General features: G+C 50.2%; 2 protein-coding genes across 2 annotated transcripts; both read right to left on the reverse strand.

The window, feature by feature from the left end:
• Positions 1–8,138: 8,138 nt before the first annotated feature.
• INS (insulin) lies at positions 8,139–13,007 on the reverse strand. Its single transcript, XM_064163941.1, has 3 exons — positions 12,987–13,007; positions 12,244–12,481; positions 8,139–8,289 (listed from the first exon to the last, which is right to left on the reverse strand). Exons 2-3 carry the CDS (start codon positions 12,428–12,430, stop codon positions 8,153–8,155), a joined length of 324 nt encoding a protein of 107 aa, XP_064020011.1. The 5' UTR covers positions 12,431–12,481; positions 12,987–13,007; the 3' UTR covers positions 8,139–8,152.
• A 23,861-nt stretch (positions 13,008–36,868) lies between these two features.
• On the reverse strand, positions 36,869–59,644 carry TH (tyrosine hydroxylase). Its single transcript, XM_064163942.1, has 13 exons — positions 59,531–59,644; positions 54,581–54,793; positions 50,348–50,522; positions 49,476–49,564; positions 49,203–49,270; positions 46,161–46,211; positions 45,139–45,284; positions 43,491–43,626; positions 43,306–43,375; positions 42,583–42,639; positions 41,915–42,010; positions 41,651–41,784; positions 36,869–37,844 (listed from the first exon to the last, which is right to left on the reverse strand). The coding sequence occupies exons 1-13, from the start codon at positions 59,618–59,620 to the stop codon at positions 37,685–37,687; spliced, it is 1,485 nt and encodes a 494-aa protein (XP_064020012.1). The 5' UTR covers positions 59,621–59,644; the 3' UTR covers positions 36,869–37,684.
• Positions 59,645–70,056: the final 10,412 nt, after the last annotated feature.

The raw sequence follows: 70,056 nt of genomic DNA on the forward strand, positions 1-70,056 counted from the left end.
TCATTTGGCCCTGAAATTCATTATTTCAGGACAAGCTGTGCCAGGACTGTGAAAAAAAAAAATGTGGCCAGCTTCAAGGAGCAGTTGTTTAAAAAAGGGACTGAGAAAAGCAATTTCAGAGGCAGGAAAAGAGCATGCAGCAGTTTGCACCCTGGGTGTGCTTCTTCCAGACATGGGTCAGGTCCCAAACTGTTGCACTGCCATTTCCCTCCAGCCACTGAAGCCAGCAAAAGCTCAGGAGGAGTTTACTGGGGATGGATTGTTAAAAGGCCTCTAAACCATTCCTAAATCAGATAGGAAAAGCTGGAAATGAGTTTAAACTGGAAATTGGAACTGGATGTTAGGAAGAAGTTCTTTGCAGTGAGGGTGGTGAGACACTGGCACAGGTTGCCCAGGGAGGTTGTGGCTGCTCTCACCCTGGAGGTGTTCAAGGCCAGGTTGGATGAGGCTTTGAGTGACCTGCTCCAGTGGGAGGTGTCCCTGCCTGTGGCAGGGGGTTGGAACTGGATGATCCTTCAAGTCCCTTCCAACCTAAGCCATTCTATGATTCTAAGACTGCATCCCACACCTGTGTCCAGGCAAGGATGACTTGATGAGGCTGCTGTGGGAAGGCAGTACTCCTAGCAAGCAGCCTCATAGTCCCTGGGGAGAAGCTGAGCAGTGGCAAGGTCCCTGCCAGGTCCCAGGCTCCAAAGTGGAGGAGGTTCCTGATAAGTGGAATAAAGGGTAGATATTTTTCTCCTTCCCCCCCTCATTGAATCTTGCACTGAATGGTTTATCATCAGTGGAGGCTGGGTGGTGTCATTTCTGTTTGAGTTCTCATTTTCTGATAAGAAAAGAGGAAGCTGTGTTATTTTTTGCTGACAAAAAGTTACAGTTCAGAAGTTGGCAGCTCTGTAAAACACTCCCCCCCCCCCCCCCCCCCCCCCAAACAAAACCAAAACAACAAACCAAAGACTTACAACAGCCTGGAAATCAGAAGCCAAATTTATTTCTCTATCATGGAATCATAGAATCAAGCAGGTTGGAAGAGACCTCCAAGACTGGCATTGGAATGGGCTGCCCAGGGAGGTGGTGGAGTCGCTGTCCCTGGAGGTGTTCAACCCAAGCCTGGATGAGACACTTAGTGCCATGGTCTGATTGATTGGCTAGGGCTGGGTGCTAGGTTGGAGTGGATGAGCTTGGAGGTCTCTCCCAACCTGCTTGATTCTATGATTCTAAGTTCATCCAGCCCAACCTATCACCCAGCCCTATCCAGTCAACTAGACCACAGCACTAAGTGCCTCATCCAGGCTTTTCTTGACCACTTCCAGTAATCCTTTTTCTCCCCAAACCTGCAAATATTTCTTGTGGAATTTCAGTGTAAACAGCAATGTGCATCCTGGAAATCTTGCTGTTTACCAGGCAGGAAAGGAAAAAAGGCAAATTTGGGCTGAATCCTGCAGTAAGAGAAAGGAGATTGGAGGAGCCCAAATGGTTCGTCCACCTCCTGCTGCCGCTCCTGAAGCCAGCTGGGGATGGAGGGAAGGGATTGAGGCTCAGATCATTTCCTACAGGCTTGCTTAGCTTCCCGTTATTGTCCTGGATCTGCTCCTGCCTGCTTTGCCCAGCGGGATTGGGGGGGATGCAAGAGGCAGCCTGGCACTGGGGTTGGAAAAACCTGACCTCCTTCCTCCCCACGGCACGCAGGGGCAATTCACCCAGAGACAATGCGCTGGCAGTGCCGGGCCAGAGCAGTTTATAGCCTGACCTAGAGCTCTCTTCCTGCCCATGGTGAAAGGAGAAGGAAGAAGGGCTGGGTTTTGTTCAGAATAGATGGCTTTGGTCAGGGCAGGCTAAATCAGAGGGAGTTTGGGCTCTGAACACTTCAATCTGCTCCCTGCTTTCCAAGTCACATAATGCCCTCATGACATGAAACGTGTTGGTGTCCTGGAGTGGGTCTAGAGGAGGCGATGAAGCTGGTGAAGGGTCTGGAAGCTCTTGCCAGGAACAGGTGAAGGAACTGGCATTGTTTAGTCTGGAGAAAAGGAGTCTGAGGGGAGACCTCATTGCTCACTACAAGTCTCTGGAAGGAGGATGGAGTGAGGTGGGTGTTGGTTTCTTCTCCCAAGTAACAAGTGACAGAATGAGAGGAAATGGCCTCATTGCACGAGGGGAGGTTTGGGTTGGATACTGGAAGAAATCTCTTCCCTGAAAGGGTTCTCAAACACTGAAATGAGCTCCCCAGGTCAGTGGTTGAATCCCTGTCCCTGGAGGTGTTGAAAAGAAACAGAGGTGTGGTGCTGAGGGACATGGCTCAGCACTGCCCTTGGTGGAGTTGGAGAGCGGTTGGACTGGATGACCTTAAAGGCCTTTTCCAACCAGCACTATTCTAGGATTCTATGGTTCATCACCACAAGCTCACACTGCAGATGAAGGGAGAGAGGCTGTTGTCCTGCTTAAAGTTTGTTAGGGAATTGATAAAAAGGTTAAATATTAATAATAACAATTTAAAAAGGTCAATCTCAGACTTGAGCTGGAGATCTCTTACGTGAAGTGAATCCACGAGTCCCCAGGGTGACAGGGAGTGTGCTTCTCTCTGTCACTTCCCAGACAAGGAAATAACAAAGTTGGATTAGCTTTGGGAAAGTGGCAATTTTCCCTTCTTCTCCAGATAAAATCATAGAATCAGAGAATCAGGCAGGTTGGAAGAGATCTCCAAGATCATCCAGCCCAACCTAGCACCCAGCCCTGTCCAATCAACCAGACCATGGCACTAAGTGCCTCAGCCAGGCTTTGCTTGAACACCTCCAGGCACGGCAACTCCACCACCTCCCTGGGCAGCCCATTCCAATGCCAATCACTCTCTATGACAACAACTTCCTCCTAACATCCAGCCTAGACCTCCCCTGGCACAACTTGAGACTGCCTCCCCTTGTTCTGTTGCTGGTTGGCAGAAGAGCCCAACCCCACCTGGCTACAGCCTCCCTCCAGGGAGCTGCAGACAGCAATGAGCTCTGCCCTGAGCCTCCTCTGCTGCAGGCTGCACACCCCCAGCTCCCTCAGCCTCTCCTCACAGGGCTGTGCTCCAGGCCCCTCACCAGCTTTGTTGCCCTTCTCTGGACACCTTCCAGCACCTCAACATCTCTCTTGAATCGAGGAGCTCAGAGCTGGACACAGCACTCAAGGTGTGGCCTGAGCAGTGCTGAGCACAGGGGCAGAAGAACCTCCCTTGTCCTGCTGGCCACACTACTCCTGAGCCAGGCCAGGATGCCATTGGCTCGCTGGTCACCTGGACACACTGCTGGCTCATGTTCAGCTACTATCTCCAGGAGAATGGAGAAGCTCAGCCCACCCAGCCACCCTGAGGACAGCCAATCTGTCACCCAGCCACCCTGGGGACCCCACTGGTTGGTGTCCTGCAGCAACACTGGAATGAGTTGTGCAGGGTAGCTGTGGAAGCCTCACCCTGGAAGTGTTTAAGACCAGGCTGGATGAGGCTTTGAGCAGCCTGGTCTAGTGGGAGGTGTCCCTGCCCATGTCTGGGGTGTTTGAACTAGGTGTTCTTTAAGGTCCCTTCCAATCAAGACATTCTATGACTCTATCTCCCCTCTGTTGCCATTTCCATGCCCATCACTCCCCTTCCCACCAAACAAGAGTGCAGCTGGGAAGGGAACACAGGGGAAACAGGGGCAACTTCGGTCCTTTCTTCTCCGGGCAGCGTTAACAACTCGGCAGCCCAGAGAATCTGTCTTGCAATCCCTTCTGTGGCTCAGCTTGCCATTCTCTATTCAAGCAGCATGAATGAACTGCAGCCTTTATTTGCATTCTCTTCAAATTGCCCTCCACCGCTAGCAGGAGACCTCTGGAAGTTTGCTGGGAGAGCAGCAGAGCCAAGATATTTCAGCCGGGCATGATGCCCCACTGCTACCGCAGGAATCACTTCAAAGCAGCTGCTGAGTCAGAAGAAAGGGGGCTGGATGCATTTGCTTCCCAAAGATCACAATGCAAAGCCTGGCAGGAAGAGGAGGAGGACTGGGGAGGGAGGTCAATGGATGCAGCATTCCCTGTCCCTGAGTCACTTCTCCTGCAGAAATGCATAAGATGAGAAGTCTCCCAAGAATATCTGAGGGCAGAGAATGGCCTGGCTGAGGGTATAGGAGGCTGAGGAAAGCTTTATAATGAAAGCCCATCCTGGACCACAGTAAAGGACACGTCAGGCTGTTGTCCATCCTCAGGTTTGGGTGGGGTAAGGGTCCTGCAGCGGAGAGTTGGCAAGACGGCAGCACCACGTTGGCAAGACAAGGAGCTGTGTGCTGCAGTGTGGAGTGTGTATAGTGTTGCCTTCAGGCTTCCTTTCCTGGAGTCCCAGAGAAAAAGGGGGAAACACCTTTGTTCTCTTCTGGCCTTCACCTTGCTGCAGGGTTTAGAAAGTGAGGAGCTGGCCCTTTATCATTTCTGTGCTGGAAAGCAAAGTGTACCCTCAAAGACTTCTTCTTTATGTTTACTACAGCTTTGAAACTGATGTAGTGGTTTCTTCCTGCAGCTCCTGGAGAGTGGTGGAGCTCAACCTGTGCCATACACCCCCAGGAACTGCTCCTGCTTTGGGGAGGAAGGGAGTGACAGCAGCTGCAAGTGCTCTGTAGAGAGCTCAGACTGCTTGGGCCCTCTGAGCAGACCTGGAGCAATCTCTCCCTCCTCAGCCCTAGTTTGTTACCACTCCTTCCTCTTCTCTTCTCCACCAAGGGGCCTGCTGACTCCAAGAGAGTACAATGGCAGGGCAATGATGAGGAGTGTCCACCATGGCCTCTTTTTCATTCTTCATCTTCCTATCTTCTGCTCCAGCCTCAGGGAATCACTATCTGGACCCTTGCCATGTCCAGACCCCTATCTCACCTAGCATCCAAACCTTCTGTGGAAGCATTGGACTGCATCTTGAAGGAGGAGGAGATGGGAGGAGAAGGGAGGAGGAGATGGTGCTGCCCCATCTTAAGATTCAAAACAATTCCTACTCTGCATTTGACAAAGCCTCCTGGAGTTTTTCAGCAGAAGCACTCAAGCCCACCCTGGGGTGGCCCAGAGCCTGACAGTTAACCTGTGGTCTTGGGCAACAGGGCACAAGGATGAAATCCCTGCACTGATGCCTGCAGAGCAGACACCTGAACCTCCCGTGTCCCCTTATCCCTTCGAATCCTGCCTTGCTAAAACCAGTCTGGTCCTGTGGGAAGTGCTGATTGTGATGAATCAACATTTTCCAGCAAGAAACGTGGCATCTGCAATTTCCCAACCAGCCCTAATTGAGAGCATTCAGGAAAAAAATAAAAGCAAACAAACAAACCAGCAAACCAAACAATGACAGAGAGCAGGAAACCAGCTGGGCAGCTCCAAAGAGCTGTCCTTGCCCAAGCATCATTGGCAGGGCAGCAGTGCCAGCAGATAAACTGCTCTGGAGTGGAGGCAAGAACCATCATGCTCCTTTGGAGTAGCTCAGCCTTGCTGAAGGTGGCTGCTGGTCTCTTTGGTGCTGAGCACTTGTAGGCTCTGCCATGCAAGAAGCAGCTCTGATGTTACAGAATCACAGAGCTGCTTTGATTGGAAAACACCTCCAAGATCACTGAGTCCAGCTGCCAGCCTAAGACCACCATGGCCATTAAACCATGTCCCCAAGTGCCACGGCCACAGGTTTCTTGAGCACCTCCAGGGATGGGGACTCCATCATCTCCCTGAGCAGCCTGTTCCAATGCCTGACCACTCCTGCAGTAAAGAAATTGCTCCTGATATCCAATCTAAGTCACCCCAGCACAATTTCAGGCCATTTGCTCTCCTTGTATCACCTGATACCAGGGAGAAGAGACCAACCTCCACCTCACTGCTACCTCCTTTCAGGGAAGTGCAAAGAGCAACATTACAAATGAGGGCTCTAGAATGCTCTGGTCTGTGCTTGTCCTTGGTATCACACATGTGCCCCACCTCTAGAGAAGACAGAGGTATCCCCACAGCTTTCATAGAATCATACAATCAACCAGGTTGGAAGAGACCTCCAAGCTCATCCAGTCCAACCTGTCCCCCAGCCCTATCCAAGCAACTAGACCATGGCACTAAGCCACTCATCCACCTTTTGCTTGAACACCTCCAGGTGACTCCACCATCTCCCTGGGCAGCTTGCCACACCTCTCCTCTTTCCATCACCACCAAGCAGCATTTGGAGAAGTGGTACTACCAGTCTGGCAGTCAGGCACTCAAGGCTCCTCCATCACCAGCTCTTTCTCTCCCAACATTCATACTTCCACTCATACTTGGTGGAGAACGATGCTTTAGGAGAGCAGCAGCAGAACAATGATGGCTTGGCAGCTGAAAAAGGGGCCCTGACACAGGGGCTTGGATGCATGAAGGAAGCCCATATGGAGGGGCACTGTGGGGCATCACTGGTGCTTTCTGATTCCCAGTTTTATGGCTGTGTGTTCCTCTCAGAAGCTCCTCTGGCTGCTCTTCCAGCCCTTCAGTTTGCACTGGTTTTGCCAATTTTGTGCTCATGACAGAAGCAGGAGCAACACATCCTGGCAAGGAGGAGATGGCAGCTTCCATCTACATGGCTCTGCTGGAGGCAGAAGGATCTGGTTTGGGAAGAGGCTGTTAAAGCCACAGCCTCCTCACAGGCCTTCTCTCAAAACTTACCACCTGCCAAATGTAGCCATCACTGCCTCCTCTGCCAGGCTGTGTCCATCCCACAGGGACCTCCTGCATGATATGACCTGTCCCCATGCTTTTTTGCCATCTGTGCCAGCCCTGAAAGCTTTTCCTCCCAGAAAGTGACAATTTGGGGTCCAGATACTAGAAGGAGCAAGAGCAGGGATGCTGCTCTGGGTGCCCAGATCTTGGCCAACACACTCAAAACTCCTTTTGGATGAAACCCACATCCTGCGTCTGACTCCTCAAATATTTGTGACCAACAAGCAAGTCCCAGAGGAGGGACTCTCCCTGGGCCTCCCACAAGCAGAAGGGGAACTGAACACACTTTCTAAATTAGTCATGGTGGTCACCCATTATTTTCTGAGCACAATTAATAGGTGACTTAATTCTGTACTTAATCTCAACTGTTTCCTTTATGGCTCTGAGGAAGTTGAGTCTCCCAGCTGCCTGGCCATGGCTGGGCTGGGAACTGCAGGAAGCTGGTCAGCATGGCATTGCCACATTTCCCTACAAAAAGAAATCTCATTCAAACCTCTCTGCCCTCTCCTCCTCCTCCCCTCACTGGCACCAGGGTTGCTGGGTGCTCTGTGTACATGCTTTGGTGCTGCGTCATCCGTCTCCTGTTCTCCCAGGTTGTTAGTTTGGATGGCAGAGGAGGGTATGAGGTGATGGGTGGGTTCTGAGCCTTCTAAAACTGCCTTAGAATCACAGAATCCCGGCATGGTGGGGGTTGGAAGGGATCCAGTCCAAGCACCCTGCTAAAGCAGGGCACCCACAGCATCTCACCTAGGATCACAATCTTCAGGAGGGTTTGGAATCCCTCCAGAGAAGGAGACTCATAACCTCTCTGGGTGGCCTGCTCCAGGGTTCCAGCAACTTCAAAGCAAAGAAGTTCCTCCTTAAGTTGAAGTGAACCCTCCTGCCTTCTAGTTTGTGCCCACTGCCCCTTGTCCTATCTCTGGCCACCACTGAGAAGAGCCCAGCCCCATCCTCATGACCCCCACCCTTCAGATATTTATATGCATTTGGAAGATCCCCTCTCAGTCTTCTTTTTTCCAGGCTGAATAGCCCCAAGGTGCCTCAGCCCCTCCTCCTGACAGAGATGCTCCAGCTCCTTCAGCATCCTCATGACCCTCTGCTGCACCCACTCCAGGAGTCCCCTGTCCCTCTTGAAATGGGGAGCCTAAGACTGGGCACAATTCTCCAGGTGTGGCTTTACCAGGGCAAAGCAGAGGGGCAGGAGAACCTCCCTTGACCTGCTGGCCACACTCTTCTTCATGCACCCCAGTGCTTGCCTTACCCAAGCAGGGACACTGACACCTCAAAGCCAGCATCAGTGCCCCCCTCCCCAAGACATGGACGCATGAACCAGCCCAGCCCTTCAAACAGACCCACAACATTTATTCAACTGGTTTTAAGGTGCAGTAGCATAAGTGCATGGTTCTCCCCGTGGCCCACAAGCTGCCCACCCTTGGCCTCGCTGCTAGTTGCAGTAGTTCTCCAGCTGGTAGAGGGAGCAGGTGTTGTGGCAGCATTGCTCAACGATCCCTCGCTTCACTTTCTCAAACTCCTCCTGCTGGAAGGGCAGCTCTCCTGCCTCCCCGTGCAAGGGACCACTCACTGCCAGGGAACAAAAAAGAACAGCCATGGGACATCACACAACAGCAGCCTCTTGAGCTCTGCCTCCCCCCTCCCCTTTGCAGATGTCATCTTTTTAAGCCAGAGTTGGCTGGGAAATAGGGAGGAAGCTGCAAAGGTTTCCATGGGCTGATGCTGCTTGCAGCACTTTCAGGTTCAGTGTTTCCTCCCTCGTGGGAGTGTTCAATCCTCTGGTACTCCAAAGAAGCCAAGCTGAGCGGGTATGAGCAGTGTGAGGGGCCAAGGGAGACAGGGCATTGATTGTCTCACCACCCAAAGAGGCTGGTCAGAGGGGTTGTGGATGTCTTCTCTGGGGTGGTGTTCAAGGCCAGGTTGAATGGGGCCCTCAGCAACCTAAGGTTTAAAGCTAAAAGAGTGAGATTTAGACTAGATAGAAAGACAGAATTATTTCCAGTGAGGATGGAGAAACACTGAAAGAGGTTGCCCAGAGAGGTAGTAGGTACCCTGGCAACCATCTCTGGAACCATTGCAGGTCAGGTCGTTGGGAGCTCTGAGCAACCTGCTCTGGTTGTAATGTCCCTGCTGACTACAAGGGTTTGGTTTGAACCTTTGAAGATCCCTTCCAATCCAGAGCAGTCTACTAAGGCAGGTGTGTGGAGACAAGGAGAAATCCTGCCCCCTCCCTAGGGCAGGCAGGCAGTAAGGAAGATGATAAAATGGGCTGGGCTGCTCCAGGGGGATGCTTGGGATTGCAAGGATGGTCCATTGCTGGGGCTGGATGCATTTCCCAACTGCTCCTGGATAGGCAGCTCTTGCTGTATGCCTGGATGCAGCCTGGGGGCGATGGCCCAAGCATTGCTTTGTGTCTGTGCTCACAGCTGGGGATGAGTCTTTAGATGGAGTAATGAACTGGGGGGTGTTTGGACACAAACAAAGCTCAACTGGAACATCTCCTTTGCTGATGGGACAGCAGCAGTTGTGGGCAGAAGTGCTCAGGTTTTTAGTTGCCCCGTGAAAATAAAGAAAATGGCAAACAAGGCAGGGATTTTTTTATCTGGGGAGGGGTGAAAAAGGCCCCTAATAACAAAAAGAAACAGCCTGGAGATGTGGTTTCTAGGGCAGTATCAAAGCCCAGCACAAGATACAAAATCCCCAAGCCCCCAGAGTGTGATGCAATGCATGAGGCACAAGAGGAACAAGAAATCATTAGGCTGGTGTGCTAGGAGGAAAATTGAGGAGAGGTTTAGGCCAGCATTAAGCAGAGGAGGAAATAGCTAGTCAAGGTTTTGTGATTTACTTGTCTTCATCCTGCCAGCCAGCTGTGAGCAGGCTGTAAACACAACCAGTTTGTGTGACAAAGAGATGGTGGCTCAGGCAAAAGCCCCAGAAACAGAGGTAGGAAGCCCTCAAATACTTTCCAACTGCTTTGCCCTGATGAAATTTTCCATACAGGATTTAGGGAATTTGGTTAATGAAATATCCCATCCAGTCATGGTGGTCTTCAGAAACAAATGAGCAGAGCAGGGAGCAGCTAATAGCCTGGCTGGCTGTCCAAAACAAACCATGGCAGGTCCTCTGCTGTGACATCACCTTGCTTCACCTTCTGGAGACCTCTAAGGCTGTTTCACAGGATGGCTACGTGTAGAATCAGAGATCATTTCTCTTGGAAAAGACCTTTAAGGGACCCGAGGGCTGTAATCCACGAGCAAGTCAATATGAGCCAGCAGTGTACCCAGGTGGCCAAGAAGGCCACTGGCAGCCTGGCTGGCATCAGAAATGCTGTGGCCAGCAGCAGCAGGGAGGTGATTGTCTCCTTGGACTCTGCTCTGCTGAGGCCACACCTTGAGTATAATGTTCAGTTTTGGGCACCTCAATACAAGAGGGATGTGGAGGTGCTGGAGCCAGTGCAGAGGAGGGCAAGGAAGCTGAGGAAGGGCCTGGAAAAGAAATCTTATGAGGAGTGACTGAAGGAGCTGGGGCTGATTCGTGTGAAGAAGAGGAGGCTGAGATGAGACCTCATGGCTGTCTACAGCTACCTGAAAGGAGGTTGTGGAGGGATTAGTGCTGGTCTCTTCTCACAGGTAATTAGTGACAGAACAAGAGGAATGGCCTCAACCTGCAACTGGGTAGGTTTAGACTGGATACGAGGGAAAGGATTTTCCCAGCAGGAGTGGTCAGGGTTTGGAATGAGCTGCCCAGGGAGGTGGTGGAGTCACAAACCCTGGATGTGTTTAAAAGTCATTTGGATGTGGTGCTTGAGGAGATGGTCTAGGGTGCACCTTGCAGAGCAGGGTTAATGGTTGGACTTGATGATCCTGAGGGAGTTTTCCAACCTGAATGTTTCTGTGATTCTGTGATGACTGAGTCCAGTCCCCCTGTTAATTAACTTTACCAAGTCTGGTGCAGGAGGAGGAATTGGGTACGAATGAAGCCAGCATGTGATGGGAAGAGAAATGGTGGGAGAGGTGTATAATAGCCAGGGAAGCTCAAGAAATGTTCCATCTTGAGAGGAGAGGGTTGAAATGGCCAAGGTTTGTCAGGGGGCTGCCTCTTCTGCATCTGTTCACAGTCTGCATTAGTAGCTTGGAAGATAGCAAGAGGGAGAGTTGCTGGGTTCATAGAGGAGCCAAGGCTGAGAGAAGCTGCAGGTGCCCATCTGCAGGACAGACATCATCACAGAATCATAGAATCATAGGATTTTTTTGGCTGGAAGAGAACTTTAAGGTCATCAAGTCCAACCACTAAGTCAGCACTGCCAGGTCCTGGTCCCAGCCAGATACAGATGCCACTTTGAAGGGCATCTCTCATCCCACTTGCCCTGCAGTGCAGACACAAAGTGCTGGGCCAGGGGCAGTAACCCAGCACTGCAGGGTGTGCAGGCAGGGCTGTCACCCCCTCCTGCCTTCTGGCTCTTACTTTTGTCAGTGATTCAGGAGTCCTAAGAAGGGGAAACAAAGCAACCTCCCCAGCACTTTGTCACCATGAAATAAGATGGTATAAAGCTGTGAGAGCTGCAAGCCTCTTGGAGGGCAAGACTCGTACTAAAACTTGCCTTGGCAACTATAGAAACACAGAAAAGATGGGATGCTGCTCAGTAAGAAGTGGGAAAGGGGCTCAAGGTAGGCAGGAAGACTGAGGGGTGCATCCAGGCTGAGGGCTTGACTATGGCAGTGGTCCCCTAAAGACTGCTGTCCCATCCAAGGAGTGGCCAAGGCACCCAAGGGAGACTGATCACTGTCAATCAACAGCACGGAGTAAGACCTCAGCTGGGATCCTGTGAGCTACTCCAGGCACCACCAGTCAGTGAGGATGGGGAGCAAATGCAGAACAGTTTGCACAGACAGCGATCTGGAAAATAGGACCTAAGAAGGTAGTAGGGCAGTGCAGAGAGGGTTCAGCAGCCTAAAACTAGACTCAGGAGCAGCCTCCAGGTGTATGAAAATGCAGCCATGAAAAAGAAATGAGGAGAATCTTCCCCATGTCCACTACAGAGAAGACAAGAAATAGTTTACAGCAAGGCATGTTTAGGTGGGAAGAAATATTCAGGAAGGTGAATGAAGCTTTGGGACAGGCAGTTTCAGGAGGCAGAAGATGTTTTCTCTCTGGAGGTTTTTATGAACATCCTAGACAAGCATGTCTGAGGAATAGGATGGGGACAACTGATCCTGTCTTGGGACAGATGGAGGCTTCCTAGGTTCCTTCCACCTTTACTTTCTATCTGTGTTCTCAGGCTGGTGTAAAGAAATATACAAGTTGGAGCTTTCAGGCACAACTGCTTTGCCTCATAAATCCTCTTTCCCTGCCTGCCTACCCATCTGCCTCTCCATCCTGGAGAGCTTCTCCTGGCCACTGTGATGCTGTTGGTATGTTAAAGGTATTGTTGGCATTCCCCATCAAGGACATTCCTGGTGCCACTGTTCCTGGTAGTCACATTCTGCATCACACAGGACTGTGCTCATGGTCAGCCCAACTTACCTAAAGGCTGCTCAACATCCCGCCGGGCTTTGGGGTAGTAGAAGAAACCCCTCTCTCCACACACCAGGTAGAGAGCTTCCACCAAATGGGAGCCACAGAGGTGCTGGTTGACAGCTGCATGGTTGGTCCCTGGGCTGGAAAGGGCAAGAAGGGCCAGGAGAGGCAGCGATCGGATCCAGAGAGCCATGGCGAGCAGCGTAAGGCCTAGAGTTAAGAGGCAAAGGAGGCTCAGGCAGACCTGAGAGGGAAAAATAGGTTGTCACACAAGTCCTTCAGCTTCTTTGGCATCAAAATGAGACCCATGTAGCAGGTGAACTTTCTAAAGATGCCCTAGGTTGAGAAGGAAGTAGACCTCTCTACATCAGGCATAGCGAATCACAGTAAATGACTAATGGTTATAACCAGAAGCTCATTTTCGTGCCCATTTCAGTCCTTCTCTCCCTGCTGTCTTCCCCAGAAAGGCCCAACTGGACTGGAAAAGTCATCCCACCAAGCTCTGTAGCATATGCCCAGGAGAGCCAAGATCAGCAGACACCTTCAGAGGAGAAACTCTCTCTGCCAAGCCAGAAGGAGCAGTTATTTATGATGATGGCCCCAAACCAGCACAAAGTGCTCAAAGACCTGAGGAGACCTCATTTTCTTGGACTCGTGTGAGCCAGCACTTGTCACCATCAGCTACATCAACTTGAGCAAAGAGCTCTTGAGAAGAGGGAGAAGCTGAAAGAGGCAGCAATCAGACTTACCCAAGGAGGTGGCAGCAGGAGGTGGAGAGAGCTTTGCTCTGACAGATGGACTGCTTGGATGGATGGATGGATGGATGGATGGATGGATGGATGGATGGATGGATGGCTGTAACATCCCCATTCCCTCTTTCCCGTATTTATATGCTTTCCATGCGACACCAGGGCTAGCACAGACCCCACCTCCCCGATGACACTCTAGCCCAAATTTTCTGCTGCTCCTGCACATTAATTTCCCTCTGCGCAGCATCCCTGGGGGCTCACTGCAGGTCGAGACAGAAGTTTGCAGTTTCCATCTCATTTCATCCCACCTGGGTTGGTTTTATTTTGCTTCCTCGAAGAAGCTCTGCCCTGAGCCATCAGTGCCCCTTTTAGCAGGGGATAATGGTGCTATTACAGTCGCGATGACTGCTAATGGCACTAATGGTGGCAATAGGCACTGGTGGCATTGAGGTGGCTCAACAGCTGTTTCTGGAGCTCTCATTAACGGCAAACACCTTAATCTGTTTGATTAACACCCCCCGGCAAAGCCTGCGGCCGTGGGACCGAGTTAGAGGGGAGGCCACGCTGCTGTCAGGTGCTCAAGGGAGGAAAACACATTAGGGAGCTGAGGCTGTGACCCCACTCGCTGGCCACGCAGCCCACGGTGAGGTACACGTGTCCACAGCCTGGGCTGGGGCAGGAGGAGCAGCTGCAGCTCGCAGGAGGTTTAGCTCTCAGTACAAGGGCCAGGGTTAGAGCATTTGAAATTTTAGGGGGCGGGGGGGAGAGGAAATGAGGATGAAAATGTTCACTGGAAGGGTTCTCAGGTGCTGTGTTCAGTTTTGGGCACTGCAATACGAGAGCGATTAGGAAGAAGTTCTTCACAGAGAGAGTGATTTCCCATGGGAATGGGCTGCCCAGGGAGGTGGTGGAGGCACCGTCCCTGGGGGTCTTCAAGCAAAGCCTGGATGAGGCACTCAGTGCCATGGTCTGGTTGATTGGATAGGGCTGGGTGCTAGGTTGGACTGGATGATCTTGGAGGTCTCTTCCAACCTGGTTGATTCTATGATTCTATGTGGATTCTATGTGGAGGTGCTGGAGCAGGTCCAGAGGAGAGCAATGAAGAAGGGGAAGGTCCTGGAGGATAAATCTTATGAGGAGCAACTGAGGGAGCTGGGGATGGTTAGTGTGAAGAAGAAGAGGCTGAGGGGAGACCTCATTGCAGTCAACAGCTACCTGAAGGGATGTTGTGGAGAGGTTGGTGCTGGGCTCTTCTCACAGCTAATTGGAGACAGAACAAGGGGGAATGGCCTCAAGCTGAGGCTGAACAGGTTTAGATTAGATATTAGGGAAAAGTTTTTCACAGCCTGGAATGAGCTGCCCAGGGAGATGGTGAAGTCACCCACCCTGGACGTGTTTAAAGGTCGTTTGAATGTGGTGCTTGGGGATGCGGTTTAAGGTGAAGCTAACTTTGAACAAAGTGGAATGTGGTTAGCACGTTCCTGACCAATGAAAACTACCTATTGTTCTTTCCTGCTAGATTGGAATGCTCAGGAATTCAGTGGAAGAGGATAAGGTATAAAATTCAGCTGCTAGAGCTGAGCACACAGAGTGTGAGAGGCTGCATATCTTTGTTCAAAGTTTAAGGTGTATCTTGTTCAAAGCTTTGTTCAAAGGGTTACAGCTTGGACTTGGTGACCCTGAGGGTCTTTTCCAGCCTGGACGTTCGTGTGTGATTCAAGGAACAGGCAGTCCAGGGCAGTGGTGGAGTCCCCACCCCTGCAGGGATTTAAGAGAGGTGTAGCTGCGGTGCTTAAGGATATGGTTTAGTCAAGGACTTGTCAGTGTTGTGTTAATGCTTGGACTCAATGACCTTAAAGGCCTTTTCCAATTAGGAAATTCCGAGGTTCTATGGAACAAAAAAGAAGCCTTTGCCCACTGGAAAAAGGTCCTTTCCTTCTTCTGCCAGGTGTCCCTTCAAAGTTCTCTTGGGGATGAAGCAGAGCAGAGTCTCAGACTCTGCAGTGTGCAGCTCGGAGCTCTGAGCACCTCAGCTCTTCTCTCTGCTGCTCTGCCTGAGGCTGTGACGCCTGGAAACAGCTCTGGTAAAGCCCAGTGAACACCAGGAGATAGCTGGCAGCCAGGCTCTTCTCGGTGGTGCCCAGGGCAAGGGGCAGTGGGCACAAACTGGAACCCAGGAGGTTCCATCTGCACAGGAGGCAAAAAAACCTTTGATGTGAGGGTGCTTTTAATAGGAGATGATAGGCCAGGGGATGGTCCACAGGCTTTCATGGGTCTGATTTTGGCAGCAGACCTACTTCAGTCTCTCTTTTTCACAACACTAGACCATTTATATATATATATGTGCTCAACTTTTCTCCTTATGCCTTTTTCTGCTTAAAAATAGACTTCTTTTCTTCTGCTTGAAAAGGACCACTTTAAATTCCGAGGGTGAGGTCATCTTCAAACTTCCCTTTGCTCTAAATCCTGAGACTGCAAGTGCTCAGCACCACTTGAAAGCAGACAACTTCATCTGCTTGAGCTCGGCTGCTTGTTTGACTTAGGGCAAGCTTGGTCCTCCATACACAGTGTAAATCAGGGGGAGGCTGACCAAAATCAGCAGAATGCCTTGAGACTCGATCCAGACCCTCAATTTCTTGAGCATCCCAAGCAATTCCCATCCATCAGCATCTAGGAAGCCCCAGGTGCCCCTGCCATGGCTTTGAGTGTGAAGTATCATATGTTTGCTAAATGACTGTGGTTGCAAAAAGGCTCCTGAGAAGTGCTAAATCTCTGATGAGCATCCAGGGAGGGGACTGGAAGGGATGTGAGACAAGGTTATCAGTGACATCCCCCTCCTCCACCTAGGTCTTTCAGCCTCCTGCTAATAAATCCAAGTAGCCATGCTGGGTTGGAGTTAGCAGCATTTCTGCACAGTGTGTAACACTATCTCTGCCTCCCTTCCCTCAAAAAATAAAGAGATTGGATGTACTCAGTGACCTACTGATATGCCCACGGAGAGGGGCTCAGGTTTCAGCAAGATAGGAGTGCAGGGAATGCACTTACTCAGACCTTCTTTCCACCAGAAGATGGGGAATTAGCAGCTACACAGGGTAAAACCTGGTATTTTGCCCCGTCTGAAGTAGGTTGTGAAAGCCAGGGGCAAAAAGCCTGTGCCACTCTTCCTCCAGAGCAGGCAGCTCCTACCTGGTACCCCACATGAAGGGGACAACCTGCAGAACTGCTCTACAGGTCCCCTTAGCAGTTATTTTCCTGTGGTCACCGCATAAGGTGAGGTCTGATGGACTTCAGTCCAGAGGTCACCTTGCAAAGGCCTCTGAGCAGGGTGAAGGTGAGGAGTGAGGGTGCCAGAGCACTGGAACAGGCTGCCCAGAGAGGCTGTGGAGCTTCCTTCTCTGGAGACTTTCAACATCCATTTGGATGCATTCCTGAGCGAACTACCCTGGGTGATCCTGCCTTGGCAGGGGGGTTGGACTCGATGGTCCCTGAAGGTCCCTTCCAACCTCTAAAGTTCTGTGAGTCTGTGATTCTGTTCTCCAGGTTAATGACACACTGGGATGTGCCATTTGGGGATTGCCTTCCTTCAGAGGAGCACTGCCTGAGCTCACCTACACCCCTGGTTTATTGACAAAGGGACTTTGTAAGGAGGCTCCCTCCTCTATCTACTATCTTCTCCTCTCTGGGAAACCTCATTGCTGGGCTTCCCCCACCGATGTAGCAAAATCAAAAGCTATGATATTTTGTGCTGGAAATGCCATGTTATGAGGCTGTTCCTTCCTTTACTCTTGGCTAACCAGATCTTGGAGGTAGCTCCTCAAAGCTTGTGTAGAAGGAGTTTTCATAAGGGCCTGTGCTGGTAGGACAAGGGGCAATGGTGTGAAACCAGAGCAGGGCAGATTTAGGTTGGGCATTAGGAAGAAGTTCTTCACTGTGAGGGTGGTGAGACACTGGAATGGGTTGCCCAGAGAAGCTGTGGGTGCCTCATCCCTGGAAGTGGTCAAGATAGAGCAACCTGGTCTAGCAGGAGGTGTCTCTGCCCATGACAGGGGAGTTGGAACTGGCTGATCTTTTGGATCTCTTCTAACCCAAACCATTTTATGGTTCTGTGATTCTATAGTCCACAGGAGGGGAAGGGCTGCCCATACCCAAGCCTTCAGGAATCCCTCTTGGCTCCCTGTAGCTTGGGTGCCAAAAGAAGCTGGAAGATTTATGGGAAGGAAAGAAGATCTCACCCTGGCTGGAGTTCAGCAGGGACCAATTTATTTTGCAGAACTTTCCTACTGTGATTTTCCCCTTCCCCCCCCCCCCCCCTTTCCAAAATATGATCACTTTGATTATTTATTGGAAGCTGTCTTTCCTTACCATAAATGGTCCTTTGGAGTATGAAAAATTCTAGCAGTGGCATAAATGGATATAAAATGGATATAAACTGTGGAAAGTTTTGTCTTAGAGGGAAAACTCCCATGTCAGCAGAGAACTGAGAGAGGGGGCCAACAGGGGAACCCATTTCCCGATGGAAAAGCTTTCTCTACAGAAAAATCCCAGCTCACTCCTTCCAGGTTGGGCTTCCTCATGGTTTTCATGTGAGTAGGCAGTGATGGGCCAGACATTCCCCCAGCATTTCAGCCACATGTGTCTCCTTTGAGCCCACTTCGAGCTCACCCGGCTGAGGGGTGGGAGTGGGCTGCTGCTGGTTTCTTCCTTCCATGCTAAACCACTTCTGGATGTGACTCAGAGCCACTTCCCTCCCTCATGTCCCCCTGACCTCCAGCAGTTGTGTCACTGGGAATGAGGTTTGGGCAATCCCTGATGTCACAGAGAGGTTTTACAGTCTGCTGCCAGCACAATAAAATCTTTACTGCTGGGCATGTTTGGCATTTTGCAACCCTCTCCTGTAAAGGTGGCAAGCCCACGATGGGGGTCCTGGTTAAAAACTGCAGTTATCTGCAAGTCTTACTGGCAGCAAAGGTCAGGCTTTGGGCTGAGAGAGTTCTCAGAGACCCCAGAGTGCCACCCACATCCCTGCTGCTACTGTCACACTCAGCAGCCACCACCAGGGCTTCTCTGCCTGTCTCTGGATATGTGTTGCCCCAAAAGCAGAGCAGAGAGCAACAGGAGTGGCCTTTGACACTGTCCCACACCACATCCTGGTCTCCAGGCTGGTGACACATGGGTTTGCTGGGTGGACCTCGAGATGTATAAAGAGCTGGCTTGATGGCTGCACCCAAAGAGTGCTGTCAGTGGGTCCATGTCCAAGTGCAGGCCTGTGACAAGTGGAGTCCCTCAGGGAACAGTCCTGGGGCCAGTCTTGTTCAACAGCTTTGTGGGTGCCATGGTCAGAGGCATTGAGTGCAGCCTCAGCAAGTTTGCTGATGACACCAAGCTGTGTGGTGCAGCAGCCAGGCTGGAGGGCAGGATCCATCCAGAGGGACCCGGACAGGCTGCAGAGGTGGGCACAAGCCACCCTTATGAGCTTCAACAAGACCAAGTGCAAGGTCCTGCAGCTGGGACGATGCAATCGCAAGCACAAATCCAAGCTGAGCAGTGAGTGGCTGGAGAGCAGCCCTGAGGAAAGAGACTTGGGGGTGCTGCTGGACCAGAAGCTCAACAGGAGCCAGCAGTGTGCACTCGCAGCCCAGAAAGCCAAGCAGAGCCTGGGCTGCAGCAGGAGAAGTGTGGCCAGCAGGGTGAGGGAGGTGATTCTCCCCCTCTGCTCTGCTCTGGTGAGACCTCACCTGGAGTACTGCATCCAGTTCTGGAGTCACCATTACAAAAAGGATGTGGAGATGCTGGAGTGTGACCAGAGAAGGGCCACTGGGTCGATCAGAGGGCTGCAGCAGCTCTGCTATGAGCACAGACTGAAAGAGTTGGGGCTGTTGAGTCTGGAGAAGAGGAGGCTCCCAGGTGACCTTCTTGTGGCCTTCCAGTGTCTGAAGTGGGCTACAACAAAATCTGGGAAGGGACTTTTTAGGCTCTCAGGGAGTGACAGGACTGGGGGGAATGGAGCAAAGCTGGAGGTGGGGAGATTCAGAGTGGATGTGAGGAGGAAGTTGTTGAGCATGAGAGTGGTGAGAGCCTGGAATGGGTTGCCCAGGGAGGTGGTTGAGGCCCCATCCCTGGAAGTGTTTAAGGTGAGGCTGAATGAGGCTGTGGGCAGCCTGATCTGGGGTAGGATGTCCCTGCCCATGGTAGGGGAGTTAGAAGTAGATGATCCTTGTGGTCCCTTCCAACCCTGACTGATTCTATGATTCTATGATTCTTGTGCCTTCTTTTCCCTGGAGGGTGAGTGAATTCAGGGGCTGGTGAAACAAACAGCCTTGGAGGAGGCATCTCCTTCCAACGGGCCCCTCTGCTGCACCAAGCAGCCTGTCAAAACACATCCCCAAGGTACCTCAAGAGGTCTACACCCCCAAAAGCAGCTTTTAGGAGTGGTGAGCCCCTGGGAGGTGTCTCACTATGACCACTGGTAGCTGGGCATGTTTAGCTGGGACAATACATTCAAGCTGGTGGGCCACTCGAGCTACAGAGGTGCAGCTTTTCACTCAGCACAGGGACATGGGGACCTCTGGGGGCCCAGTGCTTGTCCCCTCCAGGCTCTGCGCTGCTCCTGGTGTGAGATGCAGCAGTAGGGAATGCAGCATCCTCAGTGCTCTCTGTCTCTGAGTGGTTTCCAGGAGCTGTGCTCCTGTTGGCTTGTCCAAGCACCCACAGAGGAGTGAGCTGAAGGTGTGGAGAAGTGAAGCTGGCATCAAGGAGGGTTCTTAATCATGGGAATGCTTGCAGCCAAATCCTGCGATGCCTGCAGAGATGGGTGGCAGGTGGGGCAGCCGCCGTGGGCTCAAGGGGTGGAAGGGGCTGCTACAGCAGAGGGTGAGGCTCTGCAGCTTATCTGGAGCCACACAATGAGAGGTGCCCTCACTTCAGCAGGGGCATTGTGAAGCAGAGAAGGGTCACTCACCGGCATACAAGTTAATCTCACTGCTTCTGTGGACTGATCCGGGCGGCCGCCTGGGTGCAGGGCATGTGAGCTGGCCCCACCACCCCGCCAGCCACCAAGCCCAAAGGGATATGCTCCTACTAGACTGGAGATTTCACAACTTCCCAGGCTCTTCCAGGCCAGGGACACTATCTTGCTGGTTAGAGCACAAAGGATAGATAAAGCAGGACCCAGTGTAACCAACCAGATCTGAGCCGCTGGTTTCTGTCACCTTTGGGTTAGCTGCTGATAGCAGAGAAGGTGCTGAGCACATCTGTACCTCTGGAGATGCAGCTCACTCACAGAACCTGCTCCAGGGAGCAACTCTGAAGAGCCAGTAGATTTCATCAGAGGACAAGGGAGTTTCCCAGGGGTGCTCTGGCCCTGAGGACAGCCTCCTGTGACCAAAGCCCTCTGGCTACTCCTGCTGAACATATCTCACCTCTTGGCAGGGAAATGATAAATTCATAGACTGGTTTGGGTTGGAAAAGACCTTAAAAGCTCAGCCAGCCCAACCACCTGGCAGTCAGCAGGGACATCTGCAACTGGAGCAGGTTGCTGAGAGCTTTAAACAACCTGTCCTGCAGTGTTCCCAAGGATGGAGCATCTACCACCTCTCTGGCCCAGGGTCTCACCACCCTCAGTGTCAAACATTTATTCTTCCTTTCCAGTCTGAAACTGCTTCTTTGAATTTGAACCATAACCCCTTGTCCTTCCACAACAGGCCCTGCTCAGAAGTCTGTCCCCAGCTTTCTGATTGATCCTTTTAAGCACTGAAATGCTGCCAGATGTCCCTGAAGCCTTCTCTTCTCCAGGCTGAACAAGCCCAACTCTCCCAGCCTGGCCTCACAGCAGAGGGCTTCCAGCCCTGGCATCACTGCTGTGGCCTCCTCTGGCCCTGCTCCAACAGGTTTCTGTATGTGCTGTACTGAGGACCCCAGACCTGGCCCCAGCACTGCAGGTGAAGTCTCAGCAGAGCAGAGGCAGAATCCCCTCCCTCCACCTGCTGTCCATGCTGCTGGTCATGAAGCCCAGGACAGGGTTGGCTTCCTTTGGCCAGCCCAGTTCTCTGGGGACCACAGAGCCTATACATTGATTTGGCTGCACATTGTTCAAGCCCCACTGGCCCCTGCAGGCTCAAACCTCTGCATAAGTTCAGCTGCCCAAGCAAATCAGACCAAATTTAATGACCTCTAGAGTAAAGCTCCCTAAATCTTTCCCATCCACCTTGGGAAGAGCACATGCAAGGTTATAAATATAGATGGAAAAAACAGGTATGGTCCTTTAGCCCCATTAAAATATTACTGGTCACAGGGTTTTTTTTTGAGACAGTAGAGGAAAATAGCCCTAAGAGCTGCTAATAGTTCCTAGACAACAGCTATTAGCAGATGCAGCAGAACAAATTAGTTTGTTTATCAATGAGAAGATGAAATCTGTGGCTATTAATGGCCCAAGAGTAATCTTCAGGGTAGACAGAGAAACATTAGAGGAGGTGATGACACCCTGCTAGAGGACAAGTAATGAGCAGTGAAAGTAGCAAATAACTTCCAGAGAGAAGGGGTGGGAAAGGAGCCTGATCAGCACCACTCCAAATATGTCCACTTTCAGCACTGATACCACATCTGCCTTGCTTCATGGGGTGGAAGTCCATAAGAGCTACCAAATAGAATCACACAATCATAGGATGGGCTGGAAGGGACCTCCAAGGGTCATCTAGTCCACATCTCCCACTCTCCACACACACAAACCCTCTGCAGTCCTCAACTAAATTAGGTTGGTCAGAGCCATGACCTGGGCCAGGACCTTGACCACCAGGTCAGGTCTCATGTCTCAGGAAACAACCCTGAGTGCGTTGAGTCCATTGGAGACTCTTGTCCAGTGTTCACAACTGCAAGCACCCAGAGCCCATGCTGGTGTGACAGCACCATGACTTGCACAGCAGGTGGCATCACAGGCTCCCCTTCAAAGGCAGAAGCATGGATGACCTGGAGAAGCTCGTGGTAAAAGGGAGAAGATGTGACCTTTGGCCACCGTGCTGGAAAGTGCAGGCAAGCCACAGTGAACAGCAGGCAGAGCAGAAAGGGATGGGTGCTGTAACCAGGCAAGGCAGCAAGGGGGTAAGGGAGACAGGCCAAGGGCTGAAGGGTTAGGGCAAGTGGAGCAAAACTAGGAGTGGATAGATTCAGATTGGATGTTAGGAAAAAGTTCCTCACCAGGAGGGTAAGAAACTGGAACAGGTTGTCCAAGGAGCTGGTGGAAGCCTCATTCCTGGAGGTTTTTAAGGCCAGGTTGGATGGGGCTCTGGGCAGCCTTATCTAGTGTGAGGTGTCCCTGCCCATGGCAGGCTGGAACTGGCTGATCTGTCACAGAATCACAGAATTGGTGCCATGGTCTAGCCTTGAGCTCTGTGGTAAAGGGTTGGACTTGATGATCTGTGAGGTCTCTTCCAACCCTGATGATACTGTGATACTGTGATACTGTAATTAACCAGGAGGTCCTAGCAAGATGGGCACCAGATTCTTCTCCTACATAACAGCGATAGGACAAGAGGAAATGACCTCAAGCTGTACCAAGGGAGGTTTAGGTTAGATATTAGTTAAACATTTATTCACCAAAAAAGTCACAGGCAGTGGAGCAGGCTGCCCAGGGCAGAGGTGGAGTCACCACCCCTGGAGGTGTTTAAAAGCCGTTTGGATAAGGAGTGAACAGTTGTGTACAAGGAGGTGTTAAGCTTATGGTTGGACTTGATCTTCAGGTCTTTCCCAAACAGGCACCTCTATGGTTCTATGATGGGCAGAGCCTTGTGCCAAGCCTTTCCTAACCCAACCCACTACAGGCTCACAGGATGTCAGGGGCTGGAAGGGACCCAAGGAGATCATCGAGTCCAAGCTCCCTGCCAGAGCAGGACCATACAATCTAGCTCAGGGCACACAGCAACACATCCAGACAGGCCTTGAAGGTGAAGGAGACTCCACAACCTCTCTGGGGAGCCTGTTCCAGTGCTCTGGGACCCTTTCAGCAAAGAAGTTCCCCCTTGCGTTGGGGTGGAACCTCCTGTGCTGCAGCTTCCATCCTATCCTTGTCCTATTGGACACTGGAATGGGCTGCCCGGGGAGGTGGTGGAGTCGCCGTCCCTGGGGCACTTCAAGGCAAGGTTGGACGTGGCACTTGGTGCCATGGTCTAGCCTTGAGCTCTGTGGTAAAGGGTTGGGCTTGATGATCTGTGAGGTCTCTTCCAACCCTGATGATACTGTGATACTGTGATATCCCAGGCAGCAAGTGAGCAGAGCCTGTCCCCCTCCTCCTGACCCCCAGCCCTCAGACACTTACAAACGTATTAAACCCCCTCTCAGTCACCACTGCTCTCATCAGTGGTGCTGCTCTCTGGCCATGGTTATTCCTCACTCTCTGCCGGGATGCCCTCCCGGGGCTGGGAGGTGCTGCGGACTTGCCGCAGGGCTGACCTCTTGCTGCTCACGGTCAGCCGGACCCCCAGCGCGGAGTGCTCTGATCTCCCCAGGCAGGGTAGGGGCACTCCCAGGTCCCCTCTCATTAATTATCACTGCTAAGTGGATTGTTTTGAGCACTTAAAGCTTCTTGAAGGATTTGGATGCGCCCCGGTAACCGGTCCCTAGGCTTCCTACAGGTTCCTAGACAAGGAGGTGTAAATCCTGCCGATAAGGCTTGTTAGTGTTAAGGGGCAGAGGAGGGGGAGGCGGGGAAGGGGTGTTCGGAGCCAGGCACGGGCATCTCCAGGGGCAGGGAGGGGTGAGCCCACCGCTGCCGCAGCCCCCCGGGTGCTGCCGGGGAGCCGCTGGGCGGGGGGAGGCAGCGAGGTGCTGCGGGCGGCCGGGGTCAGGCTGATTTACGGCGGCGCAGGGACCGGGGCTGGCCGCTCAAAGTCGCCGCTTATCGGTGTTTGGCGAGGCAGCTCCAGGCTGCTGCTTAGCGATTTGCCCTTTGCTGTAAATAGAGGGGCCCCGCGCTTCGCTCTGACATTTTTGTCCTTATTATCTTGTCTCAGCCTCCGAGGGAGGTGGGAGAGTTATTTAAGGCTGACCTTAGTGGAAGGAAAATGAACAACTCCCTTACCCCACCCTGTTTTTCTCTCCGCCGTCCCGGGTAACAACTGCTGCATTGAACGGTCTGGGTGAGACACTTAATCCTCCACCAGCCCTGCAGATATTTGGTAGATCAATTCGCCCTGCTGTGCCCAGAGAAAATAATCGCAAAAAGAACAAGTAGAACTAATGTCAGGAGTGACCAAAAAAACATAATAAATGGATTTTACATCATTATCCCTCCAGGAAAATCAATGAGGATGGGCCTCGATCCCATCTGAGGCTGGAGCTGAGCCTGTGCAGCCTGGCAAACCTGTGGTTCAGGTTTAGCTCAAAGCTGTGCTTCACATGAGCTTCAAAACCCTATGCCAAGCTTGGCTTCTGGAGATCACACACTGAGACCCATGATTGTGGCTGGGAGTTGGAGGGAGTAAGTTGGATCTGGGGAGATTTCAATGGAGGAGAGGCTGGAGGGTGTCCAGAGAAGGGCAACAAAGCTGGTGAAGGATCTGCAGAGCAGGTCTGGTGAGGAGCAGCTGAGGGAACTGGGCTTGTTTAGTCTGGAGGAGGCTGAGGGGAGACCTCATTGCTCTCTTTACAGCTCCCTGAAAGGAGGTTGTAGCAAGGTGGGGGTTGGTCTCTTCTCCCTAGTACCAGGTGATAGAAGAAGAGCAAATGGCCTGAAATTGTGCCAGGGGAGGTTTATGTTGGACATCAGAACAATTTCTTTACCTCAAGAGTGGTCAGGCATTGGAACAGGCTGCCCAGGGGAGGTGGTGGAGTCATCATCCCTGGAGGTGTTTGAGAACCCCGTGGACATGGTGCTTTGGGACATGGTTTAATGGGTTGATTGTTGGACTTGATGATTTTAAAAGGTCTCTTTCAACTAAGATAGTTCTATGATTCTATGATCTGGGAGGGAGATGCACAAGGAGCCTGGACATCCCTGCTGGGGTCTGTGTGAAGTCAACACACACCTGTGCTGCAGCTGCTCCTGGGTGATGGACATCATATGCAAGGGGATGGAAGTGAACACATCAACAGAGCCATGGAGAAACCCTCATCCATGGAAAGCACAGCACAGCATGGGAAGGCAAGTCTGGAAAGTGCCTGATCTCCAAACACTCATTTTACTGGCTGCTGCCAACCCTATTGACTGCACAGTGAGAGAGGCAGCATGCCTAGGGTGCAGTCATGTGGGGGTTTTACACCTCTCACTTAATCTTTGCAAACCTCTATACTCAGTGAAAAACATGCCCCAAACAACCAAAAACCAACAACACCCCCCCCCCCAAAAAAAATAAACAAACCAAACCCTAAAACCCAACCCAATAGTCCAAAAAAAAACCCAAAACCCAAACAAGCAAACCCCCAGATAAACAAACAAAACCCCAAACAAAACTTCTTGATGGCTGAGTGGTGAATGGCTGAGAGCAGCCCTGAGGAAAAGGACCTGGGGGTCTGGGGTGATGAAAAGCTCAACATGAGCTGACAGTGTGGCACATTCAGCCCAGATAGCCAACCCTGTGCTGGGCTGCAGCAAGAGCAGTGTGGGCAGCAGGGCAAGGGAGGGGATTCTGCCCCTTCACTCTGCTCTCATCAGACCCCACCTGGAGTACTGTGTGCAGTTCTGGAGCCCCCAACACGAGAGGGATGTGGAACTGTTGGAGGGAGTCCAGAGGAGGTCCACAAAGATGCTCAGAGGGCTGCAGCAGCTCTGCTATGAGGATAGGCTGAGAGAGTTGGGGTTCTTCAGTCTGGAGAAGAGAAGGATTTGAGGAGACCTTATAGTGGCCTTCCAGTATCTGAAGGGGGCTACAGGAAGGCTGGGGAGGGACTATTGACAAGGTCTTGTAATGACAGGATGAGGAGGAATGGGTTTGAACTGGAATAGGGGAGATTTAGACTGGATGTTAGGAGGAAGTTCTTTGCAGTGAGGGTGGTGAGACACTGGCACAGGCTTCCCAGGGACACTGTGGCTGCTGTCTCCCTGGAGGTGTTCAAGGCCAGGTTGGATGAGGCCTTGAGCAACCTGCTCTAGTGGGAGGTGTCCCTGCCTACAGCAGGGGGATTGGAGCTGGATGATCCTTGAAGTCCCTTCCACCCTAGACCATTCCATGATTCTGTGATTTCCAAGGCATTTCTGCTACTTTCTGCTCCCAGCCAGGCCAAGAAAATGCCAAAGATCATCTCTGCCCTAAAACAAATTCAACACTTTCCCAAACATTGTCATAACCAAGTGTGGGAAAACCTAAAGCAGGCTGTGCAGCGGGAGCTGCAGCTGCCTGGGGCGACCCAGCAGCCTGGTTTGGGTACAAATGAGAGCTCAGGTCAGCTGCAGCCTTATCTGCATCGGTCCCCGCCCCTGGGTTGGGGCGGGGGGTGCGTGTGTGAGCACATACCTGCAGCCACAGGCTTTGTAAATAATTGAGTCCTTCTGATCCATACCATCACACACAAGAAGAAAGATTTGGTCCTGAGGGGGCTGACAGAGGTTCAAGCCCCAGATCTGCCACTTAGAGGCTTCTTCCCAAAGCTCTTTAGGCATGTAATTACTTTTCCGGCTCTGTGCCTGGTCTGGGTCTCGCTGATTCTCTGCCTCCTTTTATCTGTCAGCTTTTGCCAGGGACAAGAGCACTCCTCTGCCTCCCAAGCGTGTAATGAAGATGAATTCATTACAGCTGTAACACTTTAACGAGCACTCTGAAGATACAGGGTATCCTTACAAGTCCTAAATGAGGAAACTCCCTCTCAGAGAGGGCTGGGGTGCCTGCATGCACGGTCCAGACTGGTGCCAGCAATACATTAATCCACCTCCAGCCCTGATTCTGGAAGGGATTTAACCAGAGGAAGAGTCTGGCTTTCACCTAAAAAGCAAAGCTTGCAGCAGTGGCTGGAATTAGTTTCCTTAAGCCCAAGGGTAACTCCAGAGTAGGAAAATCTTATGTGGCCTTGGGCATCTCTTCTGGTTTCCAGAGGTATATTCCAGTTTCTAGACATCCTCCATCCCATCCACTGCTCCCATACAGATGTAGCAGACACTCAAGGCCACCTAAAACAGTCCCTATGCTTAAGCAAGCAGGATCCACCCCTAATTACTCTTAGAAGAGTGTTCAACACATTAAGGATTGGGGTTGCAGAGCCTGGTTGCACAGAAAGCAGCCCATGTTAGCAGGCATGGTGCAGACTCTGGTGTTCCTACACAGGCAGCATTACTGGAACTGGGCAGGAGGAGTGGGAAATGCTGGGGGAGGAAGCACGGAGCAGAAGCAACCCCCCTTGGGTGCTGCTGTTTAAAAGAGACCTCTCAACCACTGCTGCACACGTAATTGTGCAATTGGTAATGTCCTGGGAAAGGAAGGCTTAGTTCAGCAGGTCTGCAAACAAGGGACTGCTTTCCACCTCCACGGGCATGGTCTGCATTCAGGTCTTTTCCAGCCTATAGAATCATATGGAGTCGTAGGGCCTGGACAACAGGGATTGTGAAGAGCAGCTGAGGGAACTGGGGTTGTTCAGCCTGCAGAAGAGGAGGCTGAGGGGAGAACTTCACATTTGCTATACCTGCCTGAGAAGAGGATGGAGTGAGGTGGATGTTGGTCTCTTCTGCCATAGCATCAGTTGATAGAACAAAAGGCAACGGCCTGAATTTGCACCAGGGCAGGTTCAGGATGGATGACAGGAAAAGAATTATATACTGGAAGAGTGGCCAGGCAGTGGAAGAGGCTTCCCAGGGTAACAGTCCCTTCAGGCATTCAAAAACTGCATGGACATGGCCCTCCAGGACATGGTTTAATGGTGTTAGGTTGACAGTTGGACTCAATGACCTGAGAGATATTTCCAACCACAACAATGCTATGATTCTTTAAGTTTTGGACCTTCTGCCATCATAGAATCATACAATCAACCAGGTTGGAAGAGACCTCCAAGCTCATCCAGTCCAACCTAGCACCCAGCCATGTCCAATCAACCAGACCATGGCACTCAGTGCCTCAGCCAGGCTTTTCTTGAACACCTCCAGGGATGGTGACTCCACCACCTCCCTGGGCAGCCCATTCCAATGCCAATCACTCTCTGTGCCAACAACTTCCTCCTAACATCCAGCCTAGACCTCCCCCGGCACAACTTGAGACTGTGTCCCCTTGTTCTGTTGCTGCTTGCCTGGGAGAAGAGCCCAGCCCCACCTGGCTACAGCCTCCCTTCAGGGAGCTGCAGACAGCAATGAGGTCACCCCTGGGCCTCCTCTTCTCCAGGCTGCACACCCTCAGCTCCCTCAGCCTCTCCTCACAGGGCTGTGCTCCAGGCCCCTCACCAGCTTTGTTGCCCTTCTCTGGACATGTTCCAGCACCTCAACATCTCTCTTGAATTGAGGAGCTCAGAGCTGGACACAGCACTCAAGGTGTGGCCTGAGCAGTGCTGAGTACAGGGGAAGAATAACCTCCCTTGTCCTGCTGGCCACACTGCTCCTGATCCAGGCCAGGATGCCATTGGCTCTCCTGCCCACCTGGGCACACTGCTGGCTCATCTTCAGCTACTATCTACCAGCACCCCCAGGTCCCTTTCTTCCTGGATGCTCTCAGCCACTCTGTCACCCAGCCTGTAGTGCTGCTTGGGGTTGTTGCGGCCAAAGTGTAGAACCCTGCACTTGGCCTTGTTCAGTCTCATCCCATTGGCCTCTGCCCACCCATCCAGCCTGGCAAGGTCCCTTTGCAGCATTCTCCTACCTTCCAACAGCTCCACAGCTGCTCCTAGCTTGGTGTCATCTGCAAACTTACTGATGCTGGACTCATTCCCCTGGTCCAGATCATCAATAAAGATATTGAACATGACTGAGTCCAGCACTGATCCTTGGGGAACACCACTGGTGACAACTACCAACTGCATGTGGGGCCCCAGGCTGGGTTTTGCTTGCAGGCAAGTTGATCGACACGAACCTGGACAGTAGAAAGAAGCAAGAGCCAGACTCAGGGTGCTAGACCAGAAATAGATTTTTTTATTTATTCTTGGTGTGTCAGCAGCAGCACAATTCCAAAATGAAAAATAACTCTGCTTTGTTGTGTTTCTTTACACAGACAGACAGACAGACAGACAGATCCACCCACAGCAGCAGCAGCGACGACAGCGAGAGACCGCTCAGCGAGGCACTGGGACACGCAGAGAGCAGAGGGTAATGGTGGGGCTTGGCTTCAAGGAAGGCTTTTCCCCTTTCTTCCTCTCTCACCAGCCTATGCTCCATCTACACGAAGGTTCAATCTGGGCTGACCCATCACCTTGGCTTCCTCCAGGTCACTTCTTTCCTCACAAGTCACATTGGGGGAGGCAAAGGGTGTGAAACCTCCCCCCTAAAGCCACTCTGAGCAGCCACATAATCCTACAGTTCTGCTTGGCTGCCAGGAAAAGGGAATTTACAGCATCTTCTGGTGGAGGGTGTGACTAGGTAGATCCTCCCCGAAAAATCTTCTCTTCTGAGTGATCTGGCTTGAGGTAGACCTACAAATCTGACCAGCCTTGTACACAATACACAGAGCCACAGAATGGTAGAGGTTGGAAAGAACCTTGAAAGATCAGACACTGGAATGAGTTGCCCAGGGAGGTGGCAGAGTCACCCACCCTGGGTGTGTTTAAGGATCGTTTGGATGTGGTGCTTGGGGATAGGGTTTAGGGTGAATCTTGTAGAGTAGGGTTCCAGGTTGGACTTGGTGATCTTGAGTGGCTTTTCCAACCTGGATGTTTCTGTGATGCTGTGATCATCGAGCAGGATTACCTATACTGTATCACACAGGAATGCACTCCACAGGGTAGGAGTGCCAGCAGGAGGTACTGCTTCCTGGCCTGCACCAAGAGAGAGCACAATCCCATGCCATTAACACAGTAGCAAACCCAAGAATGGGCACTTTTTCTCAGCCTTAATGATGGGAGAACATCACAAAACTCACTGGAGTTGAACCTGGGAAGCATTCTCTTGGTATCCAACTGCAACTGCTCCCACAGAGCTGCTTCAGATCCAAGTGCCATGTTTTAAGGAGTAAAGTGGAAAGAGGGGGAAAGTAATTGTCTTCCTTGGTATCTGAGACTTCAGGGATAGCTTGAAGACAAAGTCAAAAGCATGGGAAAAATCCAAGGAGACTCAGGGAAAAGCCTAAAGCCGGGAATACTGGAGGGCTACAGGAAATCCCAACAATATCAGAGATTAGAGCAGGGGCTGCGGGCGCCGCTCCAGCCCGCAGGAAGCCGATGGGTGATAGAGACCAAATGTTCCCTGATAGGGGAGAGCAGATGAAGGGAGACTCCAGGGCTGTTGGTGGGACTGGTATGGGGAGCAGCGACAATCCATGCTGACCAAGCCGAGGCAACGTCAGACCAGCAGCAGTCTCCAGGGGAAAACCGTGCTTTAAGTCCACCAAGCGACTGGAAATCACTTTGTCTCTAGAAAAGGAATACCATCTAGTGGCCCAAAAGGGCAACGAGGAGGTGTGGTGGCAATTAGAGAATCGGAGGATTTAGGTGGGGAAAAAAAAGAAGGGGAAAGTATGGAGAGGGATTCACATCGACAGCGCAGTGATTCACCCTGGAGCAAGGGAGAGCTCAGAAGGGACCTGATCAGAGCAAAGGCAATGCTAAAATTAGATGCTGGCAAAAAGCAGATCGGGATACAAAAATTAAAAATAACTGTGGTAGCTGCAGGATGTGCTGGAGAGAAGTGGATCAGGAGCCACCAGAGGAAGACAACTGCAAGGACTACAAGGGAAATGGGAAGAGAAGGTGAGAAGAGCAGCACATCCCACTGAAGCTACAGGTGCTGTCCTGGGGCAGACAGGTCTGGCACAGCAAACTGCTGTCGCTGTTAACATAGAGCCATGGAATGACTTAGGTTGGAAGTGACCTCAGAGGCCATCTACTCCAACCTCCCTGCTATGGGCAGGGACACCTCTCAATTACACTTGGTTACTCAAGGCCTCATCCAACCTGGCCTTGAACACCCTCAGGGAAGGGGCATCCACTACCACCCTGGGCAACATTGAATCATAGAATCATAGAATCAACCAGGTTGGAAGAGACCTCCAAGATCATCCAGTCCAACCTATCCCCCAGCCCTAGCCAGTCAACTAGACCATGACACTAAATGCCTTATCCAGTCTTTTCTTGAACATCTCCAGGGATGGTGCCTCCACCACCTCCCTGGGCAGCCCATTCCAGTGGAAATCACTCTCTGTGAAGAACTTCCTCCTAACATCCAGCCTAGACCTACCCTGGCACAACTTGAGACTGTGTCCCCTTGTTCTATTGCTGGTTACCTGGGAGAAGAGGCCACCCCCCACCTGGCTACAATGTCCCTTCAGGTAGTTGTAGACAGTAATAAGATCACCCCTGAGCCTCCTCTTCTGCAGGCTAAACAACCCCAGCTCCCTCAGCCTCTCCTCATAGGGTTTGTGTTCCAGGCCCTTCACCAGCTTTGTTGCCCTTAAACATGAGCAAAAGTGCCCCCCAAGGCTGGCAGCTGCAGGTGTGAAGCCACTGACAGAAAGCACAACAGTAGAGTGAGGCACAGGACTTGGACAGACTGCTTTGAGTTTTGAATTGAAGGGGAATTGAGCAGGAAGCTGCTCAGAGCATGTGCTCCACGAGCATTTATTCATGGCACATTGGGCACCTCCTTGCTGAACATTTAATTGTGCTGCCATGGGCATTGAATCAAATTTCCCAGTAAAATGGTAAGGCAAGGATGCAACTGGCAGCACTGACAGCAGCCCATAGGCCTGAGAAACGTGGAGAGACTTTAATGAACTACTTGAATGTCATCAGGACATGACACCACATCCCAGACACTCGTTCCCAGCAGAGCACAGGTTCCTCCCCTGCCCCTGGCAGCCCCAAGGCTGAGTCAGGCTCCTTGGACAGCGGATGAATGAGGAGAGCAAGCAGCACAAACGCACCCCCACCATTCACAGCAAAGTCCCATCTGGCAAACTGGAAGGGAAGAGGCAATTCAGAGAGCTGCTTTCACATTGAGAGATAAACAATATACTTTAACTTGCATCCCACAGGGCTGAGCACCTGCCCAGCTGCACACACTTGAGCTCAGAAAGTGTTTGAATGATGGTATCCAGGGGACAAAGAAAAGAAAGTGCCTTATGTGGATATGTGGGGGACCACAGCTACAGAAGAAGAGGTACAAGAGAGGAGTTTGAATAGACCAAAAGGCATTTAAAGTCGATTTGAAGACGGGTTAGCTGCTGGGGAATTGGTGAAAGAGGATGATGGATAGATGTTGGGAAGGTCAAGCTTTCTATGAAATGAAGACTCTCACTCATCAGGCCCAACTCTGGAGAGGCTTTAATTTCTTAGGGCAGTATTACTGTGGTAGTATCTTGTGGCAGCATATCCATCCTTGCTAGCACCAGTGGAGCAGTATGGAAATGAGAGAAGGAGAATCAGGAAGGGAGCTGGATCGAGAGGCAAGACAATGCTTTATCTTCAATGAAAGAAGCTGTTTGAGAAGCTCCTGCACCAGAATTCCCAGTCAAGGGACAAGTATTTGCAATGAGAATTTCAACACAAGCTGGTTCTGTGGGAGCAGCACTGTTACATAAAAACAGTGAAGGGAAAGGGATTCCAGTGGCATGAGTCCTCCCATCTCCAGGGGCTGGTCCAGAATTTTCCTGGCCACCAGAAAGCCTGGTTAGAAGCAGTCTGGCCTGTGATGGTTTTTGAGGCTCTCCCCTCAGCAGCCCAGCTGTACCCCAGCTACTAAACATGGATCTCCTTTTAGAGGAAGCTGGTAGTAAACCAAAGGTTTTTTGCACTGCTCATGGGAGTGCTAAACCTGAAGGAGGAGGAAAAACAACTCCAAGATCCTGCTCTTAGTGGAATGATAGAACAAAGAGCAGGGAAACTCAAGAAAGCATGATGCCAAGGAGCTTAAAGGCTGTCAGTGAAAGACCAACCCCTCTGCACAGATAGCTGCTGTACTGATAATGAAATTAAATCCTGGGTCCATGATAGGGGAAAAGGCAGCAGCCAGCAAAGAGTAGGACACCCAGGAAGAAAACAGGAGGTTTATTTTACAAGCTTAGAGGGAGAGTGGGAATGAAATATATGTAGAGGATGTTAAAGTACTTGGGAAGACTGAAAGCAAAACTGAGAAACAACTCAGTGAGCAAGCAGATAAACTGACTCAGAGTTTGTTTACTGCAGCCCCAACCAGGCATTAGCTAAAGGAGAAGATGGGGATGGATACTGTGGCCAGCTGAATGAGAGCGAGTTATCTCAGACTGTCGCAATAAGTTACAGGAATGAGTACAGGATGCTCTGAAAAGAGTGTAAAGAACTTCTACTGGGCCCCAGATGAAGCAAAAGAAAAATGAAAATAAATAAATAGGAGACCTACAAATTGTGTAAGGTGTGCAGTGATGCAGGAGAGGGCTAGGAAAAGCAAGCTGCCAACTCTGCTGCATTGACTAAACCAAGGACCTTGGCAAACAGAGGAAAGGGATCATCCAGATAAAGTGTCACAAGCTACAGAAGGGGATCACAGGATGTTGGGGATCACAGGATCATAGGATCACAGGATATTAGGGGTTGTTAGGAGACGCAAACTGATAATAGAGTTCAAGGCCCCTGCCAGAGCAGGACCACACAATCTAGCTCAGGGCACACAGGAACACATCCAGACAGGCCTTGAAAGTCTCCAGAGAAGGAGACTCCACAACCTCTCTGAGGAGCCTGTTCCAGTACTCTGGACCCTTAGAGGAAAGAAGTTTCCCCCTGTTTTGAGGTGGAACCTCCTGTGCTGCAGCTGCCATCCATTGCTTCTGGTCCTATCCCAGGGAGCAGTGAGCAGAGCCTGTCCCCTCCCTCCTGACCCCCAGCCCTCAGATACTTACAAACATTTATTAAATCCCCTCTCAGTGTTCTCTTTTCCAGACTAAACAGCCCCAGGTCCCTCAGCCTCTCCTCATCAGGCAGTGCTCCAGTCCCCTCATCATCCTCATAGCCCTCTGCTGGACCCTCTCCAGCAGATCCCTGTCCCTCTTAAACTGGAGAGCCCAAAACTGAACACAGTACTCAGGATGAGGTCTCACCAGGGCAGAGTAGAGGCAGAGGTGAACCTCCCTTGATCTGCTGGACACACTCTTCTGAATGCACCCCAGGATCCCACTGTCCCTCTTGGCCACAAGGGCACATTGCATCTCCTTGTCACCACGAACTTCTTTCCAGGGCGAGCTGAGGCTCTTCCATCTAAACACAATGCAGCTGCTGGAACTGTGTCAGTGTTGTTAAAGAAAATTGTCCATGGGTATGGAAGAGCAACTGAGAGAGGATGAGACTAAAAGCAGGGTAGGGGGAGTGTAAATGAAGTAACTCCAGCCTTAATGAGTAACCTGGGAATTAAGCAAGGGCTGCATATACCCTGCCACCTGCAATCCTCCAGCCTGGTAGAAAGAAATGAGTCAGAGTATTAAAAATAGACCAAAGAATTATTGTAGGACAATATCAAAAATGATTAGCTGAAAAAGATAACCTTGATATCAGTAGCTTGAAGAGGCAGTGACTGATTTACAACCCTTGCCAGATTTTGTTTGGATAGGCTGTTCCTTGGTGGCCCTTATGTCCAAAGCCCTAAAAATATTACAGCAGGATAAAGAAGAAAGAAGGAGCAACATGAGAAAAAGAGGTGAAATGAGAAAGGGAAGTATCCAATTCACCCATGGCCTATGAAATAAGGAGCCAAGTAATGCATTTGAAATCAAATAAAAAGGAGCAAGCCTTGGAGACAGAATGGAAGGGGGCCTATTCTGTTACTAATAGGATAAGGCCTCCAAGATATTAAATAGATGAGGGCAACAGTAAATACAAATGGGGTCATGCTTCTCAGATATCCCTCTAAGGGCCAAAAAAATCCAGAACCTGTCATGATTTTGTCAGGAAGACAGAAAATGCCCCAAAGAGGAACTTCTAGCAGCCCAAACCCCCCCACTCACACCACACCCCTGCACAAGCCCATCTCAGGGGGGGCACAGGGGTGCAGCCCATGGGGTGTTATCTCCTGTCAGGCTGCAGCAGTGTTTCTACACTTGCATGCTAATGGGGCTGCTTTATGCTCTGAGTTTTGCTTGTTTTCTGTCTGTGTTGGGCAATAGATTTTACTACAGCTCCTCAAATAAGCCACAGCTGACACAGAGCAGTGAGGCAAACTCCAGGGCCAGGCAGAGGACTGGAGGGCTCCTGCAGCTGTAAAGATTTTTTCACTCCACATTAATGGCTTTGGGGGTTTTTTATACGTTGCATTAATTGTGGAATAAACTTTTAACAAGGCAGATTATGACTGTGAAGTGCTTTGGACAACTAGAGGTAACCACCTTCAGACATTTATGGGGTTTAAGGGCAGACCAGAAAACAAATGCCACTGTGGAGCCTCCCTGCTTGCTCCTGATCAGGAGCCTGGCATCAGTGCAGGGTTTGTAGCATCCTTGCTGCACTCAAGGGCAGTAACCCAGGAGCTGGAGACTATCAAAGGAGAGGCGAACCAGCATCCTGCAGGCCAGTAACAGGGCATTGCTATTGCATTAGCTCTGCAGGCTTGATTGTCACATCTTGCCTGTTTGGAGCTTTGTTTTCTTTATTTTAGCCTGTTTTGCTGGAGTCGACAGTCAGATTTTCATGGCTAGATAGCTAACTTATGACTTAACCTGCCTTAGCCTTGCACAGCTTGCTCCAGCTACTTAATCTAATAGTAATAACTTAAGACTCCAAATTAAAAATTGTTACAGCTCTTAAGGGAGCCTTGATAGTTACAGCTCAAGATATGGATCCACCCAGATTGGGAAATCATAGCTGGAGCTTTGGAAAGAAGTGCTCTAAAGTTACAACAACTGAATGAACTCAGTAGTTGTATTCATTTACAGGACAATCCTCCAAGGAGGAACAACTTGGGGAGAAGCAGCTAGCCCTGGTGTGGAACTCTGAGTTCAGCAGCAGCCTTTTAAACAGTTTAGGGGGGATTTAGGAGTCAAACAAGAAAGGAAACAAACAAGAAAGGAGGGATTGAAGCAGGTGGGAGAGAAAGTGCTGTCAGGAGCTAAGTGGTTAAAGGCTGAGAGGACTGGGGGTTAAGAACATGGATGTGAAGGTCTGAAATGGGGTAAATTGTAGTGGGTTTTAAACTGTTAGGGGTGAGCCAGTGAAAAGTGATGGTCTAGCTAAATACTGAAGGATCTTGGCCAAAACCTAATTGCTAAGCCTCACCTTTTGTTCAAGAGGAAATAAAAGCTGTGCATTGTGGATAAGGATGGTAAGAGCCTGTACAGCAGTGTTACAGCTGGCCATGCAAACAGCTCTCTGCAGCTCTCCCCTTTGCTGTCCCCCACAGCTGTTCAGCTGCCTCCACGCAACCCAAGCCCAGCTCTGATACTGCACAGCTGCATAACCTTGGGCCAAACTTCTGAGCAAACCGCTCAGTTATGAGACAGGCTGAGAGGAGATAAGAGGGGCAAAAGCAAGGGGAGGAAAACAGAGAGCTTTGGGTCAGATCAAGCCATTAATATCTAAGAGAAAGCTGGATGCAAGTGGGTTTAGGCACCCCAGGCACGTGTCACCTTCCCCAGAACTGGCCAGCAGTGGCATTGGTCACACCTGAGCTACCTCAGGGTGACAGTGACACTGGGATACCTAAGGAGAAGATGGTGCACCTATGTAAGAGACTGGCAAAGTGAAAGCATGGGAAATCCTCCCAAGGACTAGCAAATTCAGAACACCAGTGGGCCCACCCAAGTCTGCTGTAACCAATGAACTCAGGACACCAAGAGGCTGCCCAGGGTCACCAGCATGCAGGAATATCAATAGCTGTGAAGGATGGCAGAGGGACTCCTGAGCACTCTGGCTTGAAGGTGCCCACACTCTGGTCTGGGGTGGCCAGGGCTTGCTCTGTGGTGCCTGTGCTAGAGAGGATGCAGGTAGATCAGGGCTGCCAGACAGGCAACTCCTAGCTTAGGTCATTTTGCAGGCTCAGAAGCATTGATGCTTATTGCATCCTGGTGGGATGGTGCAGCTCTGGAGGCTGTGCCAAAGCATCCCCCAGTGCAACAAGCTGAGGGGGAGGCTGGGAGCCAAAATTTAAAACCTCAGAAGGGTTGGTTCAGGTAGAAAAGCTTCCAAAACAGCTCTGCATTTCCTAAATGTACAAGGCTGTGAGAGGCAAGGAGATGGTGGGGGCTGAGAGTCCTCATCAAGTTGCTGTAGCAGTTGCTTTGAGGGGGGGCTAACAAAGCAGATTAATTTACTCTCTCAAACTGCAAAAAATAGACTTTCTCTCTTTTTTAATAAAGAAGCTTTTCTCCTCTTCTCTTGCCCTCAGGAGCCTAGCAAGCAGGTCATGGCTCAACTTGGCAGCTTGGCCATGCTTTTGCTCTGTGCTAAGCCTCTTCCAGCAGTCAGCAGAAAAGCTACCCAAGAAGCCAGGAGGCCCTGGGCCCATCCCTCTGCTCTCCTTTGAGCTTGGCCCAACATACAGAAGTGGAAAGCTGATGGGGTCACGAGGTGACAGGCAGAGGTGCAAATGTTTGGAGAGGACAGGTAGGAGTCATCAGCTGGGAAGCGGGAGAGGGCAGAGTGGGTGGGTTTGGGGCTGCCAGGGCAGAGGGGATGGAAAGAGCCCAGCTCTGCTATTAACTGATGACACTGAGGGCATTAATCAGCGAGTGAAGCTCATCCCTTACGCTCTCCAGGGAGTGACAGATGGTCTGAGGGCTGTCCAGGAGCTCGATGCTGTGGGTGTAGGGCTCGTATTTCACCGAGAAGGGTCGCTTGATGTGTGCTGCGTAGTTCCTGCAAGGAAAGGGTGCAGAGGGCTTGGTACAAGAGGTGGGTCCTAAGCCTCCCATCCAGACTCATCACCATTTACCCAGCTCCAATCCAGACCCATCACCATTTACCCAGCTCTCACAGCAGGTTAGTGCCTCCCTTAGGCAGGGTTTCTAGGCTGGCACAAAAAGCTCTGATAACTCTCCTGGGCTACAGCAGTAGTTGAGGTCCTGCCTTTTCATAGAATCATAGCACCAACCAGGTTGGAAGAGACCTCCAAGCTCATCCAGTCCAACTTAGCACCCAGCCCTGTCCAAACAACCAGACCATGGCACTAAGTGCCTCAGCCAGGCTTGTCTTGAACACCTCCAGGCATAAGGACTCCACCACCTCCCTGGGCAGCCCATTCCAATGCCAATCACTCTCTCTGCCAACAACTTCCTCCTAACATCCAGCCTAGACCTCCCTTGGCACAACTTGAGACTGTGTCCCCTTGTTTTATTGCTGGCTGCCTGGGAGAAGAGATCAACCCCCACCTGGCTACAGCCTCCCTTCAGGTCGTTGTAGACAGCAATGAGGTATTACAGTATTGCTTTTCTAAAGCCTTTCTGACATTCATTTTTTTACCAATCTCTGCTTGGGGAAGGGGGAAGCAAGATACAAGATGTATTAAGGGTAGATTTGGCAGGCAGTGGCTCAGGTCTGGGCAAGGGGATGGGAATGGCACCTCCAGACCCACAAGTTTGAGCAAAGTTGTACTCTTGTACCCAAAGCAAGCTGCAGCCTAGGTCTTAGTGATGAGCCTGACCTTATCTGATACTTCTCAAGAGCAATCAATACCTTGTTGCTACCCTCCTCATGGAGAAGTACATGGCCAAGTGAGAAGAAGAAACCAAAAGTCAAGGGTAAGGCTTCCTCAAAGTTGCCCAACATTAAGGTTTGTACACTCGGAATCACAGAACTGTTTTGGCTGGAAGAGACCTTTAAGATTATCAACTCCAACCATTAATCCAGCAATTAAGCCAGGTCACCACTAAACCACATCCCTCAGCACAACACTTACACACTTTTGAAACCCCTTCAGGGATGGGGACTCCAGCACCATTTAGGATAGCCTGTTCCAGGGCTTCACAAACCTTTTGGGGATGAATTTTTTGCTGATAGCCAACCTAAGCCTCCTCTGGTGCAATTTATGGCTGCTTCTTCTTGTCCTGTTGCTGCACTTGCTAAGGCACAGGCTTGTTTTTTCCTAGTGATTGTGTAAATACAGAGCTGGGAATCCGTATTTAGATACTCACAGCTACAATCTCACTCTTGAAAAACCGGGGAAGATGAGGGGACAGACAGGACTAGCAACAGGCAGGCTCCTGGCCCCTCCTGAGACTTCACCCTTTCGCTCCTGAATTGCTTAGCTTAGGGTACCCTCTTGTGGCTGCTGCGGCTCTGCTCTAGCACAGAGCTGGGGAAGAAGAACATCCCTTTCTCGGGTAGAGATGCTCTTCTGCTGGAGCTGCACGCCGTGGGCCTGAATTCTTGGGGTTTGGGGAACCCAAGAAGAATGACAAAATCGTTTCAGTTGGAAAAGACCTTTAGGATCATTAAGTCAAACCATTCTCTAACTCTGCCAAGCTTGGTGCTAAACCCTTAGCACCACATCTGAGTCTTTAAAAACACCTCCAGGGACGAGAGGCTTCAACTGCCTCTCTGGGGAGCCTGTTCCAGACTTTGAGAACCCTTTCAGTGAAGAAGTTTCTTCTAATATGCAATATAAACAAACAGGGCCAAGGGCCAACGGTCAAAGCCACAGACTGGAGCTGTAAATAGACTCATAGGATCACTTCAACTGGAAAACTCCTCTAGGATTATCAAATCCAACCATTAACCCAGCACTGCCACATCCACCACTTAACCATGTGCCACACTTGCAGGGCAACAAAACAGTGCGAACAAAAAAGGTTTCTGCACTCTCACCTTGTCCACCTCCCAAAGAAAATAGCCCACCTCAACTCCCCCAGGCAAGACCCAGCTCCCCTCCCTTATCCAATGCCATCAGCCACGGTGACGATTCACTACACAGCTGCTAATAGCTAGAAACTTGCCCACCTACAGGAGTGCTCACTTGACACCTTTCTGAAGCATTTAAGTACCATACCAGTGCCTGGAAAGTGCACTGAGGGCATTGTGTCCACCCTAGAAAAGCGGTGGGAAGTTTTCCTTCTGGGAAAAGAGGCTTTTCCTGAAGAACAACCCTGATAATTAGGCAACTGCCAGTAATGCAAAAGGTGCAGATGTTTGAATGTTTTCATCTCATTCAGCAACATCTGTGTGGTCTCTGAGCTCTTTACAGAGGATCATTTACAGTGCTTGTCACTGTCAAGCCTCTCCAGCCTAAACTTGGCTGTGGTGTATTTTTCCTTTCTAAATGCAAGGAAATGACTCATTGGGCAACAGTTTGCTGGTTGTTTTTTGCTTGAAGCTGCCCAGTGCCTGTGAGAGAATGGGCTCCCCAGGTGCTTGCTGTTGAGCAGCTGGGCTCCAGGTTGTAGGAAGGGTGCAAGTGAGGGTAACAAAAGCAGCAGATGAAATACAGCAGCGCTCACCACGTGGTTTATATGAAATCCTCCACTTGCAGGAACTGCAAACTCATGTGCACTGTGTAATGCTTCACCTCATCTTGTCCCCTTCCTGAGCTAAGATGAAGTGGTATAGGCAAAGTTTTCCTCTGTCAGATGTTAAAGGACTGAGCTTTCCTCCAATGGGCAGTTCTGAGTATGGCCAAGGAAATGTTCATGGGTAGAGATGTCCCTCTACATCCTGTTTGCAATCTCATGGGATGGAGAAGCCCAGCTACACTGGCAGGATGCTGGCTGGGGCCTGTTAATCCATGTTAACCAGCCTAACAGGGACAAGTTCCTTAGTTTTTTGTTTCTTTGGGTTCTTTTTTTGACCCATAAGCAAATATGTTTTATGTATGAACTACTAATGATGCCTGAGGTTTGGCTTTTTTGCTGCTTGAATGACAACCAGCAGCTGCTCACAAAGACAAACATCTTTCTGCATCCTACATTCAGAGAATGCCACCTCTTTGAGCAACTTCTCACTCCTCTCCTGAAACTTTCACCCACAGAGCAAAATGCTACATGGTGCAGAAGCCCACGTTTGAAAAGGACACACACTGGAGAGATGCTCTCCTGAAGGACAGCTGGTACCCAGCCTATATCACTTGTCCCTTCAGCAACAAGGAGGCAGGAGGGTTCTGTTGAGTGGTTTGGGTCTCCAGTTTGTGGACCATGAGCCCTCTGCTACACTGCTTGGCCTCCCTTGGGAACTGGAGGCAGTCTGTAACTCCTCCCTATAAGAACCAGGAAGGTGGGCTAGACTTGTCTCTTCTCACTTCATCAGTCTTGTCTTGTCAGTGGAGTGCCTCCCACTCCATCCCACCCCTCCACTCAAGGTCTGGACCTATGCCCCTGAGTCCAGCATCTTTTTGGGAGGCTCTTGAATAGAATAGAACAGAATCAACCAGGTTGGAAGAGACCTCCAAGCTCATTCAGTCCAACCTATCACCCAGCCCTGTCCAATCAACTAGACCATGGCACTAAGTGCCTCATCCACTGCTTTTTTGAACATCATCTTGAGTGAATCCAAGGCACTGAAGTTGGACCCTGTAGGAACTAGAGAATTGATTTAGTTCAAGAGACTTGACAACGAGTTTCCAGAGTACTTCTGAGCCCTTGAACTGAAAGCAGGTGCAATGCCAAGCCCTATTCCAATATCTCATAGCTTTTTTTCCCTTCTATTTGAGTCTCTCTCTAACTACCCAGTCCTACCTCAGTTTATTTTTGGCATCACTGAAGCTCTCAGATACAAAATATACAGGCTGGTAGTTCTGGTCCTGGTAGGGCTGGACAGCAGCAGCATCAGGGTCAAAGTCCCGCACCTCTGGTTCATCTGACAAGGAGTGCTGTGGACACAGCAGAAAATTGCTGGTGTGAAACTGAAGGGATCAGTAAGCACATACATGACAGAGGTGGAGAAGAGATTGGGTTAAGTCTAGAGGTCTAGAGAGAGGGACAGGTTATGCTGGGACTTACTATGAGCTCCCCATAGGAAGACAGGAGCCCAGCTCCGTAGGCTTTGACTATCCCATTCTGTCTGCAGAGCCCAAACTCCACTGTAAACCAGTAAAGCTGTGAAAGGGGAAAGAAAAAAGGCTTAGGGGACACAGCACATCTTCATCTTCCTGTCACTTCTAAGCCCTTGCATCATAGCTAGGGTCTGGGGATCAGTTAAATGAACTGCTGTTGCACTTTGTCCCATCTTTTCTCACCCTGCACCCACTGCTGCCAGAGCAAACTGCTAAATCAACTTGCTGCCATGCCAGGGCAGAAGGAAAAGGTGTGCCTGGGTTGGCTGCCTGTGCCCAGCTGTGTGGAACTGCCATTTGGTGTCCTTGAAACAGGACAGGTCACCTTGGTGAGGGAAAGCCAAGGGAAGCAGATGTCATTTAATCCCATCCCCAAGAGTCCCAGCAGTGCTGTCATTGGAAATATGACTCTTGATGATACTCTGGTGCCTGAGGAAACTTGGTTAATGTGGAAGTGAGTGCTGCTCTTTAACCCATCCCTGCTCTGCACTCATTGTAGAACAGTAGAGCTGGGGCAGCTCAGGTGAGGGCTCTGCAGCAACCAGGCTGGACCAGTCCCCTCAATAACACACAGGTGCTACTGGTGAGGTCAAGGCTCCCAGACAGCAAACTTACCGTGGACAGTTTCTCAATTTCTTCATCAGTTGCTCCCAGAGAAGCCAGCCCAATGTCCTGGGAAGGGAAGGCAAGTGGCTAACATCAGGACAGGTTGGATCTGGGCCTTCATCGTTCTCAGAATAAAGGACTGGAAGTCCTTTGCTGTGAGGCCAGGCTGAGAGAGTTGGGCTTGCTCTGCCTGGAGAAGAGAAGGCTCCAGGGAGATTTCTCTGGTGGCCTTTCAGTGCTTAAAGGGACTGATAAGAAGGCTGGGGACAGCATTTTGTGCAGGGCCTGTTGTGACAGACCAGTGGATGATGGTTTAAAACTAAGAGAGTTCAAAGTGGAGAGAAGGAAGAAATGTTTTAGACTGAGGGTGGTGAGATCCTGGCCCAGGTTGCCCAGAGAGGTGGGAGATGCCCCATGCCTAGAACCCTTGCAGGTCAGGTTGTTTGGGACTCTGAGCAACCCACTGTAGTTGCAGATGTCCCTGTTGATGGCAGAGGGGTTGGTTTGCTGCTTTAAAGCTCTCTTCCAACCCAAACCATCCTATCATTCCATGACAAAAATGCTCTGCTGCAGGGTCTGATATTCTCACTCTGCGTGAGGGTTCTTCGCCTATCACCAGGGCTCCTGAGCATCGTGCTCACTGTAAATAAACCCTAGAGCAAGAAAGCTTTGGATGAGCTGGGGGTCACTTTGAGGTCCCACCTCATGGGAACTAGCAGACATCCACCTCACCTGAGAGAACTGGGCAAACGTCTTGTCCGCCAGCATCGGGACGTGCCCCAGCAGCTCGTGACAGCAATCCCTGCCGATGGCCCAGGGGAGAAGAGGAGAATGTGGTCAGCAGCAGGTGGAGTTTGCCCGTTAGGGAGAGAGGTTGCTCGCTGGCCAGGTGGCACGTCCAAGCAGGGGATACTCACGGCTCAGGGGAGTGCATGGGTGAGGAGGCATGGCGGATGTACTGCGTGCACTGGAAGACGCGGAAGGCCAGGCTGGCCAGGAAGTCCCGCGCCGACAGCAAGCCAGCCACCGGCCGCAGCTGGAAGCCAGTCCTCTCTGAAACAGGGCACACCAGAGAATCAGAGAATGTCAGGGGCTGGAAGGGACCCTGGAAGATCATCTGGTCCAGCCCCCCTGCAGGAGCAGGATCACCTAGAGCAGATCATGCTGGAATGCATCCAGACGGTTCTTGAGTATGTCCAGACTCCACAGCCTCCCTGGGCAGCCTGTTCCAGTGCTCTGTCACTCTCACAGTCAAAGAATTCCTCCTCAGGCTCACATGGAATCTCCTATGCCCCAACCTCCACCCGTTGCCCCTTGCCCTGTCACTGGGCATCACCTAGAAGAGGCTGCCTCCAGCCTCCTGGCACTCACACCTCACATGTTTATAAACGCTAATGAGCTCACCCCTTAGTCTCCTCCTCTCCAAGCTAAGAAGCCCCAGCGCCCTCAGGCTCTCCTCATAAGGAAGATGTTCGACTTCCTTAATCATTTTTCTGTGTGGGTGCATGGCCCACAGGCTGTGCTGCTGTCCCATGCTCCCAGGATGGGCAGAAAAGGCATCAGTGCTGCACACTGAAGGGCTTCTGCTGTGCCAAGCCAAAGTTTTTTGCACCTAGGAGGGGGCAACATCTATTCTTCAGGTGCTTACTGGGCAGTGTGGCTGGAGAGCTGCCTGGCAGAAAGGGATCTGGGGGCCATAATAGACAGGCAGCTGAATGTGAGCCAGCAGTGTGCACAGGTGGCCAAGAAGGCCAATGGCATCCTGGCTTGCATAAAACATGCTGTGGCCAGCAGGAATAGGGAGGTGACTGTCCCCTTGGACTTGGCTCTGGTGAGTGTTGTGTTCAGATTTGGGCACTGCAATACAAGAGAGATGTGGAGGTGCTGGAGCAGGTCCAAAGGAGGGCAACAAAGCTGGGGAAGGGCCTGGAGAATAAATCTTATGAGGAGTGACTGAGGGAGCTGGGGATGGTTAGCTTGGAAAAGTAGAGGCTGAGGGGAGACCTCATTGCTCTCTCCAACTACCTGAAGAGACCTTGTGGAGAGGCTGCTGCTGGGCTCTTCTCACAGCTAATTGGAGGTAGAACAAGGGGGAATGGCCTCAAGCTGAGACTGGGGAGGTTTAGACTGGACAATAGGAAAATGTTTTTCATGGCAAGTGTGGTCAGGCACTGGAATGAGCTGCCCAGGGAGGTGGTGGAGTCAGCCACTCTGGATGTGTTTAAGGGTCATTTGGATGTGGTGCTTGGGGATATGGTTTAAGATGAATCTTGTAGAGGAGGGCTGTAGGTTGGACTTGGTGATCCTGAGGGGCTTTTCCCACCTGGGTGTTTCTGTGATTCTCTGTTCTGTGACTATGGGCTTGACCTTCAGTTGCAATCCGCTGTGTAGCTGCAGTTCCTGCCACCCTAGGTCATCTCTGTCCTCTCTAGGCTCCATCACCTCTTCTCCCAAATCCCAGTTCACATGTTCCTCCTTTGGCTCAGGTTTGCCAGCTATAGCTGCCACTCCCGTGCTGGAGGCCTGGCAGACGCTGGGATAGGGGTGCCCCAGGCTTGTACCTACCTTTCAGGAAGCGGGAGACCTCCTCCAGCTGAGGGATGTTGTTCTCGTTGTAACCACAGAATTTCTCCAGGAGACTGAAAGCTTCAAGGTACTCCTTGCAGGCATGGGTGGGGTAGAGGCTCTTCAGGGTGCTGTACACCTCCTTCCTTCAGGATAAGAGGTGGCAGAAGTTCAGTGTCTGAGTGTGTCTAGACTTCCCCTGTCTTCTGCTTCAACACTATTCCTCTATGCTTCTTGTCCCTCTTCTTTTCATTTCCTTTCACCACCACTAAGCCTTTGTGCATGTTGCTAGGAGCGTGTAACACATTGACACACACCCAGGTGAGCCTGCAAAGTCAGCAGTGGTACCTACACAGACCTATTTCTGACCCTGAAGGTCAGAAGACTGTATAAATGCTATTAACTGGAATTAAAATATGCCCTCTCAGTTAGCTCCCAAAGTTGCACCAGGAAGGCAGTGAATATAACCAGGAGATGACCTCGGTTAGGAGCCTGTGCAGTCAGCTCTCATGAGCTGGCCTTGTTTTCAGAGACACTGCTGCTGCAGCACTCCTGGAAATACTCATGTTCAAAGGAAGTATTTTCCTGTGAGGCCAGTGAGGTACCATGCAGATGCTCCACTTGGCCTCATGCTTCTTTCTGCAGCTATAACTGCCCTTTGTTTGGAGGCTGTTTCTAAGCCAGGATATCTTAGAGAAGTAGGAGTCTGAATTATCTACCTCACCTTCTGGGGAGGCTCCTTAAGAGGGAATTTCTGGAGGCTGCAGCATGAAAGTACTCTCAGTGCAGCCCCACGAGAGGAAGAGATGGAGCATCACTGGTCTGGAAGTAACTTGCTCTGCCAAATGCAGGCCCTACCATAAAACACCGTGCAATGAGTTACCAGGTTTGATAACAAGCTATCAAGTAGGTTGCTTGCACTCCTGATAGTGTCCAAGAGATAACACCCTAACCACTTATGTTCTGATTCCCAACTTCTAGTAGCAAAGGCAGAAAAGGTCAGAGACTAAATGAGGGCTCACCAGGTTGCAATCTCCTCTGCTGTGTACTCTACATGCGGGATTGGGTCCCCACTGCAAGGCAAACACAGAGTTACTGACAGCAGCAGAGCACACACCAGGCTCCTCTCCCCTTGGACAGGGAACTCCTTTGGAGAAGCTCAGCATGACAGGGACCAATCTCCTTTAAAGCAAACAATGAAGGCAGTGAAGGGGAAAACAATCTGGGGGTCCTAGCTGATGGGAGGTTCATGAGCCAACAACGTGCTCTGGTGGCCAGGAGCGCCAGTGCCATTCTGGGGTGTATTAAAAGGGCTGTGGTTAGGAGGTGGAGAGAGGTTCTCCTGGGCCTCTACTCTGGTGAGGCTGCATCTGGACTGCTGTGTCCAATTCTGGGCCCTCCCAGTTCAAGGACATAGAACTGCTTGAGAGAGCCCATCACAGAGCCATAAAGATGATGAAGGGAATGGAACAGCTCTCTTGTGAGGAGAGCCTGAGAGAGCTGGAGCTCTGCAGCTTGGAGAACTGGAGATTGAGAGGTGACCTCATCAATGTTTATCATTATGTGCAAGGTGAGTGCCAGGAGGCAGGAGCCAGTCTCTGCTGGGTGATGCCCAATGACAGCACGAGGGGCAATGGGTGGAAACTGAGGCATAGGAAATTCCATGTAAACTTGAGGAGGGACTTTTTGACTGTGAGTGTGACAGAGCACTGGAACAGGCTGCCCAGGGGGGTTGTAGAGTCTCTCCCTGGAGACATTCAAAACCTGCCTGGATGTGTTCCTGTGTGGTCTAGTCTAGGTGATCCTGCTCTGGCAGTGTGATGATTTGGGTGAAGTAGACACCAGCATTGTTTCCTTTTCACAGCCTGTACTCTAGTTCTTCTCACCAAAATATTCAGGCTAGCTTCAAACTAGCACAGGCAGGGGGGTTGGACTGGATGAGCTTTTGAGATCCCTTCCAGCCCCTGGCATCCTGTGGTTCTGTGAATCGGATTGGTAGGATCTAGTCTTAGTATAGGGTCATTCATACAGGTGCCACAAGTCCATAGACAGAGAAAGGCACTGCCTTAGCCAGAGGCTGTAAATGAACAAGACACAAGCAGAAGCTTAGCAGGCACAACATTTTCCAGACAGAAAAGAAATGGATTTCACTGGGAAGAAAAAAAAAAAAAAAAAAGCAACTCTGTGTGAAAATAAATTAATTTCATGTGCCTGAACTTCAGGGGGCTGCTGGCTCCAAGAATGAATCAGCAGTTGGGAAATGAAAGCAGCTAATAAAGGAAAACTAAATACATTTGAACTGCAGAAAAAGAAGATATTGTCAGTAAGATTAAGGATGGCAAGAAAAGAAAACCTTAACGTTGACATAAGTGGGAGCTAAAGCAAACTGACAATTCTGCCTTTCCTGCATCATAATTGGCAATTGTATTTCCCAAATCCTTCTGTTCTGTACTGGAACAAATGAGATATTCACTTACTACAGCAATAAAGCATAGTTCCTCTCCATTAACAGCCTGAAGGGATGCTGCACTGTGGCTCAGAAAAGCCATCCTGCAGATGAGATGTGAGAGAAGACATCTCACATGAGGGCATCATCTTAGGACAGTGCTTCTTCCCGTGCCTCTCAGGAGTCTCTTGCTGGCTCAGTGACTCTTTGTACACTTAGTACATCAATGTCTATATTCTGGGCTTCAAATCTGCGTGGAACATGGAACCTAACAGAGCAGAAAGCCATGCTGGGATCACAGCAGTTGCAGAGGTAATTGAGAAGGTGACCCATATAATTTCCCTAGCCACAGCTGAAATCTACATTTCAAGCCCTGCTTGGGAAGGGAAATGCTGTAGTGGAAGACAGTGTTCCTGAATAGGATCTAGGAATTCTCCTGAATTCAAGAGATGTTGAGATGCTGGAATGTGTCCAGAGAAGGGCGACGAAGCTGGTGAGAAGCCTGGAGCACAGCCCTGTGAGGAGAGGCTGAGGGAGCTGGGGGTGTGCAGCCTGCAGAAGAGGAGGCTCAGGGCAGAGCTCATTGCTGTCTACAACTACCTGAAGGGAGGTTGTAGCCAGGTGGGGTTGAGCTCTTCTCCTAGGCAACCAGCAACAGAAGAAGGGGACACAGTCTCAAGTTGTGCCAAGGGAGGTCTAGGCTGGATGTTAGGAGGAAGTTCTTGCCAGAGAGAGTGATTGGCATTGGAATGGGCTGCCCAGGGAGGTGGTGGAGTCACTGTACCTGGAGGTGTTCAAGCAAAGCCTGATTGAGGCACTTAGTGCCATGGCCTGGTTGACTGGACAGGGCTGGGTGCTAGGTTGGACTGGATGAGCTTGGAGGTCTCTTCCAACCTGGTTGATTCTATGATTCTATGAATTATTTTCCAGCCCCAGAGCTCTGTCTGATGTTAGAGTGAAGGGTCTGAGAGCTATCTCTGCACCACTCAGAAAAGGAATATTAAGTAGGAGTGCAGGAGATAATCTTAAATCTCTGTAAGACAATGATAAAACCACTACAGGAATCTATTTAATTTACCAGAGAGAGTTAAGAGGCAAACCTTTTAATCTATAAATACCCTCATGGCAAAGAGAAAAATAGTAATCTGATAGCAGAATTCAGTCCAGCAGATGAAAGGCAGGTATGATCCATTGGGTGATAACTAAAGCTACCAAAGTTCAGTTTAGAAATAAACTCCACTCTGGTTTTTTCCCCTCACAGCCAGGATAATGAATCATTGGAACAGATTTCCTGGGCACCTTTTTCAAGTAATTGAGACACTGAAGTCGAAAGGAGATAACCATTCTAAAAGAGATGCCACATTTCAAAATGAAGTTTGAGGTCTGGTGGAATTCTGTGCGGCTTTTGTTATGCAGAAGGCTTTATTCTGGCTTTAACGAATCCTATTCATGAGCGCAGACATCCTTTAATTAAGAAGAGGAGGGAATACAGAGAGAGGAGAGGGACACAAAAAGGTTGAATAGGGAGACAAAACATCAAAGAAGCCTCATGCGGGTGGTACATTGACTTCCCAACAGGTTGCATTGACGTGGCAAGGATGTTAGGAAAGAGACTTACTGCTTATAGTGAAAAGCAATTTCTGCTATTGATTTCCTCCTCTGCCGATATACTTGGTCAGAGTAGCCCTGTGATGACAAAAAGGAGCAGAGACAGGATTTTTTAAACCAGCTCCTAAAATTTCTTACCCAACAAAGTTCAGCACTGCCTAGAGAAATTTCTCTCAGGGTGGGGATTGCATCACAGTTCCCCAACCGGCTGCACTAAGGTGTAATCCGGCTCCTTCCTTCTGAGGACTGCAGCACAAGGACATGTCCACGCAGATGAACTCACCGGGTGATCCAGATCCAAGTCAGGGTCAAACTTGGTGACCAAATGGTGGCATTTGTCCAGCTCACAAATTCTTCTGGGAAACCAGTGAACTGTCAGGAGAGAGAAAGTCACTGTGGAAAGTGAAGATGGAGCATTCCCTGCGGGGAAGGGGTTGTACTGGCTGTGGAAGTGAAGAGCACCTTTTGCTGAAAAGGGGTGGTGAGGTTAAAGGAGATACATCTGACCTGGCATAACAAATGCACACATACAACAAACAGCACAAGACTACACCTGTGCCTTCTGGGCAGCAGACCCACACACTCTTGTCCTGGACTCAGCTCTAAGTACATCTCGTGGTATCCCTGCCCATCTCTCAGCAGAGTATTGTGTGATAAAAGCCAGCAAGAAGATGAACATTTGATTCAGGATCCTGGACATCACATTAAAAGCTGTAGAGTGATTGCTGCAGATCTCTAGGGACATTTCACAATGAGACTCACCCTGTCTTCAGAGCAGGAGGGCATGAGGAGTGTCTGGTAGTTTAGTGCTAGATCTGCACAGAGTTCCAGACATGTAGTTAAGAAGGGACTTTATCATTTGAAACACTGGAGTAAGGCTGGAGAGTTCTGTAGGAGACATGTGAACAAAGCATGACATTTCATCTCCTGTTTCTCTCTTTTCCATGCAGAATTTGCTACAGCCTCTGGAGTCTGCTGAGAAATGGTCAAGGAGGGAAGTGGCTTTCATGATTCAGGTGTCCCAGAGGCAGTTTTTTCTGTTCTGCTCAAATTCAGCACACAGAAGCTCGTCATCTCTTCTGAGAATAACAAAGTCTCCACCCTGTCTCTACAACTCAGCCTCCCTACCAAAGCAAAACAGTTTGAGTTCCTTACATTTGTCTTCCTTAGTGGTCCTCACATCTTCTGCTACCCTCTTGATGGAGCTAATGAAAGTATTGAGATCAGAGCTGTGGACTTCACAGCGCACAAAGTACTCCAGTTCAGCGGTCCCTTCACGGGGCTTTCGGCTAAGCCTGGTCTCCAGGTGGTGAATTTTAGCTTCAAATGTCTTTGGGGACATGGAAAAGAAGAACAAAAACATTCAACAACACTAGAAGCACCTACTGGTACTTCCCAAAGATGCCTGCATGGATACATCTGAGAGGGATTCCCTCTTGCTTTCTTGGTTGTTTTTTTTGGGGGGGGAGTTGGGATTTTTTTGCTTGGTTGAGGTTTTTCAATCCATTTCTTCTTCCTCCCCCCTAGAATAAACACACCCATCCATTAGACACTTACCCATTAGTTCCACAGCTTTTCCTTCTGGACAACCAGTGGGGCTGCTCAACAACTGTCAGCAGAAGCCTTCCACAGTGGTAAAGATCATATCAAGAGGGGAATCTGATGTGGCAAAATGACACCCTCTCTGCCCCCTTTTCCTTTGATGTCCCACTAAGGGCTGGTTTTGTGCTGGTTGGGCTGGAAGGGCTTGGCCATGAGGGGGGGGGGGGGGGGGGGGTGGGCGCTGAGGCTCAGCGCTGTCCCTGGTGCTGCCCTGCGGGGCTGAGCTGCTCCCAGTGGCTGTCATGTCAGTATGGGACTCATCATCAAAAGTGCCACCATCTAGACTCACTACCTGCTTCTATGCTGTGCTCTGCTGAGACCCCTTCTGCAGTGCTGTGACCAGCTCTGGAGTCCTCAGCACAGCACAGACAAGGACCTGTTGGAGGAGGGCCAGAGGAGGCCACAGCAATACTCACAGAATCATAGAATCAGCCTGCTGGCAGAGCTGGAAGCCCTCTGCTGTGAGGCCAGGCTGAGACAGTTGAGCTTGTTCATGCTGGAGAAGAGAAGGCTCCAGGGAGAGACCTTTTTGTGGCCTTTCAGTGCTTACAGGGGCCAGTAAGGAGGGCAGTGTAGTGGCAGGAGTAGGAGTAACAGTTTCAGACTGAAGGAGGGTAAACTCTGAATAAGGAAGAAATTCTTCATTGTGAGGGAAGTGAAGCTCTGGAACAGGTTGCCCAGGGAAGCTGTGGATGAATTCTCAAGGGGTCACAGTCCCAAGTTTTGCCAGGGGAGATATAGGCTGAATGTTAGGAGGAAGCTCTCACCAGAGAGAGTGATTGGCATTGGAATGGGCTGCCCAGGGAGGTGGTGAAGTTGCCATCCCTGGTGGTGTTCAAGCAAAGCCTGGATGAGGCACTTAGTGCCATGGTCTAGTTGATTGGTCAGCACTGAGTGATAGGTTGGACTGGATGATCTTGGAAGTCTCTTCCAACCTGGTTGATTCTATGATTCTAAGGCCAGGCTGGATGAGACTTTGAGCAACCTCATCTTATGGAAGATGTCACTTTCCACAGCAGGAGGGTTGGAACTAAATGATCCTTATGGTCCCTTCCAACCCAAACTGTTCTACAATTCTATGACTCTTTAGCTCAGTGAAAACTTGCATTACAAGCAATGACTCAATCTTTCCAAAGTCTCTCCAGGATCTTTGGTAGAGGAAGGGACACGACTCCTTTTGTTAATCAGAGGCAGAAAGATGAGGAGGAACAGACACAATGCCACAGGTAAATTAAATTTAGGACTGTGGGTTTTTTTCTAATGTACCCACCAACTTCACTATTACATTGTCCCCTCAGCAATCAATACCTTTGCATTAATCTGACAGCCCTGATTGCATTACCTATGCTTTGGCTGCATGTAACACATACAGAAGAGCGAAACCAGCTTCCCTGCAGCCTAGTTCATGATGAGGCAAATGTCATTATGCCCATCTGCTTTCATATCTTGTACCTGCACTGCCAGAGGCATCTGGGAAATGAATCTTCCTCTGTTGTGCCTTGACATGCTTGTCTTTTTATTATATTTAAAGCTCTCTTTGTGACAAGCTCAAAGAGGTTTTTTTTTTTTTTCCCCTATCACTAGAACAAGTAAATTGCTCCAGGAAGGAAGAAACAAATAATTTTTGAACATAAACTGCTCCTACTTCTTGCTTGATGATTTACAAGTTGTTTATAGACTCAAAATGCAGTGTAACATAAAATCTACCGAGCACAAGGGCCTACAGTTCCATGTTTCATACCTGCTACTCAACCTGTTGCATTTGAAATGTTACACTGATGGGTTTTTCCCTTGCCTCTAAGGAGGAGACCCCAGCCATGGCAATGCCAAGGCTTTCATCTGATGAGTTTGTCTGAGAGATTCTTTTAGTCTTGAGAGAATAATGATACATGGCCCAGAAAGCAGCTTTTATTGCAACAGTCCTCTTAGAGGAGATGGTTTGTTGTTGCTGAAGACCTTAAACATTTATCATAAGGTTAGAAGAGAATTGTAGAAGCAAGCCTGTAGACAGGTCAAAGGAAGTGATTCCTTTGAGGGAGCTGGGATGTTTAGCCTAGAGAAGAGGAGGCTCAGGGGTGATCTCACTGCTGTCTACAACTGCCTGAAGGGAGGCTGTGGCCAGGTGGGGTTGGGCTCTTCTCCTAGGCAACCAGCAACAGAAGAAGGGGACACAGTCTCAAGTTGTGCCAGGGGAGGTCTAGGCTGGATGTTGTTAGGAAGTTCTTGCCAGAGAGAGTGATTGGCATTGGAATGGGCTGCCCAGGGAGGTGGTGGAGTCACCATCCCTGGAGGTCTTCAAGAAAAGACTGGATGAGGCACTTGGTGCCATGGTCTGGTTGACTGGATAGGGCTGGGGGGTAGGTTGGACTGGATGATTCTATGATTCTATGATTCTCTCTATCTGGGCTAAGGGAGAATGCAGCTAAAGTACCATGTCCTGTAGAAGGAACACTTTGATGTGCTGTTGCGGGTCGTGTGGAAAGCTGATTTGTGGATTAGCTGATTTGTGGGAAGATGATTTGAGGCCAGATGCATAATGTAGTGTGAAGAAAGTGAGAGAACAGGATTTGATCAGCCTTAAGTGATGGGATCAGAGACACTGGTATTGTCTACCAGCACCTAGTAGCAGGGTGTAAAGAAGACAGAGCCAGGCTCATCTGAAAAATATATACAAGAGGCAATGGGCACAAGCTGGAAGCAAAGACATTAAGAAGAGAAGGGAAAAAGCTTTTGACCAGGAAGGCAGTCAAACATTGCTCAAGGGTTCCAGGGAAACTGTCTTCTCTAGCTTGGTGACATTCAAAAAAGCAACAAGCACAGCCTCAAGCAACCTGCTGTGACTGGACCTGCTCTGAGCAGAAGGTTGGGCCAGAGGCTTCCAGAGGCCCCTTACAACTCACGTCACTGATTAAGAGGAACAAATTGTCCTCTCCCCTCGCTGCTGAAGTCAATGAAATTAAACTACTGTAGATAAAAGATATCTCAAAACATCACTTTTGAATCCTTCTGGATGAAAATGTCCTACATAAATATAAATGGTCACATTTTAATTACTCTTTAAACAGGCAGCACTTATCTCTGTCCTTCCATACATGGTACTGAGAGTCCACATAATGCAACACTAGATTGGTAGCTAGGGGGGAAAAGCTCAATTAGTTGCCAGTTTTCCTTTGTACGACAGCCATATACAGGGCACATCTCTGGAGGCAACCAACAGAACCTCTAACAAGTGAATCAAATTCATCTTTGAAGGAGGGAGGTCATTTAGAAATCAACAACACCAGTTTTACACCCAGGATGAAGTTGTACCTGTAACTCTGACCAAGGACCAGTGTGGCACTGTCATTTAGAGACTGCCAAAACCTTGACCCAGTAAGGTGAGTTTGGTCTGTAGCCATGCAGGGCACACATCTTGCTTTCAGTGTGGGATCAGAGCCTTGCCATGAGATTGAAATGTTGAGCAGTGGAGGGAGCTGTCAGACTACACTATGAACCACAAGGGTGTGGACTGTAGGTGTCTAACTATGTGGTTGGATCCAGTAATCAAGTAAAATTAAGCCCAGAGCTTAACAGCACTACCGGACTGAGGTATGGCTCATCCTTAGTGATGGAAAATAAGGGATGAGAAAAGCATGACTGTGGAGGCATCAGACAAGTAGCTGATAATTTGCAGTAGGCAGACCTAGTCTGAGTTTTCGTTAGTAGACTCAAATGGCATTTTTCATAGAAGAGCCACAAAACCTGTACTATGTTCCCTGAGCCCCATGCAACAGGTTAGCTACTCACCTCAAACACCTTAAGTGCACGGGACAGTGGTGAAGTCTTGGCTCCCTTGAGCATGAAGAAGAGGTTCAGCATGGCTCTCCCATCCTTTTCCTCAAAGACAATGGTCTCTGTAGACTCTGCAGCATCAGTGGCTGCTGCAGCAGCAGCAGCAGCCTCTCTTTCCTTCCTGGCATCTTCAATGAGGCTTTGACGTCTACCAATGAACCGTGGAGACTGAAGGCAGAAGAGAAATAAGTAACACTTCTGGTAGAGCTATAGAGGAGACCAGAAGCACCTCTGGTAGCTGCATGAGGTGTGGCAAACGTGTCTCAGCATAGGAAAGAGGGAAAGGTTGGACTAACATGCCTGAGTTTGTAGTAGTAATGAGGACTGAGGCTTTAAAATGGAACTTTAGGAATTGTGGAGCTGTAGGAAAAACCTGTGTGAAATATCCTTGTAGCTCAACTGGAGAGTGGGCCTCCCCCTCACCTTTCCCAGCAAGTTTTCGTTCTCCTTCAGAAAATAAACCCCAAACCCAATCCTATGCAGACTCCAGGCATTTGATGAACTCGAGTGAAGCGGGTTTGGATAACTATAAAGTAGTCTGAGAAAATAGAAGCTATGAGGGACAATTTAAATCAGGACATATGGACTGTCTGCAGGTGTAGGAGCAGGGCACCTTAGTTAAACCACTCCCAGGATCCAACACCACACTTTCCTCTGACATGAAGTGGATGCTCCCTCACTGAAGCATAATTGGAACCACATCCATCTATCCCAGAAAACACACCCCTCCCATTGATCTGGAGATTTACTTTGTCCCAACAAGCTCCTGCAGATTCCTGTGACTCGGAACTGCACCTTAAAATGCTCCAACTGCATGCCTGGAGTTGTGTTAGGTCACTCATAGTTATAGTGAGCTATAAATTACTTCAATGACTGCTTTTCTTCCCATAGATTCATAGAATGGGTTGGTCTGGAAAGGACCCTCAAGATCATCACAAGCAGCTCACACAGCAATGTATTTGGTTTGGGTCTTTTTATGACCAGTTTTCCAGTTGGAGGCAGCTCAGCTGGCTCAAATTTTCAGTGCTCAACACCCACACTTTGAGAACTTGCTAAAAGAAACCTGGGGCAGCACCACAGAATCATAGAATCAATCAGGGTGGGAAGTGACCATGAGGATCGTCTAGTTCCAACCCCCCTGCCATGCCCAGGGACACCCTACCCTAGAGCAGGCTACCCACAGCCTCAGCCAGCCTGGCCTTAAACACCTCCACTTCAAGGCAAGGTTGGACGTGGCACTTGGTGCCATGGTCTAGCCTTGAGCTCTGTGGTAAAGGGTTGGACTTGATGATCTGTGAGGTCTCTTCCAACCCTAATGATACTATGATACTATGATATGATACCTCCAGCCATGGGGCCTCAACCACCTCCCTGGGCAACCCATTCCAGGCTCTCACCACTCTCATGCTCAACAACTTCCTCCTCATGTCCAGTCTGAATCTCCCCATCTCCAGCTTTGTTCCATTCCACCTAGTCCTGTCACTCCCTGATAGCCTAAAAAGTCCCTTCCCAGCTTTTTTGTCAGCCCCCCTTCAGATACTGGAAGGCCACAGTATGGTCACCTTGGAGCCTCTTCTTCTCCATAGAAAGAGCAACACACAAAGCCATCCAGCTCCTGCATACAGAGTGGGACTGGCTGCAGTTTTCCCTTTGATTTCACTGCAAATACCTGGAAAAGACACAGATGCTAACCAAGCAGCACTTTCCCTACCTCAGGAACACCTGAGGAATATTTTCCTGTTATACAAAGACAGCTTGCTCAGCTACCAAATCCATTTTCTCATTGATTTTTCAAAGCCCACCTGAATATTCCCTGGGAACAGCCTTGTGGATTCTGTTAACACTGTAAAAGTGACATTTCAAATGCAGCCTGGAAAGCACAGCAGGCCTAGACGCCAGCCCACGCACTCCTATCCAGCCCTTTTTTAATCAAAACACCCCTCTGAAGTGATATTTGCTGAGCCTCAACCCCTTTATTCCTTTTTAAAAACACTTCCTGAGAAATAAGCCCACGCTGCTGCTTGCCTAAATCAATGGTTCCCCTGCCCAAAGAGAGAAGACAGCTAATAAATACCCTCAGCCATCAATTTAAAACCTTGTGAGCATGTGCTTGGCTTTCAGTGTGTTTTATATCACTGCTGTGTTTAAAGCTGAGCCCATGTTTGCTTTAAAGCACCTGCAATAAGCAGAGCAAACAGCCTTGTGCCAGCCACAGCAACCAGGCTCTGCAGCAGTCCCAAGCCAGGCGCTGTGTTGGCCGAGGGTGTTTTATCATTCTGTGCCCCAAGGTGCAGGATGTCCCCTTCCTCTTGGTGTTCAAGGCCAGATTGGATGAGGTTTTGAGCAAGCTGGTCTAGCAGAAGGTTGGAATTAGATGAACTTTAAGATTCCTTCCCCTCAAACCATTCTATGAATCTATGATCTTACTCCCGGGCTGGAGTGGAAGAGAGGAGGGAAGTTAGATCCCCACGTTGGGGCTGTAAATCAGCCTGACTGGCAGGAGTTTAAATAGTGAGAATTGGGTGAGTAGAGAGCCACACCAGGACAGGCAGCCTTTTCCACTCAGACTTGTGTGCTGGGACTGGGTGAACCCTGGCAGGCAGGAATGAAAGGTGCTGGTGCCTGTCAAAGAATCCTGGAAGATGCTTTCTTTGGAAGGCACCATTGGGTGCAGACCTAACTGCAGTGAGAACTTCCATTTGATTTGGAAAAGCATTTCTTTGCCTAACCAGGATCTGATACATTCCTTGACCTCTCAGAAAGGGTCAGTTTGCACCTCTCAGGAATGATTAGTTTAATTTTCCTCCTTTGAATTTGCTGTAGAGTGCCCAGCCCAGCAGAGCCATTAAAAATCCTGCATTCTGAGTTAAAGTGCTTTGCCTTTTTTCCTCCTAGCTCATTATTTGCAGCAAGCAGGAATGGTTGTAATTCTGTCTCACTCTCTCCAGCATGGGGACAGTAGGGGCCCACCCTTGCATCTCTGGGTGCTCCTTCCTGCCTGGCTTGCCTCCAGCTGCTGTCTCTTGCCCAGCTCTGCTTGTGTGCTCTGTCACCAGCTACAGTCCTGGCCTGTCTCATAAAAACTGTTAGCAGCAGAAAAACTAAATAGGCAACACAAGATCTTCCCAGAGTGTGAGCTTGATGTTTGGCTGTCTCAGCTGACACATGAAATACCTGTGGCTATAGATGTGTTCTAGGGTGCAAAGGTCTTTGCCCAGCCTGCTTTGCACATTTTCTCCTGCAGCAAGATAAGGTCCCCGGGGGTCAAGGGCAAACGACCACCTCAGACCTGCCAGAGCTGGTAAAGTGATGAGCAGGGGCTGGGTGGCTGATCATCCATGGTCACACTGACACCACACAAAGAGCCTTGTCTGGTAGAAACCAGCAAAACAAACGAGAGGGCTGGGGAGCTCTCCTGTGCTGGATGAGATTTTGTCCTGTTTTGGGTGAGATTTTGTTTTATTCATTTTTCTGAGAACTTCCATTCCAAGAAGGGATGCAAAGATGAGCTGAAATTTGATTTCTGCCTCAAGCTACAGGAACCACTCACCCCAAGCAGGTTGCCATGCTCCTGCCAGCACACCCAGTGAGCCCCTTTGCTCAGTAGCTCATTTCCCACCAAACACAAAGCAGCACCTCGGAGTGTGCAGTAACCAAACACTCTCCTCTTATTCAGACAGCAACAAGCAGTTTGAATACTGATTTGAGGAACAGCCTGGAAAATATCAGGTTTTCAAGAACCACTCAAGTGTTCTTTATTTTGTCATAATGAAAATGGTTGTGTGTGAGAGAAGAATTCCCTGATCTTCATTTATCAGAGAGCAAATTAATCTTCTTCTTTCCTAACAAACACATTCCACTCTCCAAGACACCTCTCGCTGTGCTGGCTGCTTTTACCGAGTCAGAGCATCACACAGTATCAAGGGGAGATGGGGTAAAAAAGGCACTGGGTGTAGGGGAAGGAAATGGGGAGCTCCACAAGTGTCCTGTTGGAATCACACTGTAGATGCCTGACAAATGCATTTGTTCCCTAACTCAGCTCAATCCCCAGGTTTCCTCCTGATGAGCATCCCAAGGAGGGGAGGGGGGGTCCTCTCTCAATGCACCACTCTCACCATTTGCTCTGGGTCCTCCACTGTCATCTATAGCCTGGTCACATTTCTGCCCTACAGGACTGTCCCATGACAGGGGTCTCCAGACTCCTCCTGCCTGCCCTGGTTAGGAGGTGAACTATTCCTGTCCCTACAGCCAGTCTAGCAGGTTGGCCAGACTTAGCTTTCTAAAGGCACTTGGCAGCTCAGCAGGAAGTTTTTCTCTCTATTCCCTGACACGTACAGATCTGGTGCATGCAGAAGCATTTCTCAGGCTGAACTCAGGGCTGAGACCACATCGAGAAGGACTGAGAACAGAAACGGGGGAAGGATGTGCTGGGAGGAAACAAAACTGTGGCTACAGCAGCAGGGAATAAACTGATCAATCTGCCTGTGTCTCGTGTGTTGTCTGAAGTAACAGCCACACTTGCTCACCATGCCAGAACAGGTGAAATCTCTGCAGGTCATTGTCTTGAATCCAAGAGAGCATTAGGATTTTCACACCACCTTTCACACTGGGGATTCCTGCTTTAGGTCTATGGGTCATTCACCTTGATTTTGGTTGGAGAGGGTGGAGGTTGCATTAGTTCAAGGTTCTATCCCCCTAAATGTTTGCATTTCACATGTACCAGTACGTAGAGAGAACCGTTCAGGTCATTTGCCTTTGCCAGCCAGCAGCCCAGGGGGACCCATGGCGGGAACTCCCACAAAGGCATTGTTGGTCCATCTATCCCTGCCTGCCCCTGCCTATAGCTAAGGGAGAGGCTGCAGTTTTTAGAGGGGAAGAGAAAGAAGTGGGGTAGGGTTTTCTTACCATGATGGCCTCCGCTTGCTTGGAGTCCAGCTCCGACACCGCCCTGCGGAAGCCTTTGGCTGCAGAGGTGGAGATGTTCGGGGTTGGCATCTTTGCTCTTCCACAAGGCTCTGCTCTCTGCCTTCCAGCTCCTTGCCAGCTTTTTATAGGGCAGGGCTGACGTCAAAGACTCTTTCAAATCTTCTCTCCCCCCACCACCTCTCCATCACCACCTCCCTCCTTTCTCCCCCTCAGGCTGAGAGGAGGAGGGGACGTGAAGGAGAGAAACGTTTCTGTCCCATTAAATCTAATCGCCACAAAGATTGCAGACACCCTGCCTTCCCAGACCAGACACTCCCCCCACCTGGTTGCCTGCACCTAAAAGATTTCTGCTCTGGATTTTTTTGTTTTGTTTTGTTTTTTGTTTCCTCCTCCTCCTCCTCCTTCTTGTTGGGAGTTTATTCTCGTGCCCTGTTTCAGTCCGACACGTTTGCTTTCCCAGTTTGGGAGTTGCATGGAAAGGATTTCAATCAGTAAACAGATGAAATAAAAAGAAGGAAGAGATCCAGCCCCCTCTAGCCCTTTTCCCCCTTGTTTGCCTTGTCATTGAGGCAGTAAAGGAAGAGGAAAATAACACGGATTCCCCCAAGGCAGCCACGGGACTGGATGCTGTTCTCACCCAGCTACTGCAAATGCTGTGCTCTCCCACCACCCCATGCCTAGGTTTGGCCACCTAAAGCTGACAGCAGGATGGCAGGATCGGGCCCCTTGATGCCTCAGAGAGGAAATAGCCTTTAGAGAAAATAACCTGGGACAGCCCTCTCCATCCTGTCTTTCCAAGGGCTTTCCTCTTGCAGTAATTCCTTAGAGAGCAAACGCCCGAGGACAGCCGGGGCTGTGACAGAGGATGGCAGCTCAGGACCCAGCTCAGGACTCTGCTTTGCTGGAACAGCACCAGGCCAAGTGGAGTTGAATAATGGTTGGACCTGATGAGCTCAAAGTCTTTTCCAGCCAAAAGGATTCTGTGAACAGTGGCCTTTTCCCCCTGGGGGACTCACAGTCACTCTTCCAGCCTGAGCAAGCACTGTGGGAATGCTTGCTCCTGCTTTCTGTGAGCCACCACTGCACTAGGGACAGGCCAGCAGCTGGCATGAATGCCTGTGACAGGGAAGCCACTGGTGCTTCACTGTTCAGCTATTGGAGAGCTCACAGCTGTGTCTACCACAGCATTGCTTTGGAAGATGTCTACTGAAGACACCTGGTGTCTTCAGGTGGTGGCTTGCCCTTCCTGTAATGGGACAGCTGTCTTTGTGTCAGGGTGCTGGCGACTTTTGCAGTGCCAAAAGCCCTGGGGCGTCAACATCTCATTGATATCCTCAAGGCTGAAAAGCTCTTGATGAACAGATAAACAATGCTAGCTCCACCAAGGCAGTTTGGGAAGTCCCAGGTGGCTAGAGGTTGGTAGAATCTGAAGCTGAAGTAAGCAGTTAGCAGCAGCAGGTTCAGTAACAAGCCAAAATTAACTGGAAGTCAAAGATCACATTGGGTGCTTCTGTGCTCCACAACATCCCTGGAGGTGTTCAAGGCCAGGTTGGATGAGGCCTTGAGAGACCTGTTCTAATGGGAGGTGTCCCTGTCTATGGCAGGGGGTTGGAGCTGGCTGAGCTTTGAGGTCTGTTCCAACCTAAACCATTCTATGATTCCATGTGAGGCTCCTGCCAAGACTGGGCCAGCTCCACTGGGATTTCATTTGGGAAGGCAAAAGGGACTCGGCCTGGAGGAGAGTTACAAGGGTGACATTTTGAATGTCCTTATCAAAGAAACTTTGAGCTCTACGTGAACTCTGGGGGCAGATGTGACTGAGTTGGAGGGCAGAAGGGCTCTGCAGCGGGACCTTGACCACCTGGACAGATGGGCAGAGTCCAATGGGATGGCATTCAACAGCTCCAAGTGCAGGGTGCTGCACTTTGGCCACAACAACCCCATGCAGAGATACAGGCTGGGGTCGGAGTGGCTGGAGAGCAGCCAGACAGAGAGGGATCTGGGGGTGCTGATTGATACCCACCTGAACATGAGCCAGCAGTGTGCCCAGGTGGCCAAGAGAGCCAGTGGCATCCTGGCCTGCATCAGGAATGGTGTGGTCAGCAGGAGCAGGGAGGTCATTCTGCCCCTGTACTCTGCACTGGTTAGACCACACCTTGAGTACTGTGTTCAGTTCTGGGCCCCCCAGTTTAGGAGGGACATTGAGATGCTTGAGCGTGTCCAGAGAAGGGCGACGAGGCTGGGGAGAGGCCTTGAGCACAGCCCTACGAGGAGAGGCTGAGGGAGCTGGGATTGTTTAGCCTGGAGAAGAGGAGGCTCAGGGGAGACCTCATTGCTGTCTACAACTACCTGAGGGGTGGTTGTGGCCAGGAGGAGGTTGCTCTCTGCTCTCAGGTGGCCAGCACCAGAAAGAGAGGACACAGCCTCAAGCTATGCCAGGGGAGATTTAGGCTTGAGGTGAGGAGAAAGTTCTTCACTGAGAGAGTCATTGGACACTGGAATGGGCTGCCCGGGGAGGTGGTGGAGTCACCGTCCCTGGAGCTGTTCAAGGCAGGATTGGATGTGGCACTTGGTGCCATGGTCTGGCCTTGAGCTCTGTGGTAAAGGGTTGGACTTGATGATCTGTGAGGTCTCTTCCAACCCTGATGATACTGTGAGACTGTGATACTGTGACACTGTGATACTGTGAACTCTTCTGGAAGAGAAAAAGCCTTTCACATTCCACAGAATTCCACAGCCCACAGAATATGGAATTTCAGCTTTCTGTTTTGTCTTGGGTTTTAGTTTTCTATTTCATTTTAGGACACATTTCAAATGATTTAATGAATTTAATCTCTTTTCCTTCATGCTCCTTTCTTACCTTAAAATCAGAAGGAGAAAGGACATGTTTAGACCTTGTATTGTTTGGTAACTGCCTTGAAGGCCTGGGCTGTATGAGGGGAAGTGTGGGCAGCAGGGTGAGGGAGGGGATTCTCCCTCCCCTCTCTGCTCTGCTGAGACCCCACCTGGAGTACTGCAGCCAGTTCTGGAGCCTCCATTACAGGAGGGCTGTGGAGATGCTGGAGTGTGTCCAGAGAAGGGCCAGAGGGATGCTCAGAGGGCTGCAGCAGCTCTGCTGTGAGCACAGCCTGTGGGGCCTCCTTCTCTGGAGCCTTTCAAGGCCTGTCTGGATGTGTTCTCTGTGCTCTGTGTTAGATAGCTTTGTCCTGCTCTGGCAGGGGGTTGGACTCCATGATCTCCTTGGGTCTCTTCCAACCCCTACATCCTGTGAGCTGTGGTCCTGTCTGACAGACTGAGAGTTGGGGCTGTGCAGGCCGGAGCAGAGGAGGCTCTGAGGTGACCTTCTTGTGGCCTTCCAGTGTCTGAAAGGGGCCTACAGAAAAGCTGGGGAGGGACTTTTTAGGCTCTCAGGGAGTGGCAGGAGTGGGGGGAATGGAGCAAAGCTGGAGGTGGGGGGAGTCAGACTGGCTGTGAGGAGGAAGTTGTTGAGCAGGAGAGTGGTGAGAGGCTGGAATGGGCTGCCCAGGGAGGTGGTTGAGGCCCCATGGCTGGAGGTGTTTCAGGCCAGGCTGGATGAGGCTGTGGGCAGCCTGCTCTAGGGTAGGGTGTCCCTGGGCATGGCAGGGGGGTTGGAACTGGCTGCTCCTTGTGGTCCCCTCCAACCCTGGCTGATTCTATGATTCTGTGATTCTATTAGCCAGGGATGATAAGCCCCAAACCACCCATCAAAGCAAGCTCCACTTACTCACATGTGCAATCAGCTTGCTGAAAGGATGGCCTTAAAATGTCAGTCCATGGGAAGAACTGAGGGAACTGGCAGAGCACCTCAAGAAAGATGGGAAGAGGAGGAGGCACTCAGCCTTCCTGCAGGCTCTAGCCTATGCAGAGGTCACACAGGAAGGCTCTTCTGACAAACAGCTGCTTTAAAGGTGCTGATAACACCAGATACATTCCCAAGGCTATTTGTATAAACAGAATCTCTCTGCCCATGTTTTCTGCTTCCCTTTTGTCTCATCAGATGATTTTTTCCCTCTCCTTGTGAAATCCAGCCCTTTAGTTAAGCAGTTCCTCTATTTAGTTATCTCAAAGCCCCTCTTCCTCATCCAAATGACAGATGAGGTGTAGAACACTTTGGTTCTTTAAGCCCTGCTAATCTCTCCCCTCCCCATCACTACTTGTTGATGAGAGGCCTGCACTGTGTAGAAAGTCTCTCCAACATGGAGGCTCCACATAGCCAAAGTGAAGTCCTGCTCTTTGTACAACCAAGACCAAATCTTGAGTGATAGAAGTGGGAAAGTCAGGTTGGTTCTCCTGTCCTGGAGGAGCAGATCAAGGAGGTGAACTGGCAGAAGGCACTTGGCAGCAGATATTCCTTTTGGGTAGGAGAGTGGGCAGCAAGTGGATGTGCTTCAGAGCAGTTTTACCAACACAGCTGCAGGAGGTCAGGCAGTGACTTTTTTTCCCAGCTCAAACAAAGCTCCTCAACACAATTCTCACCTGTGTCTTTCCTAGGCAAAGTATCACCTTTTTGGAGACCACCCACAGCTTGGGCAAGCCCTATGAGGAGAGGCTGAGGGAGCTGGGGGTGTGCAGCCTGCAGGAGGCTCAGGGCAGAGCTCATTGCTGTCTGCAACTACCTGAAGGGAGGCTGTGGCCAGGTGGGGTTGGGCTCTTCTGCCAGGCAACCAGCAATAGAACAAGGGGACACAGTCTCAAGTTGTGCCAGGGGAGGTCTAGGCTGGATGTTAGGAGGAAGTTCTTGCCAGAGAGAGTGATTGGCATTGGAACAGGCTGCCCAGGGAGGTGGTGGAGTCCCCATCCCTGGAGGTGTTCAAGACAAGACTGGATGAGGCACTTAGTGCCATGGTCTAGTTGACTGGATAGGGCTGGGTGGTATGTTGGACTGGATGATCCTAGAAGTCTCTTCCAACCTGTCTGATTCTATGATTCTATGATCTCTTTGTGTGGCTACACTTCTATAAGCCACCTGCTTGAGTCCAAGCTATCAGCCATGATTGCTGCAGGCTGTGAGCCTGTTTGGTTAAAGCAAGCCAGGCTTGTCTCAGCCTTTGTCATGTCTAACTAACTACTAGATTTGCTAATGAGGAAGGGGAGCCCTTAGGAGGATTTAGGAAGGAAATACAGCTGATGGATGGGTCTCCATCTCTGCTTTGTTCCTCACACTCCAGCCACGCCATGGCCCTTGAATGTGTGTGGGTGCCCTGTGTATCCAGCTGTGTGATTTAAGGGATCAATCTGATATAAAGCAGAAAGAGCAAACACTGTTGGACATTGCCTGGCTGCACTTGTCCCCAGACAAGAAAAGCCCACGAACTGGGCAGCTCTGTGCTTTTTTCAAGGGTAAAACAGACCTAAAATGAATCCAGAAATGGCATAAAGGTGCAATGTGCTGTTGGTCCTCAGGAGGCTCATTTCATCTGCTGATGGATGCAGGATTGGTGGTGCAGGGGTAGGAGCAAGATAATATAGAATCATAGAATCACAGAATCTGCACTAGATTCTGTGGTCCTGCTCTGGCAGGGAGTTTGAACTCACAGGATGTTAGGGGTTGGAAGGGACCTCCATAGATCATTGAGTACAACCATCCTGCCAGAGCAGGACCATAGAATCTAGCTCAGGTCACACAGGAACACATCCAGACAGGGCTTGAAAGTTTCCAGAGAAGAAGACTCCACAACCTCTCTGGGAAGCCTGTTTCAGTGCTCTGTGACTCTGAAGTGTAAAGAAGTTCCTCCTAATGCTGAAGTGGAACTTTCTGTGCTGTAGTTTATGCCCATTACCCCTTGTCCTACCACGGGGTGCAACTGAACAGAGACTGTTCCTGTTCCTTCCCTCTTGACACTCAGCCCTCACATATTTTTAAACATTGATTAGATCCCCTCTAAGCCATCTCTTCACCAGACTAAAAAGTCCCTCAGCTTGGGGTTGATTCAAAGACCTCAGGAGGTCCCTTCCAACCCCTAACATCCTGTGATCCTATGAATCATTTCAGTTGGAAAAGCTCTTTAAGATCATTGCCTCCAACCATTCCCTAACTCTGAGTCCAGTGCTAAACCATATCCCTCAGCACCACATCTCCACCTCTTTCAAACATTACCTTCTTTGCTTGGGCCCATGTGGTTATTTTGTGCGTCCTCCAGCATTGTTGGCAGTCATAACTACTCCTGACCATGTTAGGTATGGGGAGCAAGAGAGAAACCTTAACTGCCTGTGGTCTTGATAAAAGCTCCAGAGTAAATCACTAGCAAAGGCACTTACAGACCAGTCTGGACACCTGTCTGATGGCCCAGGGAGCTGCAGGGACAGGGTTTGCACTGGGAGAGTGCCCCTTGAAGAGGTATAGAAAGGGACAGGTGAGGTCCCTTTCTCAGGTGATGTGAGGGTGAGCTGCCATCTCCCATCACAACCCAGGCAGCCCTGATGGCCGTGTGTGGTGCCCAGGCCTCCCTCCTTGTTGCTCTTTCTCCCACCCATGACTCTCTCTCCCTCCTTCCCTCAGCAGCCTGAATAATTACAGTCTGCCACATGAAGCAATTACAGGGGGGTTAGCCAGCTCCATCAAGAGATGCCTTTTCCTCTTCTCCCTTTGCAGCTCCATTCAACACCCCCAAGTGCCACAAAAGAGTTTAATAACCCATAATGACACCTCAAGCTTCCATGTCATTGCAGCCTCCTTAGGACTGGGACAGCATCAAGAGGGGGAAAAAAAAGAAGATAATTAAAATCCTCATCTCCCTCTTAACTTTGCTTCCTCCTATTATCTAGAAAACACTCACTTTCCTGCTCACACTCTCTCACAACTGAAGAGCTCAGGGGGAGGGGGCTGCAAGCAGCAGAGATGTGGAAGGCCTTCAGAAAGGGCAGCAAGATGTTTCCTGCTGCCCTGGGAGAAAAGCTCTGTTAGATCAGATCACAGAATCACAGCATCCCAGCTTAGTGGGTGGGTGAAAGGGACCCCTGGAGACCATTGAGTCCAATTTTCCTGCTCAAGCAGGGGCACCCACAGCAGCTTGCCCAGGATCACAAAGTCCAGGTGGGGTTGGAATCTCTCCAGAGGAGACTCCACAGCCTCTCTGGGCAGCCTGCTCCAAGGCTCCAGCATCCTCACAGCAAAGAAGTTTCTCCTCCTGTTAAGGTGGAACCTCTTGGGCTCCGCTTTGTGTCCATTGCCCCTTGTCCTGAGGCTGGGCTCCACTGAAAAGAGTCTGGCCCCCTTCCATCCTGTATCTGTTGATCAGCACTGATCAAATCCCCTCTCAATCTGCTCTTCTCCAGGATAAATAGCCCCAGGTCTCCCAGCTTCAGTCCCCTCAGCACCTGCAGGTCAGATGGTCCTGGCCTTCCATTCACCCATTGCAGAGGTGACCACTGGAACATGAAGAGTCCCAGTGTAGGGAGCTGTCCTCCAGCCAGTGGGTGAATGGCAAGGCAAAATCAACAAAGGCAGCTATGTTAAAAGGAAAAGAAGATACCTTCTCCTCAGGAAGATGGAGCAGGGCTGTGCCTCCTCCAGTACCTTTCTGCCTCAGTATGTGCCAGAACATTTCCACAGTGTGCAGGACAGATCTGCTCTGCAGACATAAACCAACAACTTAAGGATCAAGGCCAATACCCTGGGCAGTTAAATGCAAACCTCTGTGTCTGAGGTTTCACACTTCAGAAGGCCAGATTAGCCTTTAGCTAAATCTGAGAACATTCCTGCTATCCACAAACCATGCCCTCCCATCCTCACTTCTGAAGCATGGAGCCAGCTGGTCTCCCAACTCTTGTTCCCATCTCCACATTCAGATGAAAAAGGTTGCCCTCATGCAGCTCAAATTCTGCCTCAAAACCTACTGAACCTCCTTTTGTGGGTCAACAGTGAAAATGCAGTTCTGGGAAGCTTTTCAGAGGGGAAAGAACCTGATTTCCTGAAAACTAGGGAATAGCTTGGGGAAAGGGAGGGGAGGCAGGAAAAAATCAGCATCTCTCAAGCAACTAAGGGTTTATCTCTGAGCTTCTGGGGTTAAAAGCAGCATCAATCCCTCTCCTTCAGGAAAAGGACCTGGAACAGATGAGTCAAAATTCAGCAATATTGTATTGATGATTCACCTGCTGCTGCAGAATCCAGAGCAACCATCTTGTCTTGGATCAATGGGGAAGCACTTAGGAGCAATTTGCTCTGTGGAAATGTGGGCAGCCAGCAGACATTCAGGAGAGGGTGGTGGAATATAATAGAGCATCTCTTGGAGCACCTCATCTTTTGGGGTTGTAAAATTAATTGCTGGCACCTCTGGCACGTCAACTCATAGAAAACTTCTTTAACAAGGTGATCAAGGAAGGTCACCTTCCTGTGGAAAGGTAGCCTATGTGTATAGCAACAGGTCTCCTCCTGCACTACCAGTCCTTGTGATCTTAGTTTATGTCTGTGACACACAATATCTTACTCCCAGCTCCTGGAGTCAGCTTTCTTTAAAAGAAAAACAATTAAATTAGGGGACAGAGTCTGCTCAGCAAGTTTGCTGATGACACCCAACTGGGAAGCTTGGCTGATACAGCTGAAGGCTGTGCGGCCATCCAGCAAGACCTGGACACACTGGAGAGCTGAGCACAGAGGAACCAAATGAGGTTCAGGGACAAGTGCAGTGTCCTGCACCTGGGGAGGAATAATAAACTGCACCACCACAGGCTGGGAGGTGATTGCTGGAGAGCAGCCCTGTGGAGAGGGAGCAGGGGGTGCTGGTGGGTAACAAGTTACCCATGGCACAGCAATGTGCCCTTGTGGCCAAGAAGGCCAATGGGATCCTGGGGTGTATTAGGAGGAGTGTGTCCAGCAGATCAAGGGAGGTTCTCCTTCCCCTCTACTCTGCCCTGGTGAGACCTCATCTTGAGTACTGTCTTCAGTTTTGGGCTCCCCAGTTCAAGAGGGACAGGGATCTGCTGGAGAGGGTCCAGTGGAGTGCTACAAGGATGATTAGGGGAATGGAGGGCATAGCTTATGAGGAGAGGCTGAGGGACCTGGGGCCGTTTAGTCTGCAGAAGAGAAGACTGAGAGGGGTTTTAATAAATGTTTATAACTATCTGAGGGCTGGGGGGTTAGGAGGGGGAGGACAGGCTCTGCTCACTTGCTCCCTGGGATAGGACAAGGAGCAATAGGTGTAAGTTGCAGCACAGGAGGTTCCACCTCAAAGCAGGGAGAACTTCTTTACTGTAAGGGTCACAGAGCACTGGAACAGGCTGCCCAGAGAGGTTGTGGAGTCTCCTTCTCAGGAGAATTTCAAGGCCTGTCTGGATGTGTTCCTCTGTGATCTGTCTTAGATAGCATTGTCCTGCTCTGGCAGGGGGGTTGGACTTGATGATCTCTTGGGTCCCTTCCAACCCCTAATATCCTGTAAGCCTGTGAAATGCAACCCTATAGAGAAGGGAGGGAAGGTTGAAGAGGAGTCTAGGAGCTTCCAGAGAGGTGGGAAAGCCCTCCAGAAACAGGAATTATCACACTGAAATCTGGCAGAGAAGTTTTAGACATCAACAGGGAATTTGCTTTTCTGGGAAAAAAAAAAAAAACAGGTTGTGCAGGTAAACAACTGCCTGGAAACATCAGAAACACCATGACAAGAAAAATCAAATGTCTGGCACTAATCCCATTGCCAATAACCAGCTCAGAATCACAGAGTTGCCCTTCTGCCTGCTCACCCCATAGCCCTGGGCAAGTCATTTCACTCACTGCCTTCCTTTCCTGCCTTCTGCCTCCAGGCTGCTCACTGCTGTAACCTTCAGCTGCCAAGAACCAGTTAATAGTGGGCAACAGAGGCAGAAATCAATGGAAATATTTGGCTCTCACCTCCTTTCAGTTCCCTTCCCTGTAGTCTGACTGCCCATCAGGCCTTTGCATTGTGGAATAGATGAGGAAAAGGGACTCATGCTTATTTATTCACCAGACCAACTGGAAGTCCAAGCACTAAGAGGTTTGCCATGACCTAGATTCTCCAACTCTTTCTCTGGATGAAAAGAGAAAGTCGAGGTCATGTACCCATTTTACTGCCAAGTTTATTAAGTCCCAATCCTGCTGTAGTAGGTCATTCTTGACAGTGGACTTTGAGGTGCATAGTCTCTTCACTGCCAGTGATCATGTGCCTAGCCTGATGGCTTTTATTCACTTACTCATCCACTCACACCATGGAGTAAAAGATGTAATTTATTTGTACCATGAAAGCATCAGAATAAAGACAAGTAATGGTGAAGGACCCAAAACAAGTTCCCATTGCCCTTTCAGAAGGACTGGAAATGCTTCACTCTGTGTTTGTTTGGTCTTAGCACAGCCAAAGCTGATGGTGTGGGACCAGATGGGACTCTGACCCATTGCCACCAGTACCCAGTGATTGTTAGGATCTGCACTGCAAGGCTGCACAGTGCAACTGGGATGGGTCTGGGCCTCACAGATGACCTTGGGCCATTCCCAAGAGTGTTGTTTTCCCCTCAGTTTTCCAGTCTCCCAAGCCAAGGGT

This window comes from Pogoniulus pusillus, chromosome 24 (genome assembly GCF_015220805.1).
Source record: "Pogoniulus pusillus isolate bPogPus1 chromosome 24, bPogPus1.pri, whole genome shotgun sequence".
NCBI lineage: Eukaryota > Metazoa > Chordata > Aves > Piciformes > Lybiidae > Pogoniulus > Pogoniulus pusillus.

Coding starts and splice junctions, on each gene's coding strand:
- INS (XM_064163941.1), bottom strand. CDS start 12,430: ATGGCTCTCTGGATCCGATCGCTGCCTCTCCTGGCCCTTCTTGCCCTT. Junction 8,290..12,243: donor GGATGTTGAGCAGCCTTTAG/GTAAGTTGGGCT, acceptor GTTCCCTGGCAG/TGAGTGGTCCCTTGCACGGG.
- TH (XM_064163942.1), bottom strand. CDS start 59,620: ATGCCAACCCCGAACATCTCCACCTCTGCAGCCAAAGGCTTCCGCAGG. Junction 54,794..59,530: donor AGCAAGCGGAGGCCATCATG/GTAAGAAAACCC, acceptor TTCTGCCTTCAG/TCTCCACGGTTCATTGGTAG. Junction 42,640..43,305: donor CGTTTGCCCAGTTCTCTCAG/GTGAGGTGGATG, acceptor TTCCCTTCCCAG/GACATTGGGCTGGCTTCTCT.